This window comes from Manihot esculenta, chromosome 7, assembly GCF_001659605.2.
Source record: "Manihot esculenta cultivar AM560-2 chromosome 7, M.esculenta_v8, whole genome shotgun sequence".
Classification (NCBI taxonomy): Eukaryota; Viridiplantae; Streptophyta; class Magnoliopsida; order Malpighiales; family Euphorbiaceae; genus Manihot; species Manihot esculenta.
In genome coordinates, this window is record NC_035167.2 from 8,719,379 (window position 1) to 8,791,467 (window position 72,089).

The 72,089-nt window shown below is 30.9% G+C and overlaps 6 protein-coding genes and 1 long non-coding RNA gene across 7 annotated transcripts; 1 reads left to right on the forward strand and 6 right to left on the reverse strand.

The window, feature by feature from the left end:
* Positions 1–16,451: 16,451 nt before the first annotated feature.
* On the forward strand, positions 16,452–17,114 carry LOC110618936 (uncharacterized mitochondrial protein AtMg00810-like). The gene is made up of 2 exons (XM_021762207.1): positions 16,452–16,736; positions 16,842–17,114. Exons 1-2 carry the CDS (start codon positions 16,452–16,454, stop codon positions 17,112–17,114), a joined length of 558 nt encoding a protein of 185 aa, XP_021617899.1.
* A 461-nt stretch (positions 17,115–17,575) lies between these two features.
* Positions 17,576–25,875, reverse strand: LOC110618935 (endo-1,4-beta-xylanase 5). The gene is made up of 7 exons (XM_021762206.1): positions 25,767–25,875; positions 20,862–20,911; positions 20,480–20,699; positions 19,099–19,262; positions 18,918–19,016; positions 18,058–18,849; positions 17,576–17,953 (listed from the first exon to the last, which is right to left on the reverse strand). The coding sequence occupies exons 1-7, from the start codon at positions 25,873–25,875 to the stop codon at positions 17,576–17,578; spliced, it is 1,812 nt and encodes a 603-aa protein (XP_021617898.1).
* A 3,788-nt stretch (positions 25,876–29,663) lies between these two features.
* Positions 29,664–30,796, reverse strand: LOC110619747. Its single transcript, XR_002488704.2, has 2 exons — positions 29,976–30,796; positions 29,664–29,876 (listed from the first exon to the last, which is right to left on the reverse strand). It is a non-coding gene; the product is annotated as an uncharacterized LOC110619747 (long non-coding RNA).
* A 268-nt stretch (positions 30,797–31,064) lies between these two features.
* Positions 31,065–34,442, reverse strand: LOC110618934 (endo-1,4-beta-xylanase 5). The gene is made up of 7 exons (XM_021762205.2): positions 34,373–34,442; positions 33,766–33,815; positions 33,336–33,555; positions 33,077–33,240; positions 32,840–32,938; positions 31,966–32,757; positions 31,065–31,772 (listed from the first exon to the last, which is right to left on the reverse strand). The coding sequence occupies exons 1-7, from the start codon at positions 34,440–34,442 to the stop codon at positions 31,413–31,415; spliced, it is 1,755 nt and encodes a 584-aa protein (XP_021617897.2). The 3' UTR covers positions 31,065–31,412.
* Positions 34,443–42,297: 7,855 nt separating this feature from the next.
* Positions 42,298–43,059, reverse strand: LOC110618794. Its single transcript, XM_021762037.2, has one exon. The coding sequence runs from the start codon at positions 42,878–42,880 to the stop codon at positions 42,512–42,514; it is 369 nt and encodes a 122-aa protein (XP_021617729.1). The 5' UTR covers positions 42,881–43,059; the 3' UTR covers positions 42,298–42,511.
* Positions 43,060–50,669: 7,610 nt separating this feature from the next.
* LOC110618933 (EPIDERMAL PATTERNING FACTOR-like protein 4) lies at positions 50,670–51,082 on the reverse strand. The gene is made up of 2 exons (XM_021762204.1): positions 50,975–51,082; positions 50,670–50,897 (listed from the first exon to the last, which is right to left on the reverse strand). Exons 1-2 carry the CDS (start codon positions 51,080–51,082, stop codon positions 50,670–50,672), a joined length of 336 nt encoding a protein of 111 aa, XP_021617896.1.
* A 1,280-nt stretch (positions 51,083–52,362) lies between these two features.
* Positions 52,363–56,164, reverse strand: LOC110618792 (probable beta-D-xylosidase 5). The gene is made up of 5 exons (XM_021762036.2): positions 55,251–56,164; positions 54,952–55,121; positions 54,222–54,319; positions 53,377–54,138; positions 52,363–53,097 (listed from the first exon to the last, which is right to left on the reverse strand). Exons 1-5 carry the CDS (start codon positions 55,938–55,940, stop codon positions 52,427–52,429), a joined length of 2,391 nt encoding a protein of 796 aa, XP_021617728.1. The 5' UTR covers positions 55,941–56,164; the 3' UTR covers positions 52,363–52,426.
* Positions 56,165–72,089: the final 15,925 nt, after the last annotated feature.

Below are 72,089 nucleotides of genomic sequence, written 5' to 3' on the forward strand. Positions count from 1 at the left end.
ACAGAAAGTCTGAGAAAACACAAAACAAGAGGCATTGTTAATATTTATATCAATGTCTGGATAAATCATTCAATCTTAAATCCATTTATTGGAAAAATAAATTGTCCGATGTAAAGTGTAATTGCTTGGAAAAAAAATCTCAGCATTCATTACTCATTCAGAAAATTGTGAAATTATTAGGTACAATGCTATAGTTATTGGGGTATATTTGTTGTAACTTAATTCAAATAGGTTTAATTTGATATTCAAAATGTCCTTCGAGATTTAATTTCAAAATTTTATATTTTTATTTTTTAATTATATAATTTAGTTGTTGAGCTTTTATATAACCGTTTTTTCAGACATTAGCTAGGGCAGCTGTCTGATTTTCTGGAGTGGCGTAATATTGCCCCAAACTTAATTACTGATATTTTAAGTTTTGATAATATTAATATATAAGCCCATTAAATTTTTTAAAAAAATTATTCAGTAAAATTTAACAATTAATATTTTTTTAATGGAAAATAATTGTTTCTTTATTTTTATTTTATTAAGAAAATAAATATTCTTTTAATTTACGATAGTCAATTACATATTCAAAAAGTCAAGTTAAACTAAAAGGAATAAATTTATACAAATTAAAACTATAATAGTTACATTATTATTAATATTAAAATTATAAAAATTAAATTGTTATGGAAAATAAAATCTGAATTAAATTGTTAAACTTTAATAATAAATTTTAATAAAAAATTATTTTATTAATAAAATAAAATTTTAGAAATTAAATTATTTACACTAAAAATGATTGAATTACATATTGATAAGTCTTAGGATTTATTATTATAAATTTAAGAAAAAAGCAAGAGGATAGAATCAATTGGATTGTGCTTCGCAACACCTTAGCGTCCTTTTTCCGGTCATCAGGACTATAAAAATTTTATTAGACCAAGAGATATGCATATTGCCAATTGTCTAAAAGAATATTCAAGCGGAAAATATTTGTCTTGTCTTGGTTTATTATGGACATTGTTAGTATGATCATAGGAAATTAATCTTTGCATGATTATAAGATATTTGTCTAATATAATTATAGCGATTATTATTCTTGTCATAATTAGCTCATATTCTTTTGTATATATAGATGTAATATCTCTGTAAAATATATACAATAGAAATATACAATTTTTTCATTATTATATGTATTCTTTCTGTTAATATGGTATTAGAGCCGCAAGGCTTCGATTTTTAGTTTCTGGGATCTCTTCTCTCTTTGCAATTCTAATTAGTTTTCCACCAAAGCACCTAACTCTGCCCGTATTTCACACACTGTTCATCTTTGTTCCTTTGCAATTAAGGAACAAAATGGAGAAATCTGACATTTCAAAACCTATTGCAACGCTTTTAACTGGCTCTAACTATAATCACTAGGTTCAAGGTATGAAAAGTTTTTTGATAGGTTGCAAACTTTGGTGTATTGTCACTGGCGATATTATGAAGCCGAAGAGAGAGAAAGATGAAACTGATGCGAAATTTACGGAACGTCTGGAGGATTGGAATAGTAAAAATCACTAAATTATCATCTGGTTTTGCAATACCTCTGCCCTATCAATTCACATTCAATTTGCTGATTGTGACTCTGCAAAAGAAATCTGGGATTTTCTAGCTAATCGATATCAGACCACTGGACTTGCTCACCATTATCAATTGTGGACTACTCTTCATAATCTGAAACAAGAAACTGGACAATCCGTGTAAATGATTTTCTTACCCAGGTACAACCAATTTGGACTCAAATATCTCAGGCCAAAATCAGTGAAGATCATCTTCATCTCATTCAAGTTCTAATGGCTCTTCGATCTGAATATGAGGCTGTTCAAGCATCCTTGTTACATCCAAATCCACTCCCATCATTGGATACTGCTATTCAAGAGATTATCTTTGAAGAGACGCATCTCAATCTGGATCAAACTCCTCAATTTGAAACAGCTCTTGAAACTACTCGCTTTTCCCATCAGAAATTTGGCAATCAACTCTGTAAGAATTGCAATCAAACTAGTCATGCTTTTGCTTATTGTCCAACTATAGAATATAGATATTGTCATGGTTACGGCCATATTCTTGAAAATTGTCCTACATGCCCTCCAAGACCAAAAGGAGGTAATCCTAAATTCAAGAATGTCTCAAAGTCTAGCTCTTCCTCTATCACTGCTGCTGCTACTGAAGGTTCTACTGCCATCACCACGAGTGATCTTGAGACATTACTCAAACAGATTATTTCTTCCAATTCCCCTGCTGTTATGTCTGACACTCCGGGTAATTCTTATTGGCTTTTTGACTCTGCATGTTGCAATCATATGGCCACTAATGTTAAATTCTTGAATTCTGCAAAACCTGTATCTTCTTTACCACCAATCCTTACTGCAAATGGCACTAAAATGAACATCACACACACTGGTTATGTGTCTACTTCAACTCTTCATCTCCCTGACACCTATTGTATCCCTAATTTGACACTCAACCTTATCTTTGTTGGTCAGTTGTGTGAAAAAGGTCTAAACGTTATTTTTTTCTCCCATTGGTGTCCAGGTACAAGATTTATAAATGGGACAGATTCTTGGGACAGGTCGCAGGGTGGATCGATTATTTGAGTTTGCATCTTTACATCTTCCTCACGACTTGTGTCTGCGGCCACAATCCCCAATTCCTCCATTCACCAATGGCATCTTCGTCTTGGTCATGCCTCAGCCACTAAAATTCAACCTTTAATTTCTCATGGATTATTAGGATCTACTAAGTTTGAGTCATTTCATTGTTTAAATTGTCAGCTTGCAAAACAACTCACATTATCTTTTTCTAATGATGACACTAATTCAAATACTCCTTTTAGCTTGGTTCATTTAGACATTTGGGGTCCTTCTCCTATTTCTTCAATAATGGTTTTCGTTATTTTGTGTTATTTATTGATGATTATTCTCGGTTTACTTGGATATATTTTTTGAAACATCGATATGAGTTATCACATACTTATATGACATTTGCAAATATGATTAAAACTCAATTCTCCTGTACCATTAAAATTCTCTGAACAGACAATGCCATGGAATATTAGGATTCTTCTCTACTTTAGTTCCTTAGTCACTAGAGCACTGCAGTCCAACGTTCTTGTCCTCGCACCTCTCAGCAGAATGGGAGAGCCGAATGCAAGCATCGTCACATTCTTGATTTTGTATGTGCTCTTCTTCTTTCTGTTTCTTGTCCAGAAAAATTTTGGGGCGAAACCGCTCTTCATGTTGTTTATATTATTAACCGTCTTCCTACCTTAGTTCTTCGTAATTTATCTCCTTTTGAAAAGTTGTTTGGACAACCTCCTGACTATTCAATCCTTAAGCCATTTGGATATGCTTCCTTTGTCCTTTTTCAACCTTATGAACATACCAAATTAGAACCTCGTGCTCGTCTGTATTGTTTTCTTGGTTATGGCATTGAACATAAAGGGTATCGTTGTTGTAATCCCATTTCCAATCAGTTAAGCATCTCTTGTCATGTTACCTTTTGGGGAAATACTATGTTTTCTTCTCTTTCCAAATTTCATCAATCTGTCATTACTGACTCTCAGTTTTTCACTGACTCTTTCAATGAGTTATTCCCTAGTCTTGATGCAGGTGATTCTAATACCAGCCCACCCGCACGTGCTCCTGTTGAACCTGCACCAGTTGTTGATTATGTACCTGTGCCTGCATCTCCTCCTACCACTACTCTCCATCGTTCTACCCGAGTAAGAGAAACTTCTCATTCTCTTTTTGATTTTCATTATTACTCTACTATTGCAACCCTTCATGAGCCTCGTTCTTTTCGTGAGGCAAGTACTGACCCTCTTTGGCAGTAAGCTATGACTGAAGAACTTCAGCTTTATAGACAACTCATACTTGGAATTTAGTTAATCTTCCACCAAACAAGACCTCTATTGGTTGCAAATGGGTTTACAAAATCAAAACTTATTCTAATGGCACTGTTGAACACTACAAAGCCCGTTTAGTAGCCAAAGGATACACTCAAGAGTATAGTATCGACTATGAAGAAATTTTTGCTTCGGTGTCCAGATTAACATTTATTCGCAGTCTCTTAACTATTGTTGCGGTTTGAAAATGGAAACTTTTTCAGATGGATGTCAAAAATGCTTTTCTTCATGGTGATTTAACAGAAGAGATTTATATGCATCCTCCTCCTAGTTATCATTCTCCTCACAAGGTTTGCAAACTCCAGTAAGCCTTATATGGATTGAAACAAGCTCCTTGGGCTTGGTTGTCAAATTCAGTTCCACTCTTACTCAATTTGGTTTTATCTCTAGCCCACATGATTCTGCATTATTTACTCGTTGAATTGATAGTGGTATTGTTCTTTTGTTGCTTTACGTTGATGACATGATAATCACTAGAGATGATTCATCTGGTATTTCAGAGTTACAAAATTATCTTCATCAGCATTTCAAAATGAAAGATCTGGGTTCTCTGAGCTATTTTTTGGGTTTTGAAGTTACTCAACATTCTGATGGCTATTATCTCTCTCAAGCCAAATATGCATCTGACTTACTTTCTCGAGCAGGCATCACTGATAGCAAAACTGTGTCGACTCCGATGGAGCTCAACTGCAAACTTACACCTCTTGATAGCACTCCTCTTGATGATCCTATTTTACATCGACAGCTTGTTGGAGTCTTGTTTATCTCACAGTTACTCGATATGATATTTTATATGTTGTTCATCTAGTCAGTCAGTTTATGTCTGCTCCTCGTTCAACTCATTTCTCTGTAGTGCTTCAAATCCTTTGTTATATCAAGGGAACTCTTTTTCATGGTTTACACTTCTCTGCTACCTCCTCCTTGGTATTATCTGGCTACTCTGATACTGATTGGGCCGGTGATCCAACAGATCATCGCTCTACAACTGGTTATGGTTTCTTCTTGGGAGATTCTCTTATCCCTTGGCGTAGCAAAAAGCAAACTGTTGTTGCTTATTCTAGCACTGAATCTGAATATCGTGCTCTTGCTGATGCTTTATCTGAACTACTTTGGTTACGATGGCTATTAACTGATATGGGGGTCACTCACTCTTCTGCCACCATGCTTCATTGTGACAATAGAAGTGCCATACAAATTTCTCATAATGATGTCTTTCATGAGCATATCAAATACATTGAAATTTATTGTCATTTGGTACGTCATCATGTTGCTCACGGCACCATATGTTTGATTCCTGTCTCATCTACTAGCCAAACTGTGGATATTTTCACCAAACCGCATCTTTCAGCTCGCTTCCAAGATCTCTTATGCAAACTCAAGTTGGCACCTGCGCTACCGCCTTGAGTTTGAGGGGGGTGTTAGTATGATTATAGGAGATTTGTTTAGCATAATTATAGTGATTATTATTCTTGTCATAATTAGCTCATAAACTTCTGTATATATAGATGTAATATCTCTATAAAATATATACAATAGAAATATATAATTTTCTCATTATTATTTGTACTCTTTCTGCTAATAGACATAAAATAAAAATAAGTGAGTTTTATTATAAAAAATTATATGAAACAGCTTTTATGTCTTGGTACATTGTAAACTAAGTCTATCTAAGAATATTCCAATCTAAGTAAGGAAATATCAAAGTGTTTTGCTTTTTTGCATGCGTACTAACACTAAGTCATGTACAGTTAAATGTAAATGGCCTTATAAAAATACACATATAAATAATATATAAAAATTATAAAATTATTCGAGTAATAGGCTCCACCAAAACATATAGCAAAATATATATCAAAATATATTTTTATATCTCTCTCTAAAGTATGCTAAGAAAGATAGATGGAGCTTCCTTTTTTGATTCAGTAGACCTTAATAAATTAGCTTTCTCCTCCTTTCTCTCTCTCTTTTTTTTTCTTCTTTCTCTTTTCTTTTTTGAAACTTCTACTAAAAAATAAATTTTAAATTTTCAAATCTTACTTGAGTGTTGGAGGGTCTCCACCAGGGTTATCTCTGATAGATTTTGTACTTTTTTTTTCTCAATTTTACATATCAATATTCAAGATCATTGTGAGAGCATTAGAAGAAGTAAAGATAAAAGTCTTCATCCCACAAAATATTTTGCTGCACTAAAGCTAACTAGAAGTCAGTAAATTTTATTTTCCTTACTCTTATGCTCTTGAGGACCATCTAGATAGTGGCCGTACCCAATAGTTAGTGAGGGAGTTAGCCCTCTGAGTTACGCAGTTTCTTTATGCGGAAAAACAAAAGGCCTCCTCTTATTGGGCTTGGAGCTTGAAATTATGAGTGTGGTGATATTTCCAATCATTTAAAATATTTGATACAATTTTCAATTCTTAATGTGGATCGATTTTGTATTTTAGTGATTAATTAATGTTAATTGCTATGTATTAATATGAAATAGTTGGACTTGATGGAAGATCCATTTTCAAAGAATTAAGAATAGGATTATGAAACTTTTGATTATAAACTACAATAAAATTGTTTACAATCGAGAATACTTTATTAGTCTAATTTATCGTGTTAGATTCGTTTCTTTTTATTTTCACAGATTATTATGAGATATTAATGAAAGTGAAATGACCAATCTTATATTATAGGATATATAATGCCTAGATATATACAATCACACTTATGATATAATAGTAAGTTAAATATGTGTGAAATAAGACTGTTTATACTCTGTCAGGAGTTTTATCCAATATCGTTTGATAAAGACAAAACTCATAAAATAAAAGGCTGAATTTTCAAAAATTGAAAAGTGTATCAAACAGTCAAGAAAATGATTATTTATAATAATAAAAATTCTAATGCGGAAATTTATGAAAAAATCTAAAAAAATAATTAAAATATAAAATTGATCTCCTAAATGATAGAATTTGGGTCTCGAACTTTGTAACAGACTTATGGCTTGGTCATACTATTGAAAGTCGTCCGTCTCAAAATTCTTTTTTCGGAAACCTATTGTGCGCCTTCAACAGACGTTGGCAGTAGAAATTAAGCTCGGTCCAAGTTTTCCATAAAATGCAAGACTAATTGCTCCACATCATTCCCTTCTACTTGTAAAGAACTCGACCTTGAGTTGTCATCAATAGGATATTAGTGGAACAGATCTGCCACATTAAATGTCTTGAAAATTTTCATATAAACTGGAAAGTCATTTTCATATAAACTGGGAGGTCAAGAATATAGGCATTATCATCAATCTTTTGAATAATCCGAAATGAACCAATCTTTTTTCAGTCAAGTTTTTTCTACACTCCACGACGTTTTTTACGAAAATACACCATAACTTGATCACCGACATTGAAGAACTTGAAACGCCTATATTCATCAGTTGCAGTACTTGTCATTGACTTCCATAAGACATTGTTGTACCTGTTGAAAAATATCCACATGCTGCTTTGCCAAGTTGTTTACTGCAATACTGTTATGAAGACCTGTATGAAGGGCAATAAAATCAACTGTATGCATTGAAACTTTCCTGTATACAACTGCAAAGGGTGACATTTTTATAGAGTTATTGGCAGAGCTGTTATAAGTAAATTCTGCTTGGGCAAGAGTACGATCTCAAGCAGTTTTTCTTATCACTACAGATGCAATGCAGAAGATTGCCAAGAGTACGGTTTACCGCTTCAATTTGACCATCAGTTTGAGGATGAGCAGCACTACTGTATCGAAGTTCAGTCCCAAAACACTTCCATAAAGTCACCCAAAAATGAGCTAAAAACTTTACATCTCTGTCAGAATTAATAGTCTTAGGAATGCCATGTAAACAAATAACCTCCTAGAAAAACAGTTTCGCAATATGAGAAGCATCATTAGTTTTATTGCAAGGAATGAAATGTGCCATTTTGAAGAATCTGTCAATGATAACAAAAATGAATCAGATCCACATTGAGTAAGTGAAAGACTAAGAACAAAATCTATAGACAAGTCCTCCCAAGAATATTCTGGAATAGGTAATGAAATGTATAAACTCGTATTTTGCGAATGACTCTTCTGAGTTTGACAAACTGGGCACTTCTGGACCATCCAACCTATATTCTTTTTCAATTGTGGCCAATAAAAATGCTCCTCTAAATCAGCAATAGTTATCACGCCCCAAATGACCACTTAAACATCCTTCATGGACCTCTCGAATCAATTTTTTCAGCAGAGAAGAACGAGGAATGTATAACTTGTTCTCCTTAAACAGAAATCCCTCATGTATCAAAAACTCATCAGCAAGCTGACGAGCTTGGACCTTTACCCATATATCAACAAAATCATCATCTGCAACATAAAAATCCTTTAGAAATTCAAAATTCACGATCTCCTGACTAACTGTAATCAACAAAGCAGCCCTCCTACTCAAAGCGCTTGCTACCTCGTTACTATGGCTAGCCTTATATTTTATTATATAATAAAAAGCTCCAAAATAAGCTGCCCATAGAGCATGCATCTTATTCACATATTTTTTGTCTTAAAATGAATAAAAAATTGATGATCTGTGTAAATAATGAACTCTCGCCCCATCAAATATTATTCCTAAGTCCTAAAAGTCCAGAACATTACATATAATTAGTATCATTCAATTTCTCACTAAATAAGACAACAGGGCCTACTAGATTGCGACAACACACCACCAATTCCAACTCCACAAGTATCACGTTCAATCTTAAATAGTTTATCAAAATTAGGTAGAGTAAAAATGGGGGCAGAAGTTAGCTTGTCTTTAATCTCCTCAAAACTTTTGTTGGCAGTTTCAGTCCAAGTAAATTTCTGCACTCTCTCTTTCTTCAAACAATCAGTGATAGGGGCACCGATGCTGCTAAAATTTTTGATAAACCACCGATAGAAAGTAGCAAGTCCATGAAAGCTGCGAACTTCTGAAATATTTTTAGGAATGGACCAGTTCTATATTGTTTCTACCTTCTTCTCATCAACATGTATTCCTTCTGCACTAACAATAAATCCAAGAAACAAAATGTGCTCCATCATGTAAATGCATTTTTTTAAATTAATAACCCACTCATTTTCTAGCAAGGCTGTCATAACTTGACGGAGGTACTGTAAAGTTATGACGGAGGTACTGTAAATGTACTTCTTCACTGCGATTAAAAATCAAGATATTATCAAAATAAACAACCACGAATTTGCATAAGAAAGGGCACAAAATCTTGTTCATAAGTCGCATGAACGTGCTAGGTGTATTCGTCAAACCAAACGGTATAATCAGCCACTCGTACAAACCTTCCATAGTTTTAAAGGTTGTCTTCCATTCATCTCCCTCCTTAATTCAAACTTAGTGGTAGTTACTTTTAAGGTCGATCTTAGAAAAGATTTTAGACTGTGATAACTGATCCAGCATGTCATCCAAGTGAGAAATAGAAAATCGATACTGAACTATAATATTATTGATGCTCTACTATCCGCGCACATTCTCCAAGTTTTATCTTTCTTTGGAATCAATAAGATAGAAACTTTGCAAGGGCTAATGCTCTCCCGAATGTGCCTCTTCTTCAATAACTCTTCAATCTGTTTTTGAAGGATTTCGCTTTCCTTTGAGCTTATCTTATAATGAGGCAGATTCGGTAATTTGGATCTAAAAATGAGATCAATCCGATGTTGAATATCCCATAAAGGTGGAAGCTTTGAAAGCTCCTCCACTACCATAGAAAACTCCTCCAACAGCTCTTTAATGGGTGGTGGTAAAGATGGTGCATCCTCTACTTCATCTTTTGCTCTCATCAATAAAGCCAGTGTGCCTCCAGATTTCTCAACTTCGCCTAATAGCCTTTGCACTCCCATAGAGACAGCAACAACAGTTTTCCCTTTCACTTTAGAATGTTTCACAGAACTAGAAGGCAAAGCAGTAATCTTCTTTCAATTTCATGTAAACATGTACGAATTCTCCTTCCTCTTATGCAAAACATCAACATTAAACTGTCTAAGACGACCTAACAAAATTTCACAGTAATCTATATCTACAACATCACAATCAATAAATTCAATGTAAGATTTACCGATCGAAATAGGCACGCTACAGATTCTATCCATTTTAATTGTCGAACCTTCCTTAATCCACTCAACTTTGTATGGCGAAGGGTGAGGCTATGTAGGCAATTGCAGTTTCTCCACCAATTGCTTAGCTATCAGATTCTCACAACTGCAACTATCTATAATTAGCTTACAAATCGCTTCTCCCACTCGACACTTCGCCTAGAAAATCTTTCTCCTTTGCGTCTCATCCTCCTATTTTGTCGAGCATAAAATTTCCTTCACTAGATAGGTGACCTCCTCATCTTTAGAACCAATAATAGACCCGTCATTTTCATCCACTTTCTCCTCAGATTTAACCACCTCCTCAATTACATTAACCTGTCGACAATCATTATTAACTTCTCTGCATTTTGGATAATTATTCGATCGATGTCCAGTTGCCTACAGTGATAACAAATATCTCCAATTGGTTTCTAATAAGAATTGGTTTTCCCTCCTTTTCCAGCTGTATTGATGACTGTCTTTCCCTTACTGTATATCCTTTCTTCTACAATATTCTGATGATTGCTAGAATTTACAACCCTAAAAGGCTATCCATTGTAATTACCTCTATAGTGCTGAGTTCCTTTCGAACTAGAATTTTTGTAATTAAAATTTTGATTAGACTATTGTTGAGACTGCCATTCAATACGTTCTTTTGCTCTTTTTGCCATCTCAATGGCATCTCCCAAAGTGAAAATCGCAGATACTCCCATCATATAACGAATTTCATGATTCAGTTCCCTCTCATAATGAGCAATCTGTTGGGCTTCATTCTCACAGTTATTATACCTTGCCTGCAATCTCAAAAGCTCTTTTGTATATTCATCCACCCTTCGACTCTCTTGAATACAGTCATGATGTTGATTATATAAAACCTGGGCGTGATCACTAGGCAAGAACCGCAGTTCAATCATCTGTTTCATCAACAGCCAGTTTTGTATGGGTTTAAGCCTCCTGCGATAGCGTTCGGTTGGAACAGAATTCCACCGTGCTGCTGCACCACCCCTTAATTTATAAGCCACAATCGGAACCTTTCAATCCCCTTCCATATTCATAACTTTAAAAAACCGATCAATCTCCACTAATCAATCCAGGACAGATTCTACATCCAACGAATCAGAAAAGTTTTGAAGGTTTATCTTTATCTTGTAACCTTCGTGATAATCCTGTTGGGGATTTCTGACCACAGGCTTTAGAACGGGCGGTGGCATTCGGCTACGGCGGGTTGGTTATTACTCCATTGTAGGGTTAACTATTCGATCATCTCTCTCAATTTTGCCAAGGATGCCTCAATTGCAGCTAGTCGCGCCTCTTGGTTGTTGGCCATGGATAAACTTCACTCCGATACCAACTGAAATAGGACTGTTTAGAGTCCATCAAGAGTTTCAACCAATATTGTTTGATTAAGACGAAACTTAGAAAATAAAAGAATAGAAGCCGAAATTTCTTATTAAATTCTCAAAAATTGAAAAGTGTGTCAAATAGCCAAGAAAAGGGCTATTTATTTACAATAATAAAAACTCTAATGCGGAAATTTATGAAAAAATCTAAAAAATAATTAAAATGCAAAATTAATCCTCTAAATGATGGAATTTAGGTCTCGAACTTTGTGATAGGCCTTCAATCTGGTCACACTTTTGAAAATCATCCATCTCGAAATTCTCTTTTCGGAAAGCTATTGTGGTTTTCCAACGAACGTCGATAGCAGAAGTTAAGACCGGTCCAAGTCTTCCTTAAAATCCAAGACTAATTACTCCGGATCAATGTATTACTTAGATGGTTTATAAATGAAATTTACTCTTATTAATATGATATCATCTAAATCATAATAGTATATATATCATAGACTCCAGATTACACAATTATCTCATGTATATGTTATTTAAATTTGATAACGACTACATACTTATACTATTTATAGGTATATTGCCATGTGTTGGTTCAAATTAATTATATATAGAGATAGATGTTCATTCAAGATAAGATTCATTACTATAAAGTTCCATACTATATATCTTAGTTGTTCTTAATAATGAAGCTCTCTAGCTAGAGTTGAAAGACTTAATTAGAAAAAAGTTTTTTATACTAAGTTTTCATAATAAAAAAATGGAATTAAGATAAGGAAATATGATCTAAATCGATAGGATTTGACATTTACAAAAACCTTAGCCTAGATCAAGATTTTATAATAAAAAAAGTTTAGTATATAGTATGCATGACCATGTGATTCTAAAGTAGAGGTGATATTCCGTGGTTTTGAACCAAACTGAATAAATTGGGAATCAAAATTTTAGTATTTGTAAAAATTGAACCAAATTAATTTTGAGTAGAAACTGATTTGAATCAAATCGATTTAATCGGTTAGACTTTTTAATAAACTTTTTATTTTTTATACTTTATTTTTAGTATTCTAAAATTTAATTGAAATATTTCAATTTTAATTATAATCTAATCTCTTTATATTATTAAAAATAATATATTATTATCGCTAATTGGTTCAGTTCGATTTTATCGATTTTTTTTTTATCAAAATCGAACCAAACTGAAACAACCGAAATTTTTAAAAATAAAAAGCGAACAACAAATGAGAAATCGAATTGAAAAAATAAAAAATAAAACAGAATTTTTAAATTAATTCGGTCCGATCGATTTTTTCGATTTGATTAATCGCAACTTATAATTTATAATTGATAGTCATGGCATGTTATGCTGCATATTAACCACAACTTATTATGAGAATCAAGCATGAAAAGGGAACTTATAATAGAAATGAGTTCCTATATATATCAAAGACTTTAATTTATAATTCTTATTGCCAGTTAGCACAGATAGAAAATCACGCATAAAATGTGTGCAATGAATCCCTAGCATGATTTAAGACTATATTCAAATATTGGTATTTAACACACTTAATTTACATGTGATGTAAATTGATAAGTCTTAAAATAATATATTAAAAAAAGAGTGATTAATATTGATGAGATAAATATTAATTTTAAACCATTTAACTGTTAATTTCAAAAAAAAAAAAAAAACCATTTAACTGTTAAATAGCCTAATTTATATTTTCTTTGTACCACAATGGAAAAAGCTCCATTCTTTATTATATCCTTCCTTTTTATTTTTCTTATTTCGCTCCCCCTCTCTCTCTGTCTTCTTTATTTTTTCCTTTTTTTTTTACCCTATTTGCTTTAAGCCATGAAGAAATGGCCAGACGAAAAGTCATGGATATAGAGAGAGTAGCGCACTAAGTTCAGGTAACGTAGTTGAAATTTACCTTATTTTCTTGCAACAAAGAATGAAACATAAAAATTAAAATATATTTTCATCTGGAGCTTTCAAGCATAGATGACATGTTTTTGGGTCCTTATCTCAATAACCTCACCAACACTTATCATCCACTAGAAAAGATTCAACTGGCTGTTGAAAACTGATTCAAACTTATTCAAACTTATTCAAAGTCTGTTCCTATTTTGTTGGGTCCCTATTTTTGTTTTATGTTCTGGAAATAATGTTATTGTGGGAAGCAAGCATGCACACGTCATTATGCATAATTTTCTGTTTTGCACGTTATTCAACAGGTGGTGCATGAGGATATCTTTCCTTGGATTATGAATGTGACTGCTGCAAAAATGGCATTGTTGACGCTGCAGAAGGAATTCAAAGGGGACAAGAAGGTGATCACAGTGAGGCTGCAAACATTAAGAAGTGAGTTTGAGACGAGAATGATGAACAATGGAGAAACAGTGCAGGGCTATCTTCCCGAATTTCTGCAATTGTGAGTGAAATACATATGGGGAAAATTGCAGTGATCAGACAGTTGTTGCGAAGGTCTTGAGAAGTTTAACTCCAAGGTATGATCATGTTGTTACAGCGATTGAGGAGTCAAAAGATTTGTTTGTTTTTACTTTTGATGAGTTATTGGGATCGTTGTAAGCCCATGAAGCTAGATTACACCGGACGACGGAGACGACTGAGGAAAAAGCTTTTCATGTCAAAGGAGAGGCTTCAAGCCAACAGGAGAACTTGAATGTTCATGGAGGCAATGAATAGTATCAGAATAGACGAAGAGGATGAGGAGGTTATCAGGGCAAATGTGCAAGAGGGCGTAATGTGCAGTGCCATTATTGCAAGCGCTTTGGTCATGTAAAAGCAAATTGCTGGAAAAGAGCTGAGTAGGCCAATTATACTGAAGAAGAGGAGAATGACGAGGAGCTCAAGCTTTTCATGGCCAAAGAGGAAGGTATGGAATTAACTGGAGATGTGTGGTTTCTTGACAGTGGTTGCTCGAATCATATGACAGGGATGCAATCCTTTTTTAAAAAGCTAGATGAATCCTACAAGGTAAAAGTAAGACTTGGAGATGGTAAGCAAGTGCAAGTGGCAGGCAAAGGAGTGGTTACGATCAACAACTATGGTCAAACCAAGTTTCTTCATAATGTTTTCTTTGTTCCTAATCTGACTCATAACTTGCTGAGTGTTGGGCAGTTAATGTGCAGTGGATATTCCGTTTTGTTTGAAAACCTGTCATGTGTGATTAAAGACCAGAAGACCAATCAAGTGGTGGTGGAAGTGCAAATGACTCAAAACAAGTTGTTTCCTCTTGAGATGTCGAGCCTTGAAAAGCATGCCATGATTGTCAAAGAAAAGGATGAATCTATGATATGGCATCTGAGGTATGGTCATCTGAACATAAAGGCCCTAAAATTATTACAGGAAAATGAATTAGTTCATGGCCTTCCTTGCATTAAGGAAATCGATTTGTGTGAAGGGTGTATTTATAGGAAGCAAACAAAGATGCCATTCCCTGTAGGTGAGGCTTGGAAAGCTCCAATCAGTTTGGAACTTATTCATGCTGACATTTGCAGTCCTATGAAGATTGAGTCTTTAGGGGGCAGCCGTTATTTTTTTTCTTTTGACGGATGATCATACACGAATGAGCTGGGTGTACTTTTTGAAGTTTAAATCTGAAGCACTTGAAGCTTTCAAGAAATTTAAAGCACTGGCAGAAAAGCAAAGTGGGAACTACATTAAGGTCTTGCAGACAGATCGAGGAGGGGAATTCATGTCACAAGCCTTCAACTATTTTTGTGAAGAACATGGTATTCAGAGGGAACTCATAGCTCTATATACTTCAGAGCAGAATGGAGTAGCTGAGCGCAAGAATAGAACGGTAGTAGAGATGGCTAGGAGCATATTACAAGAAAGAGGATTGCCAACCCAGTTCTAGAGTGAAGTTGTTGCAACAGCTGTGTACTTGCTGAATTTGTCACCAACTAGGGCAGTTTATGACCAAATACCATATGAGCTATGGACAGGAAGAAGACCTTGGGTAAATCACTTGAGAGTATTTGGTTGTATTGCTTATGTTCATATTGATACTCATATGCGCATCAAGCTCCAGGAGAAGTCCACAAAATGCATTTTTGTGGGATACTGTTCAGGGTCCAAAGCATATAGGATGTACAATCCAGTGAACGGAAAGATAATAGTTAGTCGAAATGTGGTGTTTGATAAAAACAATAGATGGGCGTGGCATGAAGATGCTAATGGGGCTGTTCAGTTCGAAATGCCATTTAATGGTGAAGAGGAACTGGCAGAAGATCAGCAACCCACCTCACCGAGTAGTCAAACTGCAAGTAGCAGCGACATTGTCTCACCATCGAGTGAATCAGAAGATATATCATCAGATGACACTCCTCTAAGGAAGGTTCACTCACTAAATGATATATATGCCACTACTTATGCCATGTTCATTGTAGATCCCACAATAGTTGAGAAAGCTAACGAGAAGGAAGAATGGAGAGCAGGTATGCGTGAGGAGTTTGCCTCCATTCAGAAGAATGGGATGTGGGATCTAGTTGAGCTACCAAGAGACAAGACACCCATTAGTGTCAAATGGGTATTCAAGACAAAATACCATGCGGATAGTAGTATTGAAAAGTATAAGGCGAGGCTGGTGGCGAAAGGATACTCACAACGGCAAGGGATTGATTATGAAGACACCTTCTCCCCAGTTGCAAGGTTTGAAACAATACGGATCTTGCTCTCGGTAGCTGCTCAATTACAATGGTTGGTGTATCAATTTGATGTTAAGTCAGCATTGTTGAATGGGGAGATAGAAGAGGAGGTATACGTATCGCAACTGAAAGGATTTGTTGTTCAAGGAAGGGAGAATCGGGTTTACAGGTTGCGGAAGGCTTTATACGGATAGAAACAGGCGCCTCGTGCATGGTATAGCAGGATAGATGCATACTTCCTAAAAAACGGCTTTCACTGGAGCAAAAACAAGGCCACACTATATATAAAGAAGCAAGGTAACAATCTACTTCTCGTGTGCTTATATGTAGATAATATGGTTTATATGGGTTCTTCGTTAGAACTAATACAAGAATTCTAGTTGAATATGAAGAAAATATTTGAGATGTTAGATTTAGGGAAGCTGCACTACTTTCTTGGAATGGAAATAAAACAAGCAGAAGATGGGATTTTCATATTCCAGAGAAAGTATGCAACTAATTTATTAACGAAATTCAACATGCTGAATTGCAAGACAGCTCCTACGCTAATGAATCTGAATGATAAATTCCAAAATGATGATGGCACTCAATCAGCTGATGGAAACTATTTCAGAAGTCTTGTTGGAGGTTTAATTTCTCTTATTCATTCAAGACCATATACTGTTTTTGCTGTTGGTGTTGTGTCCAGATTTATGCACACCCCTTCGAGGCATCATCTAGGTGCTGCAAAAAGAATGTTGAGATATGTAGCTGGGACAGTTACGTATGGAATATAGTATGCAAAAACTCCAGAGTACAAGTTATATGGCTTTACTGACAGTGATTGGGCCAGATGTTTAGAAGACAGGAAGAGTACAACTGGCTATGTGTTTAGCTTGGGATCAGGGGCTGTTACGTGGAGTTCAAAGAAGCAGGCAACAATTGCACTATCAACATCTGAAGCAGAATATATGACGGCAACAGCTTCTACATGCAAAGTAGTGTGGCTAAGGAAATTTTTTGGCAGACGTTGGACAAAAACAAGAAGGAGCAACAATAATATTATGTGACAACAAATCTGCCATAGCAATTTCCATGAACCCAGTTCATCATGGGCGAACAAAACACATCGATATCAAGGCTCATTATATTCGAGATTTGGTGACAAATGGTGTGGTTTTGCTGGACTATTGCAACACAGAAAATCAGGTAGCAAACATCTTAACAAAGTCCCTTCCGAAGGCCAAGCATGAGAATCTCAGGATGAAGCTGGATGTGTGTGAGTTTGAATCAAGGGAGGGTGTTGAAAACTTATTCAAACTTATTCAAAGTCTAGAAATAATGTCATCGTGGGAAGCAAGCATGCACACGTCATTGTGCATGATTTTTTGTTTTGCACATTATCATGCACGTTTTTTTATTTCCTTGCAAATTTGAGTTTGTTATTTAAGATTTTCTTGTACTTGCCTGTATAAAAAGTGCATTTTGCATTCAATAAAAGTGTTGCAGCTGAAACACAAGTATTTCTCGGTTATAATTCTGCAGTCGTGTATTCTTTTGATTCATCACCGGCAAACTGCATACGCAATGTTTGTGTAGCTGCACCGGTACTTGGAACCACATTGAGTTTTTTAAACGAAGATGTTGCTGCTGTTGGATGCTGAATTTTCACTCGGTAATCTCCATGGATAAGGGACGCCTCAAAGAAGCCATCAACATCAGTCCTACCTACCACGGACTTAGCAGCCAACAGCTTGTCAACTACATCACCAGTAGGCAAGTTTTTGAAATTGTTATCTGTTAGACACATCCTATAACATCCCTGTGGTTTCCAGGCGGACCAGATCACAATACCGGCCACTTTCGGATGGCTCTGTGCCTCCCTCAGAATCTGCTCCAAGTACTTTGCCTGTCCATGAAATCCACCAAAATATCTATAAGTCTACTCATTACAAAAGAATAATCAAATATTTTATATAAGTGTAGACAAATTCTGATTATTTAACTCATTACCTGATTGGGGCTGCTTTGAACATCTACCTCTGTGAGCCAAATTGGCAAATTGGTTGCACCAAGTGTATCAATGGCAGCTCTCATATAAGGAAGATTTGGAGCTGAACTACTGAAATGGGATTCAAGTCCAATCCCCAGTTTTAAATTTTGGTTACCAGGAAATGCCTTAATATCTCTCAGCTTTTGCAGGTACCTTGCTGGTGTAGATTTATCATCTCTTTCTTCTTCAAGGGTGTTAAAATCATTCAAGAACAAAGTCGAAGCTCCATCAATCTTCTGAGCCAAGTTATAGAAAACTGCAGAAGCAGTATTCCCTAATTTGCTCTCAAAGAAATCGAAGTGCAGATTTTCATTAACAACATCCCAGCAAATGAGTTGCCCTTTGTACCTTGACATGATAGAGTTGATCCTATTCGTTGCGGCCTTGGAAAGATCAGTTGGTGAAAGTGATTTCACCCATTCTGATTGATAGTTGGGATCTTCCCAGAGCACATTGTGGCCTCGGACTTGTATATTATTTTTCTTGGAAAACTCAAGCATGGCATCAGGGACTGAGTAATCTACTTTTCCCTGGGAGGATTCTGTGCTGTACCACTTCATTTCATCTTCAAATGTCGTCACTGAAAACCTGGAGGTGAACCAATTCTGATAGGCTTTGTTGGAGAGGATGTTTTTGTTTATAGCACAGCCAAATGGGAAGCTAGCTCTCCTTAGTTCAACTGAGATTGTAGCGTTAGATAAGGGCTTTCCTTTACCATCCACTGCCTGGATTCTCACCTTCGACTTCCGATTCTGCAAAATTTACGTTGATTAGTTAGCAGCTATGTCGTAGTTTAAGAACAATGAACATATTTACTTACCTTTTCAATGCCTTGATCTTGATGAGACATCCATTCTTTTTCTGTGAATGGCTGTAATGAGACGCTATCCACCCATATGTCGACCGATGTGTCGTTACTCTATACAAACAGATTATAAATTTATAAGAACATGCATAGATTTGAAAACTTATGATTAATAACAAGTTAAATAAAGAATTACCTCAAAATAAAGTTGGACAGCGGCGGAGGCATCAACAGTGAAGCCACCTTTAAGCATGGACCAGCATTTGGACTCAGCAATAACAGTACCAGCAATTGTGCTTCCTTTTTGAGTCTTAAAAAGAGCTGATACTGGAACTTTTCCCTTGCTCACTTGAATCCAGGCTGATTTAAACATAACCCAAAAGCTTAATTATGATTAACCTTAACTAGATATAATTAATATTATTAAGGGATAGTTATCAATTTAACCTTATATTTTATTTTTTGCAATTTTACTAAAATAATCAATTAGATCCTCTGCTTTGAATATTTAATCAATTATACCTTACAATCTATTTAGATGTTAATACGCTAATGGTAAAATCGCATTACTTGCCACGTGTCAATGCCATCAAAACTTTGCAATTTTACATATACTTTAAAAATAACCAATTAAATTATATTTTTTAATATTAAATCAATTCTACTCCACTTTTAAAAAAAATTATTATGTCACTAATAGAAATATTTATAACCGTATCACATGAGTTTCACTGAATTTAGAGTTACTTTAGAGAAGGAGAGTTAGAAAATGAATTTACAAGTTGACTGAAACTCATATAGTATAGTTATATGGTATTTAAATTAGTGATATAGTTAGAGATGAGCAGTATTTGGTTCAAATTGAAAGAATTTAACGAATCGAATTAATTTAAAATTTTAGTTCGGATCAATTTTTAATTTTAAAAATTTTGATTATTTCGGTTCAGTTTGATTTTAATAAAAAAAGATTGAAAAAATCAAATTGAATCGATTAGTCAATATATTATTATTTTTAATAATATAGAGAGATTAGATAATATTAAAGTTAAAACATTTCAATCAAATTTTAAAATATTAAAAATAAAGTATAAAAAATAAAAAATTTATAAAAAAATTTAAACCAATCAAATCAAATGGAATCAAACTAAATCAGATCGATTCGATTTGATTCAATTTTCTGATCAAAATCGATTTGATTTGATTTTTATAAATACTAAAATTTTAATTTTTAGTTTATTTAATTCGATTCGATTTAAAATCGAACCGATCGAATGCTCACCTCTAAATATAATAATTTTAAATGAAATTGAAAAAATGTTAAAAATACAGGTCTAATTAGTAATTTTTAAAATATGAAGTCTAATTGTAAAAGTATAATTTTTTTTATACAATTATATTATGTTACCTAGCTTTAACACATGAGTTTACTATTGGTGTATAATTAGTAAAATATTTAAAATATAGAGTTTAATTGATTATTTTCAAATTAAGAATAGAATAAAAAATTTATAAAGTATAGAGTTAAATTGCCAATTATCTTTATTATTAATCAATTCATGAAATTAGCAAACACGTACCAGAAAAAGTGTAGAGATTGTCCTTTTGCAGGTTAAGTTTTTGTGAGACACTATCGTAAGGGTGAACTCTGGAATTGGCTACAATGAATGCGTTGTTTCCCAATTCTTTATGCTGTATTTTAGCATCTCCGAACGTAGACCATCCCTTCAATCCTTCGTTCAGGTCTGGGTTTTGAATGATTCCTCCACTGTATTGAGGTTTTTGAGGACTTGCCAAACACTAATAATTATTTGTAAGAAACATAAGATCAATAATTAGAAAGCCAAACATTAAAAATACGTTTTTAAGAACTCACAAATTTAATTTTATGATAAGTGTATCTGAATAAATCTACTCTTAATCTCTAATTTTTATTTTAAAAAATAAAAATTAGATGATTACCTCGTCCGAAGCCGCGTAATCATAGGACAAAGCATTAGCAATACTACACCCTGTAAAATAAATAAATTATAATTAAAAATCAAAATCAAACTTTTTTTTCCCTTTTAATCGATATATATGATACGTTAATAACAATATGACTATCTTTATCAAAGAAAAAAAAGAAAAATTGATTAATACACATTGCTATTAACGTTCTCAGGTGAGTTGACATCAATTTGAAATAAAATTGCTTGCTTGATTCAATTTGAGCAAAAAAACGTATACCCAAATGAAAAAGAATATTTTTAGAAAAGCTGAATTTTAAAAAAAAATTCATATCTGAATTATGAAAAACTGGGTAAAAATTTAATTTGAAGCAGTAAATTATTTTACTCCTGTAACAAAATAAAAAATAAATAAAATATAATTCTAAGATCATATGAGAAGCCAGGCTCTGGCAACATCAGCATCTATATATATACCGAATCTTGATCAGGGTAGGTTTCAGAATTTTTTTTTTCTGAGATTTTCTCATTAAACATGCATAATATTAATGTATTATCGCTTGCTCAAGTTAGTATTCTAACAAAATAAAGAACAGAACGTAGTGCAGATTAATCACAACCTATTAAAAGAAGAATACAGCACAGCAGCTCCAGCCCAATTACATTTCTCTTCTCTCCGATCTTCATTAGCTTACACATACAAAGCATGAAGAATGCAATGATGTGTTTGAGAGAAAGAGATAGAGAACAATGAAGTCTAAGAGAAACTGGGACTTGAATATATAGAATGAATTTACGGATAATAAATTAGTAGGCATGAAAATAGCTGCATATATTAGAAATATATTTGAACTATGTGAACAGGAAAAATTTCTATTACTTCCCAAAAAAGGTTATCCATCAATTAATAACTGGTCTATTTTTTTATTAGATATTTTCATATATAGCACTCACTATTTATAATATTTTGTGTCAACTTCACATATTAAGAAATGTAATAATAACTATATTTAATTAAAATTCTATTTATTTATAGAAAATACTTTAATAGAAAATATAAAAAAAAATTAGTAAAAAATACTTTGTGAGAAATGGCTTGTTTTTTATTGTTGGGTTTTTTCTTATGGAGTTTTCTTTTTAATAAAGAAAAAATTTATTGAAAAATCTCAGCAGAAAGCTCCCCGTAGCATGCTGTTAAGATCCGCACTCTGAGCAAAATTAACTCAAATCTAAGCGTTTGGAGAAGACACAAGGAAAAACCTCAATATAAGAAATTAAACATAGAAAAAAATAAAAAAGATCTAGCCAGAAAGATAAACAGCAGCATGGCTATAAGCAGAGCCACTAAAACACTAGCCCGGATCAAGTATCTAAAGAAAAGTTAATTTAATTATTATGTTGTAATGTTAAAAAAAAATATATTAATTAATTAATTAATTAAATCTAACACTGAAAAGATAATTTTAAATTATGTTTTTATAAATTAATTATCGATATTAAAAATATTTCAAATATTCAATTCTTTCTTAATTTTTAAACTAGTTAAGAGATACTTGTTAATTAGTTTTAGTCTTGTAAAAACATAGAGTAGACGCTCTCATAATTTAATCCAATTATAGGATTTTATTCTAATTAACAAATGCGAATGATGGATTTATTTAAACTATATTATATTATTCCTTCCTTACGAAGTTCTTACTTAATTTAATTTACCTCTTATTTTATAGTAAACTGAATAATTACAGATTTAATCAATTTAAATGATAATATTTTATTGTAGCAATTGCACAATGAATTCTTATTGTAATAACTAATAGAATACTAATAATAAATTATCATAAGAGAAATATAAATATTAAAAGATAATAAGAAAATAATAAAAAATAATTAAATTTCACAACCAATTGAATGAAATTTTTATTATCCTTCAATTAAAAAATAAAAAAATTACCGACTCATAATATAGCTGAAAGGCAACATTGGAAAAATAAAGTTTTCGGCTTTCAAAATTATCTAAGGTCTTTCTACTATTATCCTTTAAATACTAATAATAATTTTCTAATTACCATAAGTCCAAAGCATACCTGTTTTGTTCCAGTGTATGTGTGTAAGAGCTTCTTTGTATGATGGCATGATTAACCAAGTATAGTTGAGGGGCTTGGTGTAACACCCTAACTTTTACATAGATACTATTTATAATTATTATTAAAGATAAAAATAAATTTAAAACAAAATTGATGATGGAGTTTAAATTAAATTTGAATTTAAAAACAAAAAAAATCCTTAAAGTTTTGGATATAAAATAAAAATTTAATGATTAAATTACTAAAATGAAAGTTTAGAAAGACTTGGAGGACCAAAATGTAATTTAAAAAATTATATTGGTTATATAAGTGTGCAGAACTACTCCAAAAGGCAACCACCTAATATACGCTCCAAAGACAATAAGTATATCAAGCGCTGTCCCAAAAACAGTATAAATATAAGTTGAATTGAGAATAAATTATTCGTCATCAAGGTGTTATCTAATCGATACATATATAGAGTGTAGTCGGTTATTTATTTGGATGTAACTTAAATTTATTTTAAATTATTTAAAGAGCAAAAATTTATCATTATCCAACAATAAAATATTACATATAAATATATATTTAATAAATTTATCCACTCATCTATATTGAACAGAATAAAGTCTAGATAGCTAGAGCACATTTAGGATCTAGAGTAAGAGTTGAATCATCTCCTATAGTTATTTTCTATAGAAAATATAATATATTATGAATGAAAATTTAAATACTAAAATGCAAGTGTGAAATGTGAAATACATGATTAAATTTTGAAATTTGTAACAAAAATTCAGTAGCATTCCGGTATAAACTAGACTTTTCTCCAATTTTTCAAAAATTCAACCAACTCAATAATACTCGATAATCATCCCAAATAATTTAAAATACCTATTGAGTCCTTCAATTATATATTATAAAGATTTCACTATTCCCCATTTATCTCTATTCTTCCATTCTAACCATATATTTCATTTCCTTCAAAATACCAATCTAACTTCTTTTCTAACATTAAATTTCAATTTTTTTAATATTAATATACAACTCAATAATTATCATAAATTCAATATTACTCAATCCATATTTTTATTTCTAATTATACAATAACTATTTAAGAAAATAAACTTCAAATCTCAAATATATAGTGAAATCGTCTTTTTTATACCTCTCTATTATAATAATTAGAAATTATAATAATAAAAATAACTCATTGAACAAACCCTAAAAATAAAGAATAACCAACCCATAAAACAACATTTAACTCTCCATAATCTCAAATTATAAAAATCTCCATGTAATATAAATCTCCATGTAATATAGTAAAGAAATATATAAAACTTAAGAAATTTATAAAGAAAATGAGAGGAAATAACCTATTAAACCTTGATGTACAAGAAAGAGGAAAAATGGATTTTGGGTTAGAGTTTTTTATTGAAAGAAACTAAAACAAAAAAAAAAATTGTATTGGGACTTTGATTTAGATTGAAATATTAAAATCAAAGATGGAGAAAAGATGAAGGAATAAGAAAATAATTTTTTAAAGAGTTTAATTTAACAAAAGGGGCTAGGGGAAAGAATCGCCTTGCTCTGTTTTAGGTGTTCTCCCAAAATCAAGCAAAGAAAATCCTCATCTCCTATCTTTTAAAAAGAAAAAAAAGTAAGTGGGCCCTTTTTTTTTGGTCTTATATCACTAGGTCTTAGAATTCATCTTCCCACTGAAATTGTAATAAAAAAAATTTTCAATTATAGCTCAAAAATTTAACAAAGTAATTGAACACATCATATTTGTGATAAAGAAAATATATCCAGGTGCACTTAGTGTAGTGATAAAAAAAGAATACATAATATAAACAATAAGAATTGGGGTTGGACCCCATAAATCAGAACAAATAAATTATAATGGTTCTTTAGCATTGTAATTAGAATAATGAAAATGAAATTTATGTGATTTGCTAACATAATAGGTTTCACACAAGGAGAAAGGAGTTTTAACAGACAATTTATTTAAAGATAAGACTTTATTAATAGTTCTTGAATAAGCATGGCCTGAACAAGCATGACCTAATTCAGCATGCCAAGTAGACAAAAAAATAAAATTGAAAACCGGAGAAACATGATCTATAATTAATTGATAGAGTTTATTTTAGCGGCTGCTTTGTTTTATCGTCCTTAGTCAGAAAAAAAAATTAGGGAAACATTCAAGTGAGACATCATTAAAAGCCGTAAATTGACGAACAGGTAATACGTTAGCATTTGATTTAGGAACATGAAGGATATTATGTAATAAAAAAGGATGAGAACCGAGAGATAAATCATTAGAACCAATATGAGTAATAGGTAAGTTTTTAATAGTTATGAAAGTAATTTCATCAGTAAGAATATTTGGAGTGAATGCCCAGGTTTTCCAATTCAAAAGTGATGGGTTGCTCCAGTATCAATAATCCACAGTTCGGTTGATGTGGTTGGAGATGAAGTGAAGTGAAATCAATGTTGTTGTTGTATTTAGGACTTGAACATTGTTTGAAGGTGTGTCCTTGGCCTTGACAATTGTAACAAATAGGTGTGAATAATTCACTGTTTATTCGAGAGGTATGTCCACAACCATAGTTGGAATAATAGTCTCTATGTTTATTTCCACATCCTCTACGTTTATTTCCACATCCTTTACCTCGCGCCGCCTCTACCAATGCTTTAGCGAGCATTATAGTGAGCAATGATAGGAAGGTTAAGGGAGGAATTTGAGCTCTCAAGCTATATTTCTTCAGAAAGGAGTAAGATAAATAAATCATCAAATGAAATAGAAGTTAACTTTGCCTCAATATTGCAGATGAAAGGTCTGTAATCTTAGCCAAGACCATGTAAGATATGATCAATGAGATCATCTTCCAAGATGGCAGCATCAAGAGCAACAAGTTCATTCAAATAATTGCTTGGCATGATCCATATAAGTTGCAATGGAGTCATTGTCCCGAGATAAGGCATATAAAGTTTTTTGTAGAGTATACTAAGTTGTGCTCAAGAACCAAAAGCACAAGTGGTTTGTAGATGTAACCAAGTAGCATAAGTTGTAATGGCACCAACAACTGGGAAGAGAATAAATTAAGAAATAGAGTTTAGGCTCCTACATAGCAGAATTTGGTCCATAATATACTAGTATTTGTATGTTGGGTTATTTGCTGAATTTTCAATTTTTTAGGAGGAAGTGTGAAGTCATCTATATGATGAATCAATTGTTTGCCACAAAGGAAAGGAATAAATTAAGTTTTCTAAAAGAGATAATTGGAGGAAGTGAGCTTGATGGTCACTTTGTGATGAACCGAAGAGGAGGAAAAAGAGAAAGAGGATGATTGAGTGGCCATAGTGTTTAAACTTTAGGATGCTTTGATAACAAAAAAACGATTTGAAGATGATAGTAATATAGTATCATGTCCTTTGATCGATACTATCAAGTATATACATAATATAATGGATTAAATCCCTAAAATCATTAGACTATTACAACAGAATAATTAGAAACTTATTACAATAGAAAAATTAGAATCCCTCTAGATCTAGGATTGTATGTGGACTAAAGTGAATTGGAGTCTATTTCCATAATATTCATCTGCTGATCAAAAATTCAGAGTTTAGTATGAATCCTATTGCTTCGTGTTCTAAGTTATACCCATGACTCCTTCATCCCTTTATATCTAAGACACGCACAACTCTTTCTGATCTTTTTCTCCAATCCTTAGTTATCCTATAAAAACACAAAAACTCAAACAAATCAACATCTTTAAGTAGATTTTTAGTCAAATTCTAAGTGTTCAAGTATTAAAAACTACACAAAATATGCATGTCATCATTAAGTTAGAAAAATACTTGTATCCATGCCCTAAAAGTTTTTCGTATATAAAATAAAAGAATAAAAGATTCTACTTTTTCATTTTATTTGTTTTATAATAAAACATATAAAAAAGATTTTGAGAGAAATTAATAAAGTAAAATAAGTTTTGCATAGGTGTTAATATTGTTATGGACTTTCCATCAAGTTTAAATATAAAAAACAAGAAGCAGAAGTTATATATGATTGGTTTGAATAATCACTCCAACGTTTAAGTCAATAACCAATAACCAGTAGTATTGTTTCATGGGAGGCTACTAATTAACCTTTAACTATAATACTATGTATAGATATAATACTAATATTTCTTAGGGTGTACCCATTAGTATTTTTTTTAGTAGAATGATGGCATATAATTTGGAGTTGTGCAAGAATGGGTTATCTACTAAGAAGCTATCAATAAGTATTAGAGTTTGTTGTCTACTTTGAGTTTTAAGGTATCTTGAGATGGAGATTACTAGTTATATGAGAGGCTAATGATCAACCTTGACTCTAGTACTATGTGTCAACATAATACTTTAGAGACTAACAACCACAAACACAAAATTTTGCAATACCTTAAAAAATATGGTGCATTTTTATCATCACCAAATACTTTTGATAAAAATAGCGACACATGGTATAAGAGCTTTCCAAAAATATGTTTGAGTTGGAGTAACATAAATACGCTATTATAAAAATAGATTTAAAGTAGTGACAATAAATTGTTGTCATATATATTTAAATTATAATTATAAGTCAACAGTAATAGTTTAAGAACCATTGAATAAAAAAAAAGGTCAAACACAGAGTTTTTATCATCACCAAGTACTTTTTACAGAAATAAAAGCTTTTAGAAAATGTGATTGGGTTGGAGCAACATAAAGACACTATTACAAATATATATCTAAAGCAGCAATGGAAAATTGTTATTTTATATTTTAAATTATAACCATAAGTCAATAATTTGCTAATGTGATGAGCTATATATACTCGATGAAAGATACACATATGATCTATAAGATAAAGATAAAGTTTGTTTCAGTTATATAAGTATATGAGATAGACATATGACAAATGTGCATTGCTTTATCCTTTATTATAAATATGTTAAGATCTCACTTATATTAACTAAAAATTTTAATTAGATTTTTAAATATAATTAAATATATAAGGACGATTTTTTTCAGAATTATTTGACCTTAGGTTTATTTCTATTATTAATTTAAAATTGTTTAAATATTTAAGAAAATACAATGACAAATGTTGTTAAGCATAATCAAAGTTAAAATTTATCACAATTCAAATATAGCATGCGATTCTGGTACTAAATTTAATGCATAGATTAATATTGACATAAAGAAATGTGATGGTATGACTTATAGAATATTTTCATATTATTATTTACTTTTATTTATTAATTTAGTGATTATTATTATTATTATTGAATGAATATCTAGCATTCATTTCATAGCATTCGCACCGTAACTCCCACAGATAGTTCCTCCACTATCTCTGCACACATAACGCTCTAAAGTTGACCATTCTCCAAGATTATAGTACTTTCGTGTTAATGTGATTGATAATAATTTATTTATAAATTTTTTAACATACTCCTATTTAATATGTATTTAAAAATTAAAATTTATTAATAATTTATAAATTTTATCTTTGTGTTAGATAAATTTATTACTCTAAACTCTCAATAAAGATATTGAGCTTGCAACTCTCTTTGGCTATAGGAATCTCAAGATTGAAAAGGATAGCAATACTGCTAGTGAGCTTATTAATGAAATATATGTCTCTAGGTGAATTTCACGGTGAATTTCAAGACTACTCAACCCTCTCGTATAAATAAAAACCGGATGAGAGTCATTTAAACGTTGAGATTTTTTTATTCAAGTGATTCTCCTCTTTCACGGCCACCACTATTACTGCCACCGCTATTTATACTAATAAAATTTAGTAAACTTTATTTTTTTAAAAACATAGTTTCTTGAATAAAATCTATTATTAGATATTAATAATAAATGATAGTAAGTACTAAAAGTTTTAATTTTTTTTAATAATTAAAATGTTGATGGATAGTTTTGTACGTGATTAATAGTTAAGATCTTTAAATTTTTTATTCTGCAATCGAAAATGATGCATATTAGTTAGATTTCTAATTCTCCACCATAGTTATTTTTTTATTATTTTATGATAGGTAGTATATTTAATTAATAATTCTTGTTTTATATTATTTTAAATTTCAATAGATAAAATAATATAGTATGATATATTATCCAGTTTTAAATTTAAAATCTAGATATAAAATAAAAAAATATTTTACTCTTTGAATAGAGTGAATTTATAAAAAAATATATTATTTTATAAAATAATTTCATATTATTTTATAAATCATTTTATATTATTCTATATAATAATTTTATGTTATTCTATATAACAGTAATATAAAATATTTTAATATTTCCATTGCTGAATTAACGGCCATATTTTTTTTGGTTATTTAATCTTACCATCCCACGCGTTTTTTTTTATTTAATCTCATAATACTATAAAAATTAGAAATTAGAAATTTTACTACCATATTAAAATTTTAATTCATAATATTAGAAAAGATAATAAAATTAAAAGTAGTAGGGAACTGAATGGGAATTCAGGTACCTCTAAATAAGCTTTACAATCAATTTTCAAAAACTAAAAAATCTCAACAATATATTCAATATCCCAATAAATTCTGCAACTTATTTAAATAATTAAAATTTTAGAAAATAATAAAAAATAATAAATGAATATCAAATCTAAATCCCAACATTATAACCGAGCTACGGAATCTTATAATGAAATTATTGATTGACTAGAGCCTCCATACATGACTAGAACAAAGTGACGCTCAAGCAATAGTATTGCATATTTGAACATTTCTATACATGTGTTCAGCAAGATTAGTTACAAGAAGATTCTCCTCACCTTCAAAAGCAATACCCAACTTCTTTTCCAAAATGCACCGTATATAACAGCTCTCTTCTTTAGGATTCTACTAGCTTTGAAGAAAGACAAGGTGAGGCTACCATCTAGACTTGTGCTCGAGCAGAAATGACTGTTAAAAGAACCAGAACATGACGAATCAGCTGAACCATCTGAAGAATCCTGATAACTCTAAAATTAGATGAAGTCTTTGAGTATATGACAATTCAACCTGTGCTGCTTTATGGATCAAACGGGCCACCATTTTCCAAGCAATTAATTCATGAGCAAAATGGTAATCTAATTTGATGTGCTTAATTCTTAGATGGAAACACTGGATTTGAAGTTAAATGAATGGCGTCAATATTTTCATACTATAATATAGTGGGCTAGGAAGAAAGAAACTCGCATTAACTCGTCAATGGAATTTCTCTACTAGGCGATTCTTTTTGTTGAGAAATGCATAATATCAGATTGTTTCTTGGATGCCCAAGAAATCAATTTCTTGTCTAAAAATTTTGCATATCTACTATTTGTGGATCGACAACCATCTGGAAATTCACCCCAATCACTGTCACCAAAGCATTGAAACTCATTAGAGGAGTACTGTGTAAAGAACAAACATTTAAAAGTGAAGAGTTAAACCAATTCAACCATTTATTTTACCAAGTAGGAATTACAATACTTAATTCATTTGCTATGCAATTTAGCCAGTTACCCTTATTAGGACACCACAAATCAAAGCCAGCAAGTCTCATTTATGGAGGATAAATGGAGGAGGAGAAAACTTAACTTTAGTTGTAAAGGTAGCAAATATGATAGCAATTGCTGCTTCAACCCCAATAGCCGCAAGTGTTCTTCTTGCTCTCTTCCAGTGTTGTGGGTTTGGGCAAAAGAAAGCAATAGCAGCTTAGTAGAGATCAGGAGAGAGATTAGGGACATGCTTAGTTTCCTCCCTCTCTCCTTCCCCTATCTCTGCTCTTTTTTTCCCCTTTTCACTCCTTCCATTGCTATGTCAAATAGACTCTATTTTATTTTTTTTTTTAAACGGGACAATTACCTCCAATTAAATATGGAATCCAAGAGTTCTTGGTTCTGAACATGAAAGCAATACCAATGAGTTGAAGTTCATTAGTTATTTTATCCTTTTCTTTGTACCACTCTCGAGAAACTTCTTTCTTTATCGTATCCTCTTAGAATTTCCCACTTAAACTCTATCTGTCTATCATATCATACAAATTGAAATAGGGTGTTACGAAAATGACCAAAGAGGGTGGAAGATGACCAGATAGCCAAGTAAGGGAGAGTCATGGAAAGAGAGAGAGAGAGAGAGAGTATTGAACTAAGTTTAGGTATCGTACGTAATTGAAATCTACCCTATTTCCTTGCACAGAATGAAGCATGGGAATTTAACTGTATTCTTTTTTGAAATTTAAGCAGAGATGGCATGTTTCTAATCCATTATTCTCCTCATACGCCACAAAGAAATAACTGAGTTCATAGTCGCTCGTGCAGTAGACTAGTTGATTTCCCTTTCTTTGTTTCTTCCCTTTTTCTTATTTTTTGGTTTTTTATATCTCAGCAAAGAATCTGTAACCCCTAAATTGAAGTAACCTCACCAACCATTATCATCCTAAACCCACAAAGATAAGCCCATCAAAGAAAAGATTCAACCGGAAAACTGCACAAGCAATGTTTCTTTAGCTGTACCAATACTTGATACCACATTAAGGCTTTGAACCAAAGATGAATTTTCTGCAGATGAGTGATGAATTTTCACACTGTAATCTCCGTGGATAAGGGACGCCTCAAAGAAGCCATTACCATCCGTCCTGCCAACCACGGACTTAGTAGCAAACCGTCCAGCCAGTAACTTGTCAACTACATCACCAGTAGGCAAGTTCTTGAAATTGTTATCTGTCAGACACATGGCATAACATCCCTGTGGTTTCCAGGCTGCCCAAATCACTATGCCGGCCACTTTTGGGTGACTATGTGCCTCCCTTAGAATCTGCTCCAAGTAATTAGCCTGTCCATGAAATCCACCTAAAGATATAAGTTTATGTATTTTGGATGTTGAATATCTTAACACTTTCAGCTTTCCAAAATCATTCATACTAATTACTAGTATACCTCCTAATAGCAAACAAGCTGACAACTACATAATTATAACCAAATGTTATATATAAATACAAACAAAATCAGATGATTTAATTCATTACCTGATTGGGGTTGCTTTGAACATCTAGCTCTGTGAGCCAAATTGGCAAATTGGTTGCACCAAGTGTATCTATGGAAGCTCTTATATAAGCAAGGTTTGGAGCTGAACGACTGAAATGGGATTCAAGTCCAATCCCCAATTTCAAATTTTGGTTACCGGGAAATGCCTTAATATCTCTCAACTTTTGCAGGTACTTTGCTGGTGTAGATTTACCATCTCTTCCATCTTCAATGGTATTATATTCATTCAAGAACAAAGTCGAACCTCCATCAATCTTCTGAGCCAAGTTGTAGAAAACTGCAGAAGCAGTATTCCCTAACTTGCTCTCAAAGAAATCATGGTGCAGATTCTCATTAACAACATCCCAGCCAATGACTTGCCCTTTGTACCTTGACATGATAGAGTTGATCCTATTCGTTGCGGCCTTGGAAAGATCAGTTGGTGAAAGTGATTTGACCCACCATGGCTGAAACTTGGGATCTTCCCAGAACACGTTGTGGCCACGGACTTGAATATTATTCTTCTTGGCAAATTGAAGCATGGCGTCAGGGACTGAGTAATCCACTTTGCCCTGAGAAGGTTCTGTGCTATACCACTTCATTTCATCTTCAAATACTGTCACTGTAAACCTGGAGTTGAACCAATTCTGATAGGCGTTGTTGGAGAGGATGTTTTTGTTTATAGCACAGCCAAATGGGAAGCTAGCTCTCTTTTGTTCAACTATGATTGTAGCATTAGATAAGGGTTTTCCTTCACTATCCACTGCCTGGATTCTTACCTTCGTCCTTCGAGTCTGTAAGAGTTATGTTTATATATTGTAATAAAGAACAATAAAGGAAGATGAAAGGATTTTAGTCAGTTTATTAATTACTTACCTTTTCAAGGGCTTGATCTTGATGAGACATCCATTGTTTTTGTGTGAATGGTTGTAATGAGATGCTATCCACCCATATGTCAGCCGATGTGTCGTTACTCTACGCAAGTATTTATATATATTATTTTAAAAAAATAAAATATATTTAAAAATAAAAATGTGGAGATTCATCCCAAATGTAGCACATAAAAAAACCAATTAAATTAAGAGAAATGATTTAAAAGGAATCAAGAATTACCCCAAAATAGAGTTGAACAGGGCCAGAGGCATCAACAGTGAGGCCACCTTTAAGCATGGACCAGCAATTGGACTCGGCGAAAACAGCACCAGCATATTTGCTCCCTGTTTGGGTCTTCAAAAAAGCTGATACTGGAACTTTTCCCTTACTCACTTGAATCCAGGCTGATTTAAACGTAATCCAGAAGCTCAACTATGATTGATCTTAACTGAATATAATCCATTTTATTAATTAATGGATAACATCAGCAAACACATACCAGAGAAAGTGTAGATTTTGTTCTTTTGCAGGTAAAGATTTTGTGAGACACTATCGTGAGGGTGAACTCTGGATTTAGCCACAATGAATCTGTTGTTTCCCATTTTTCTGTGCTCTATTTTAGCATCTCCAAACGCAACCCATCCCTTCAACCCTTCATTCAGCTCTGGGTTTTGTATGATTCCTCCATGGTATTGAGGTTTGTGAGGACTTGCCAAACACTAATAATCATTTGTTAGAAAAATTAAATGAATAATTAGAACCCAGAAATTAAAAATTAAAAATACTTTTAATTTTGTGAATTATAAATGTTATTCATGAAGAAAGAATAAATTAAAATATTAATGTCTCAGTTTGCAAATGTCTGTATTATAAGATCTGAAAATTAAGTTTTAATTATAATCAAACGAAAGAAAAAACACACTGATCACCTCGATGGAAGCCGTGTAGTCATAGGGCAAAGCATTAGCGATAGTAAATCCTGTAATTAAAATTGACGAAAGCATATTTGCATTATTATTATCAGATGAGTTGATATTTGAAAGAAAATTGCTTGCCTGATTCAACTTAAGAAATAAAACGTATACCCAAAAGAAAAGAATATTTTTAGAGAGAGAGGATAGGACCTAAAAACAAAAAAGAAATAATAATAATTAGGCTAATTTTTACAGTTGGATTTAACGGAAAAAAGTTTATATCCAAATTTAACTTATCCACGTATAGAGTGTTGAGAAACTGGATTAAAATCTCCAGCAGTAAACCTGTAATAATATATATAAAAAAAAAAAGACAAACAAATAAATAAAATCTCATTTTAAGATCATGTAAGAACTCACACGTATATATATCTTTATACGTATATATGTACGTAATCCAATTGTACAAATTTTTGATAAAAAAAAAAAAAGAAAAAACGTAACAAAATAATACATCTGTTATTATTTTTTATTTTATAAATTTATAACTAAATAAATTATGATGTAAATAATATCTATAATAATAAGTATAAAGAATCGAAAAAGTTTCGGATGTCAAAACCTATTAAAAGAAGAATACACAGGAGAGACTCCAACCCAACCATTTTGCTCTTCTGATCTTCGATCTTCATGATTTTTGCCATGCAAAGTAAATAAATAAATGGAAAAATATTATGTGTTTATGAGAGAAAGAGAGCACTGAAGTAAAAAAGAAACAGTGACTTGGATGTATAGAATTAATTTACCAAGAAAAAATAGCAAGAAAATGGAAGAATAGGAGAGAAGCAATTGAGAAATCTTTGAAAGAATGTGAATGGGAATGAAGGTGTGTGTGTGTTGCTGAATTTATAGAGAAGAATATGAACAAATTTAGGAAATATTAATTAAGAGGTTCACAGGTTTAGCCATGAAAATAGCTAGCCGTATATTTTAAATATTTCCTTCTAATTAATTAATATCCATTTTTAAGATTTTCTATTTTTTAACGTGAGAAACAGCATATCTTTCATTATTTCCTAAATTGTTAGCCATTAATTCCTGGCTGGCCAATCTTTTATTAGATATTCTCATATATTATATTTATTATTTCTCTCTTTAAAATTAAAATTTTCGTATAAATTTAATTCAATGATTTCTTCTCATGTAATTTTCTTGTTTTGAATAAAAAGTTTAAAAATTTTTAACAATGATTTTATAAAAATTTATTTAAATTTTTTTTATAAGATGAATCATACAAAAAGAAAAAGTATATATTTTATTAGATATTCTCATATATTATATTTATTATTTCTCTCTTTAAAATTAAAATTTTCGTATAAATTTAATTCAATGATTTCTTCTCATGTAATTTTCTTGTTTTGAATAAAAAATTTAAAATTTTTTAACTTAAAAAATTTTTTAACAATGATTTTATAAAAATTTATTTAAATTTTTTTTATAAGATGAATCATACAAAAAGAAAAAATATATATTTGAGTTTTTTTTTTGTTCTGTACAGATTTCAAATTTATACACTGAACAAATATCATAATAAGTATATTTAATTAAAATTTTATTTATTTATCAAAAATAATTTATATGTGTAAGATATTTGATGTGAAAAATATTATTTGTGAAGAAAGTTCGGCATAAAATATTTTTGAAAAACATAACTTATTTTTTTATTAATTGATTTTAATATTAAAAAATTATTAATAAATTTTTATATAAAAAGTTTAGTGATTTTATTATAAGACGATTCCCAACTCTAGAAAATAGTTTAATTTAGAAGAAAAATAATATTTTCATAAAAATAGCTTAATTAATGAAAAATAATATTTTTTATTCACAATTTTTTTAGTGTATATATATATTATCGTGAAAAATATTCATTTTTTTTAATGTATAACAGGTTAACTTTTTTATTAGATATTCTCATATTAATTTATGTATTACATTTTTCTATTTATATATTTGAAGGGTCAATGTTATATATTCAAAAATTTCATAATAAGTCTTTATTATTATTAAATTGAATGTAAAATTCTATCAAATTTTAGTTCATTGAATTATTAAAATTATTCAATTAAATTCATTTCATTGGTGCCATTTTAAATAAATTGTTTAACAATTATTATTTTATGCTAAAAATAACCAAATTTAAGATTTTTGAAGAATCAAAGGCTACATGGTAATTTTAACTTTAAACAAAAACAAATGCATACTGATGTGTAAAGATGTAAACGAATCAAATTATTTGTGAGTTATTCGAAATTCGACTTGATGAAAACTCGATTGGATTCAGCTCGTTTTCTAAATAAGTCAAGTTAGAGTTCATTTTTAGACTCGTTTAATAAATGAGCTGAATTTGAGTTTAGTATTATTCTTCTCGTTTATACTCACTAGTTCGACTTATTTTAAGATTATGAACAGACTCGCGAATTTTGAGCAGATTCGCGAAAGGGATATAGAGGATTGTGACGTTTCTATAAAAGGACAATCCTTTTATAATTTTTTTTTTTTTAGTTTTGGATTTGAGAGATTTCAATTAAATAAAAAATTTTAATTTAAAAAATCTTTTAATCACCTTATAATTTAAATTTTATTTTTAATTTAAATTTATTTATAATTTAAATGAATTGAAATTATATTGAGTTTGTTTATAATATAATTGAGTTTAAATTCGAATTTAAATGAGTTTAAATTCGATTTTTTTAAATAGAGTTTGAGTTGGTACATTAATGTGATAAACGAATTTATTATAAATCGAGATGAAACCGAACCCGAATTTAATATTTATTTTATAAATTAAACTCGATTTTATAAATAAATTTCGAGTCCAACTCGAGGTCGAACTCGAGGTTTGAAATTTATTTCTAATCGAGTCTGAGTTTATCAAATCTCGATTTGACCCAATTCGATTACAGCCCTATGTTTTGGGAGAGCACATCATCCCCTATCATTTTTCTCTCCTTCCCCTTCTTTTTTCTTTTGTAACTTCAGCCAGTCACCATCCTCCACCACTAATGGTGAAGCCGGCAACCTTCAGCCCTCTGGCGGTGCTAATTAACGAACTTAGAGAATGGAGAACAAAAGGGAAAGTGACCGCAACACAAAGAGAAAGATGAAGATGATGCCACCACTTCCGCGTAATTTCCAGTCATTCCGACCTCTAATAGACGACCTTCCGATGGTGTTGAACTCCTTTTTCTATGGTCTTACATTTCCGTCAATAGCACATTTAAAGGTGATTAGAAAAAACAGTTAATGGTGGATCTTTCACTGTCTTTTGAGGTCATTTTTAACTAATCCAACAGTCACCTAAATTATTTAAGATGATTAACAAATTCCCTTCATTGCAAGCTTTAATTTGACACCTACCTTATCTCGATCGAACACCAATAATAAAAATGCTACATGGATGGTCAAGATTAAATGGATCGACATTAAACGATGGAAGAGAAGTTGTTGAAATGGAGTCTCATAAGCTAGAATAATAACATGTCATTGAGCCTTGAATGCTTATAGATAACCCTATGACGGAAAAGAGTTATATATGCTTCATCAACTTATCATGTGAATATGAAAATGAAAGAACTTAGTCATGACATAATTATATATAATTTGAATGATATAATACATATTTACATCCTTGAATTTTATTAAAAAATTTCATGACATTTTATATTTTGAAAACATCTTACGACATACTTAAATTATTTGAAAGTGGAATTGAAATAATATCATAATTCTAATCAGTAGGTAGCATGAACTTTCTATAATATTTTGAGGTTAATTTGAATTCAAAGAGAAGTTTTTTAAGGATGAATTTCAATTTTAAAATTTATAAATTGTGTATATGATTATCATATTAAGCTATTGACTGCTAATCACAAAAATTTAAAAATTGATTTAATCTTATAATTGTATATTAATGCATTTATAATATATTATCTTATAGTAAAATTCAAAATTATACTTTTAAATAATTTATAAATAAAAAAATAAAAATACAATGATGAAATTTATTAATTAAATTATTAAAAAAATAATTATTAAAATAAATTATCAACCGCTTACCGACCATTTAAAATATTAATAATAAAATTATTTATTATTTACCTATGAAAAGTCGATGATTATATTTTTATTTTCTTATATATATATATATATATATAGAACTTTTTCAAAATATAGGACTTTTTAAAATTTAAGTGACGGCGTCTAATCTATAAAAAAAATAATTTTTTTATTAATTTAAAAAATTTTTATAAATAAAATAAATGAGTGTGGACTTTGTTTAAATTAAATGATCAGGAGAATAAAAAAAACAGTTAAAAATAAAAGGAGAAAAAAATTTTGCTATTTCGAGTTGTTCTTATAAAAAATTAAAATAAAATAATATAATATAATTGAAATTATTGAAGTAAATAATTAATAAAGAAAAATTGAGAGGTTTACGTTGATTGTTAATTAAAGACACAACTCATTTATGATTTTATTGTTTAAATAAATGAATTTTATCAATTTCTTTTTATTGTTAAATTAATCTGTTGTACCACTTAAATTAATTCTTAATTAATTAATAACTTGATCGGCCATATAGATTTAGTTAATTAACTGTTTTGAGAAAAACTCAAATTTAATTAATAATAAGTGAATTATTTAAATAAAATTAATTAATTACTTAATATAAATAAATATTTTAATTGTTACTTTATTATCTAATTAAATAATTAGGTATGTCCTTAAGTTAATTAAGTAGTAGTCGAGACCTCTTAAATTTAAAAAAAAAACAATGAAACTGATGTTTCTCAAAAATAAAAATTAATTAAAAATAAAAATAAGATAAACAGAAATTAAAAATATAATCTCACAATTTTAAATAAATTTCAATTTAATTAATTTTTAATTAAATAAAAGAGTAACCACTAAAATTCATAATAAAATTACATAAAATAAAAGAAGAAAAAGACAAGGAATTCGACCAATAAAATCCAAAAACGAAAGAGAGGTGATGAGAGGATATGATTGTCTACTTCTAAAGTAACCTTTATATAAACTTTTCCTAAACAAAAACATAATCATCCACAATAAAATGTAAAATAAATCTATTATTCCTATAATAGCTCTTATTCTAATCTTCATCTAATTATTTTTACATTTATCTGAAACAGTTTTAAATTTTATACGGCTAACAATACCGAAATTTTATAATTTGGGACTACAGTTTTGAGTTGTACCGTCCAACTAGAAAAAAAATTTTAAAACTGTCTCTTTTAATTTATTTTCTGCTAAAAATCTATCTAAAATTAAAATTTAAATAAAAATTAATTATTTGTATAAAATTATAGTAAAATTATGAAATTTAATATAAAAAAATAATGAATTTTACGATTTATCATTAAATTAACATAAAATATTTATAGTAAAATTAAGAGTGTATAATATACATATTTAGCCTTATTTAAATCTTAAACATAGTTTGATTGAATCATCCTTATCTCTAATTGATATTAGGGTTCTATTCTTTCCATTTTTTGAATTCATTTGTTGCATTTTGTAAGGTCTTCTTTATCTCTCTTAGGAAGTTATTATTATGTCTTATTTTTCAGATGAACTTTTTGATAGTATCAAATACATAAGTATAGATAATTAACTATTTTTTATTGAAGCTTTTGTAGTCATATAAAATAAAAATGAATTAATTATTACTTAAAAGATTGTTTTACATTGTTTAAATCAGCTTTATCCAAGTTTTTAATAATTTATACCTATGAAAAATAACTTGTAAAAAAAATTCTGTAAAAAAAATTATTTTTTATTATTTGATTTTAATTTAAAAAATAAAATATATTAATAAATTTATATATAGATATTAATAAAAGTTTTAAAAATAAAAAGTATTTAAAAAATAAAATATATTAGTAAATTTATATAGGTGTTAATAAAATTTTTAAAAATATGAAAAATTATTTTCTCTTTTTAAATTTTTTAAAATTTTTAAATTATAAAAATATTTTTAGTTGATTAGTTTTTTAATTTAAAATAAAAAATTTATGCATTTTATATTAATTTAAAATAAAAAATTATTCATACTTAAATATATAAATATAATTATTAAATTTATCCGCCCATAGAGTTTCGTGTTTTTCATTTAAAAAATTTTACTTTTAATTTTTCAATATAATAATGAAAACATAAAAAAATAATTATTTCAATATTTTTTATTTTTTAACAAAATTTAAAAAAAATAGAAAATTTACTTTATATTTTTCGATTAAAATATAAAAGTTAAAACAAACACTTTTTTAAAATTTTGAAAAGCAAAGAAATAATTTTAGAAAACAAATATTTTTTTTTATTAAAAAAATATTATTTATGATTAGTTTTCTAACATGTTAGAAAATATAAAAAATATTTTATGTTGAATATGTTATAATTATTTTTATTGCTTATAAATAAATTACTAAATTTTCTATACAAAATAATGTTTTACAATAAAACCAAATCCTAAGAAGGAAAAATTATAATTTTTAATGGAATCGAATAAATATCGCGGGTGAACCGTATTTGGTTCAAATTGAAAAAATTGACTAAATTAAATTAATTTAAAAATTTAATTTAATTTTTTATTCATTTTGATTCAGTTTGATTTTTAATTTTAAAATTTTCAGTTATTTTGATTGGGTTTGATTTTGATAAAAAAATTAAAAAAAATAAATCGAATCGATTAGTGATAATAATATGTTATTTTTAATAATTAGAGAGATTGGATTGGTAAAATATTTTAATTAAATTTTAAAATATTAAAAATAAAGTGTAAAAGATTAAAAATAAAATATAAAAAATAAAAAATTTATTAAAAGTTTAAACCGATTAAATCAAATCAAATCAGATCGATTTGATTTAATTTAATTTTTAATTAAAATCAATTCTATTCAATTTTTATAAATATTAAAATTTTAATTTTTAGCTTATTAAATTCAATTCAGCTTTAAATCAAACGCATTGAATGCTGAGTTTTTTCCAGTAGATAATCTCGTTGGATTTAACATGTATAATTTGGAGTAGACTTTTGTTTGACAATCAGGAGATCAAATTCTAACCTTCGATTTTTTTTAAAAAAGAAAAGAGATGAAATTCTAGGCCCATTGTTTATTTATTTATTTTTTATACCAAACTGGGCTTGGGTGCAAAAGAGAAAAATCCGATGCCCACAACCCTCCTTTCATGGCATTTGATAGCGACATCTCTCGTAGAAATAGAGCCCATATGACGTCGCACGGGCTTTTCTGCTTGGTGTTCGTCAGTTTAAAAATCTGGTGGCTTCTCTCTATCTCGTTGATTTAACTCTTTTACATAGAGAAAATCTACCTGCAGGAGTAGGATTGACTGTGCAAAAAAGTAATTGTTTAATAAAATTATAATTTTAAATGTATTTTTATTCATCATAAAAAAATAATTCCAAATTAAAAAAAATTACCCAACTGTTTTTTTTTTCTACAAAAAATATATCTCGTTACATATTTAAATTTTATAAATTTACTATTTAATCATAAATTTAATCTACGATAATAAATATATCTAAATAAATATAAAAATTTTCAAATTTTACACATCTTAAATTTAGAGTCAACAACTTAAAAAATATTAAATTCATCAATTAAAACATGTCTAATATCGTACCCTAATCAATTTTTATAATCTTAATCTCTCTAAAATTACGATCCAACCTCTTTATTCTCATTTATTACCTTTAAAAAAAACCTAAATTCATCAACTCTTCCCAGATCAAACCACTAAAACTAGGTGTCACAATTTCATTAGTCCTGAATCACAGAACCATCAACATGTAATTACTGTTTTATAGTATAAATTTTCCTTGATGTCCGATTTCTAAAAGAAGCAGACAAGAGGCTCGGTTATATCATAATTCACTGATAATTTAATTTTGTCTCGGTTAAAATTATGAATAAATGAAAATTTTTAATTTTATTTTCCAAAAATTAAAATCTTGACAATAGTGAATTGAAAATTTTCCAATGGGAAAATCACGCTAAGGCAATGAGAAATGAATATCCATCATGTAACGTTTAAAATGTAGCTTTTTCTTTTCCTTTTTGAAACAACACGTCATTTTCTCTTAGTCAACTTTTTCTTTATTCATGAATTTCAAATTAATAGAAAGTATATAAAGTCATTTCATTAAACAAAATTATTAATTTGAAAAATTATAACTCATTATTTATATAAAAAGAGAACTCATTATAAATATTTCCTATTCAAGTTAATGAAAAATAACAAAATAATAATGAAACAGTAAAAATATATTAAAATCTTTCTAATATTTTAAAAAAATCTATTAGTTAATTTTTTTGTATTATAGATATATCTCTGTATCATAAAAATTAAATAATAATTTTTTTCAATAAAAATTAAATACCCACATAAAATTATTGCAATCTAATGAACAACCAAAATAAAATCTTAAAAAGAGAGAAATTAAAAGAAAAAATAGGATACAATATATTTATTAATTGGCATTTTGCCAAGGAAAACATAGAACTTCAACAATCAAATACACAATTTCCATCAACTGTACAATTAATTCCACCACATATCTATCCTAATCATAATAAAATATAATTTTATCTTGCAACATTTAATATTAAAAAAATATAAAATACAATTAATACAAAAAATAATTCACAAATGTCTTTCATTTTGAAGTACCTTTCATTGGCTGAGATGAGAAAATATTATTTTTCCCATAGTGAAGATTATTATTTTTGTTATTATAAGAAGTAAGCTTTGAACCAGCTGCAGCCATTGAGGGAGAATTCACCGACCGTTTTCTCAAGCTGCTTGAATTGAGATATCCATCAAGACCAGACCGTTGCTCCAAAAACTCCACACTTGGTGGCTGGAACTCCGACCTGGTTCGCCTGTGAGAAGAGCCGTTGAAGGAGTCCCCGCCGCTGAGTAACAAATGGTAGCTACGGCTTGAGCTTGCAGAGAAAGACCTGCAGCTGTTTTGAGGCCTTTGTTTCTTCATTGCATGGAGGAGATAAGGAATCAGGCCTTCCATGACTTCTTCTTCTTCTTTTCTTCTTCTTGTTTTTTTTTTTCTGTTCTAGTCGCTGCTGAAGGCTGAAGCTTTGAAGGTAGAGAATTAATGGGTATCTGCCAAATTGTGAGAAGCAAAGCTGGTTTTATAGTGGGTTCAGCCCATGGAAATGGATGAGCTTGGAATGGAATTGCTTTGGTCAAATATGAGACTTTCTTTAGTCTGAAAATTCTTCACCTAATCACTAATGGGTAATGTTAAACAGCTAGCCACCATATTGTTTGATGTACATTCATTATTCGCATCATGATCACGTGAATTTTTTTAATTTTCTTTATTGGAAAAATAAATATATAATTATACTGTAAGATATTTATTTAATGATTAAGAAATGGAAAACTTGAAGCAAAGTCAGCGGCGAATACAAAATCGGAGTTAAATAATGAAAAGCGTGTCGTCTTGCAATTGAGTGCGATGTGCTTTTAGGTTTTAGCTTAATCCTGGAGCGCGGCTTTACGCGGATGCTATAATTGCCCTTATCCTTTTCTTTGAAGAAAGCTGCTACTTGGGATCTCCGGATCACTCCTTCCCCAGGTAGGTTCTTCTTTCACAAATTTTTTTTTTTAGGTAAAAAAAATTTATTAGAAGTTTATTATTATTATTATTATTATTATTATTATTATTATTATTATTATTGATCAATCCACATTGGTTTGAGTAAGAAATAATGTGTTATTTATAAGAGTTTTAAACACTCGTTCTCTTTAACTAGTTTTTGAGATAAGTTAGATTTGATTTAAATTTAACATGATATCAAAAATTTCCACTGATGTTGGATCTTCCATAAATATATTACACTACAATATAGTCCTGAATGTAAATGGGTGTGTTAAATCCCAAATCATAAGGGTGTATTGAATCTCGGATCGTTTTAAGATAGGGGTAATGTCAGTTTGAAATAGAGTAATGTGCTCTTTAAACTTTAGGCACTCATCCTTTTGAATTAGTTTTTTATTTGGGTTAAATCTGATTCAAATTTAATATTACTAAGATAATTATTTTGATCGTAATTGATTTAAATTGTAAATGAAATTAAAATTGACTAGGATCAAATCTAAAATTGGATATGGGCAATTAGTTCTGATTCATGAATCAGACTATAATTATTTAGTAGAAGAGTCGATCCATAAAAAGCCTCATAGGGAGCCATCCCTATGCTAGCATGATGGCTGTTATTGTAGGCAAACTCCATCAAAGGTAGATGCTGCCTCCAAAAACCTCCAAAATCTAGTACACTTTCGGCCGCTGAACCTGGTAGAGTTTTGTAGGCACTTTCGGCTCCCGAAGGTGGTCTGGCCAGCCACCTATAAAGGGCCCCCTGTCCGAAAAATGGGCGAGTTTTCTCTCCCCATTTCCAGGCAAGGTGAGTCTCTGTCACCCCTTTTATGATCTTGTGTTTTCTCCTCAAATCCTTCAAGATTTTTACGAGTTTTTATCATGTTTTGAAGATTTTGAGCTAAAGATCAAGGTTTTGAAGCTTGGAGACCCCCGGAGCTCGTTCCTCCATATCTCCGAGTTGGAATCACACCTCCTCTCGATCTTCAAGAGGTAAGTGTAGATCCACCCTTTTATTATGTTTTAAGTAAGTTGTATGAAGGGTTAAGGGGTTTTTAATGCATGTTTAGGCTAGTTGTAAAATATGAGGGTTTATGTTAGTTAAATGATAAATGTATGTTTATGTGTTGATATGTTGTTGTTTGTTGGGGTTTAGGCTAGTTTTATGCCCCTATATGCATGAATGAGTGTATATACATGTTTTGGAATAGTTGGATGCGTGTTGGGAAGTTTGGAGGGCTGAATGTGGGATGGCAGAATCGGGTTCTGCCACCCAGAAGGATCCAGGTTCGGCTTCCGAACATGCTTCCGAACCTGCTTCCGAAAGTGCCTGACTTTCGGATCTGTGGAGGACCTTCGGCTTCCGAACCTGCTTCCGAAAGTGTCTGACTTTCGGATTTGGAAGGGGTTTCGGCCGCCGAACCTGCCGCCGAAAGTCCCCTGTCCAGCCCTTCCTTGGTTGTTTTATATGCATGTTTTACGATGTTTTAGGGGGTTTTTGGGGAGATGTTTAGAGTTATGTTAGAGTTGTTTAGTCCCTCATTTGAGTCCACTTGTGTAGGATCGGACCTGAGAAACCGAGGTGATCAGCAGTGAGATAGCTGCTTCAGAGTCAGTTCAGAGTCAGCCAGAGGTGAGTAGAACACAACTCTTTTATTTTAAGCAAATGAACTTTAGAGCATGATCCATGCATCATGAATGCCATGATATGTATTAGGTTGTTTTGCATTAGAATCCACGAATATGACGCATTGCATTATTCATTGTTAATGTGGATGGATATTGGGTGATACATTAGCCCTCAATGTGATATGATATGATATGATATGAGATGGAAAGACCAGGTGTGGCCTAATCGCCCCTGGCACAGAGTAAGAAAAGACCAGGTGAGGCCTAATCGCCCCTGGCACAGAGTAAGAGAAGACCAGGTGTGGCCTAATCGCCCCTGGCACAGTTGGACATGTTATGTTATGTTAAGAGGAAGTCCTGAGGAGCTCCGTCGAGGGCCGGGCATTTATGGGATATGTAGCGGGCTTTTGGTGACAATACCATCTTAAGGTGATTACTTGTGTTGTGATGCATTTCATGATGGCATATGATATTTAAATGTTTTTATTGTTATGCTCACTGGGCTTTTTAGCTCACCCCATTCCTTTAACCCCCAGATTTGCAGGGTCAGAGATAATTCAGGAGGTCGGCAGGTTACGGCTATGGTTATGTTATGTAATAGTATAGTAGTGGACATGATGAAATGTAAAGTAGAGTTATGTAATGTAAGGATATGTAATGACATGTCATGGTTAGAGTTGTGCTTTGCCCTAGTCATGTATGGTTAATCCCTTTTGATACATGATTTTATGTTAATGTATAAATGATGATGTTTATGTAAACCAAGCTTAATGTATGATATGTTACCCCATTGGAGTATTTGATGAGGGCTCCAGTGTGGGGTTTTATGATATTGAGTTTGTGCATGCACAGGTTAAGCTTGGTGAATGAAAGAAAAAGTTTAAAGTTTTATATATATATGTATGATCATGTATGGGATTTTATCAGGTACACAGGTTGTATGTTAGGCTTGTTACGGGTCCCGGTGACCTTAAGTAGATCTGGATCCTAGCACCGGTAGCAGTCCAGTTTTCGGGTCGTTACAGTAGCGTTTGGTAGCCAGGATCTCTACTTCAGCATCTCCAGTAATCAATATATCGTCAACATAGACAATTAAGGCTTGGAAGGAAGAAGATAAAGATTTTGTGAAGAAATAGTGATTATGTGGACATTGAGTAAAACCATATTGCTTGAGTTTGAGGGTGAATTCTTTGTTCCATTGGCAGTCAGCCTGCTTGAGCCTATAGAGTGATTTTTTTAGTTTACACACTTGATTTGATTGTGCCTTAGAGTTACCTTGTGGGGATAACATATATAGTTTTTCATCAATGGAGCCATGAAGGTAGGTGTTATTGATATCCAACTGGTGGATTAGCTACTGTTTGGCAGCTGCTATGGTAAAAGATAGACGAATGGAGACCATTTTTGCTACGAGAGAGAAGCTTTCAGTGTAATCAATTCCTTCAACCTGGTTGAACCCCTTGGCCACTAACCTGGCCTTATGTCTGTCAATTGAGCCATCAACTTTTCTTTTAATTTTATACACCCACTTAGATGCGACATGCTTTTTATGTACAGGGAATGTGACAAGTTCCCAAGAGCTTCCAATTCAATATCCATGGCTTTGACCTAATTTTTATTTTTCTTTGCTTATTTGTAAGAATATGATTCATGTGTTAAATATAGTAATGCTACAAAATCTTTGTGTGCAGGTGTAAAATAAAAATGGTTTGAAGAAATTTAGATTAATGATGTATCTGAAGGTGGGCTCAGACTGTTAGAGTGGTTGTGTGGGACACATGTTGCATCTTGAGCTATTGCTATAAAGTTATTTAACCAACTTGATTTCTGATGAGTCCTAGAATTCCTTCGAATCTGTGTGTTTGTAGTGACATTCTATTGTAGGTTTGAGAGTGAGGTCGGATGGTGTTCATTGGGTATAAGGTGAGTATTATGATGCTGTGGAATTCTATTTTGGATTCTTCTTGAACTTGTAGAGGGTAAGAGGGATTAAATTCTGTCTGGTTATGTGTTTGGTAGGGAAAGATGGATTCATAAAAGATGACGTCTCTGAAAATACATATAGTCTTATTATTAAGGTCATACGATTTGTATGCCTTATGGCTTATGGCAAAACCCAGAAAAATGCATTTGGTTGCTTTGGGTTCAAACTTAGTTTTGTGAGGTCTTACATTAGTTGCATAACACAAACATCCAAAAAATCGCAGTATGCTATAATCTGATACTTTGTTGTTGAGAAGTTTATAGGGAGTTTTCTAATTAATGACTAAACTTGGGGTTCAATTTATCAGATAAGTGGCATGTATGACTGGCTCTCCCTAGAAATTCTTTGGAAAATCAGAATGGAACATCAAAGCTCTAACTATTTGAAGAAGGGTTTTATGCTTTCTTTCTATAAGTCTGTTCTATTGGGGTGTATAGGCTATTATTTTTTTTTTATGGATAATGTCATATTATTGAAACAATTTTGTTGTATAAGAACTTAGGAATTCTGCCCCATTGTCTGTCCTTATGTGTTTTACAGTGGCTTGGTATTATATTTAAATCATTTTGAGAAAGGTGAAAAGGAGTGAATAGACTTGAAACTTATTTTGCATGAGGTATGTCCATGTTGATCTACTGTAGTCGTCCACTATGGTTAAGAAATATGAGACACATGTAAAAGTAGGTAGGTGGTAAGGTCCCTAGATGTCTATGTATAAGAGGTAAAAAATAGTGGGGCTAGGGATTGAGCTTTTTTGAAATGACAGTCTTGACTGTTTGGTAAGAGGGCATATGTGACATGGTGACATTACTGCATCACAGTTAAAACTCACTATATGAGCAAGATTTGATATGGAAGCATGGCCAAATCTAATGTGCCATAAAGAAGTATCTCTTTTATTCATTTTGAAACCAGTTACATCATCACAGACATTAACTTTTTCTGATACATGTCTTATTATAGAGAATGAATTGCTACTGATCTTGTATTATCCTTCATGGAGGTGCTCCATAACAATCAACTCTTTAGTCCAAAGGTCTTGTAACTCATAGTGATTTAGATAAAAAAAAAATCACAGAAACATTAGAATCCTTTAAAAGTTAGTGAATAGATAAGAGGTGTTTGAAACCTGGTATGTGAAACACATTTTGCAATATCAGGTTAGTTTTAAATCTGATTTCACCAATCCTTTTAACTTCTTTAGTCAATCCATTAGGGACAAAATTATGGGTTTGGTTATAAGCTTAGTGTTTTGTAAATGTGTGAGGGAAGAATACATATGAAATGTAGCACCACTATCTATGATCCAATTACTAGTATTAATAGAACGGACAGAAATAGAAGAATTTTAAATAAATTTACTTGCAAATCCAGTAAATTCAGTACAGTTGGCTTCCTAGACCCTTTTACCTTTTATCATCTTGCTCTGTTCTTGCTGAATTGTGCTAGTGATGATGGCAGTTAGTTCTTCTTTACAGGCTTTGTCTGGCTTAACAACAAGTACAGTATCGCAGGTATCTTCTACAGCATTTGCAAAATGCTTTACCTTCTTTTGTTTGAACCATTTAGAATATCTGATTAGCTTGAAACAAGAGTCCTTGGTGTGTCCTGTGTTTTTGTAGTAGTTGCAGAACCTTTCATCTTTCTTTTCAGTCTCCCTTCTCTTGAATGATGTTTTATAACCTATATTCTCCCTGCTATTGCCTTGTGTCTTAGCCATCAAGGCCATGGAACCATCTGCTACATCTAGTTTGAAGGTTGTTAACCTCTCTTTATTTTTCAACTTTTAATACCATGGCATAGGCACGATTCACTGGAGGAAACGGATCCATGAGGAGGATCTGGTTCCAAACGCGATCATATGATGAATTTAGTCTCATGAGGAACTGGATCAATTTGTCACTTTCACAAATTTCACTCATCTCTTTTACAGCACCACAAGTACATATAAGAAATGGTCTAATACAAGCTAATTCATCTCAACCTTTCTTGAGTTTAGTAAAGTAAACCATTACATTTATGTTACCTTGTTGAAATGAGCTGATTTCTCTTATGATCAGGTAGATCTGAGGTCTATTGCTACCTCCAAAATATTGAGCCAACTCTTCCCATAGTACATGAGAAGTTGTGGTACACATAAATGCGTCCACGATTTCTTTAGAAATAGTTGAGAATCCAAGAAATCACTATACTATCCACTTTCTGCCATTGCTTAAAGTCCTAAGAGTCTTCCTCAAGTTTCTTGTGTTTTCTAGTGACAAAGCCAATCTTATCCATAGCTCGTAGTGCGATCATCATCAATCTGTTCCAAGTTAGGTAGTTTTCTTCAGTGAGTGGTATGCTCACCAACACTGCTCCTAGAGAATTAAAATTATGTATAATGAGGTGACCCTTTTAATTCATAGTTGGAATCATATTGCTGGTACTGGCCATGGCTGCTACGGAAGCTTGATTATCAATCTCTGATAGCGTGAACGGAAAGAAGCAACAATGATAGGAAATAGAAGAGAGAAAAAAAAATCATGTACATTACTTGCTTTGTATTAACTTATATATACAAAAGCGGAAACTGCTAAAACAATCTAGAGGTTCTTCTAAACAGTATGCTAACTACTTTCAAACTAACTATTTATTTCCGCTTAAATTCTCTTTCATAATATAGCGCAGGTGGTAAGCATGACTGATGTTTTTCGGTTTGGTATAACCTTAGGGAAGAAACACTGAACTTGTCTCTGTACATTTCCTTGTACGAAACGTTTCATTAACCTATACTTATTACACTGCGTTTTGTTTATTAGCCGTTACTAACTGTTATTCTTTCAGATAGAACTGAAATACGAGTTAAAACTATAAGGTATTATGTTACAAGATTTCCATTTATTCTTTGGATAATCATATGTAATTTAATATTAATGTGTTATAATCTGTTTTCATTTTTTACTGAAATTAAAATTATTCTATTTAAATTATTCAAAACAGAATTATATCAACTATGAATATTAATGAAATTTTCTGTTAACTAATCAAAACAGAATGATTTAATTTTCATTCTTTCTAAAATTAAAATTTTTAATGTAAATTAATTTTTCAACGTTGGAGATATTCAAAAGAAAATTAGTTAATAGAAAATTTGTACTTATCAAAAAAATAATTAGATTATTTTTAAGGGAAATGACTTATTTTTTTAAAGAAAAAGTTATTTTCTTGATTTCAACAATTTTATGAATATTATTATTATATAAATTTATTAATATTATTTATTTTTAAATTACAATTAAAGAATAAAAAATATAGAGAATTCTCTATATTCAAATCATTTATGGAGCAATTATCTCAAATCTTATTTTTCTAAACAAAGAAAAAGAAAAAGAAAAGAAAAGAAAAGAGAAAAGAAAAGAAAAGAGAAAAAGATCAAAGAATTGAACAAACAGATTCATTTCTGTGCTCCCCTATTATCTCAAGGAACAAGTAATAGCTAATGCCATGCACTGCCCCCAAGCAAAGATGATAAATATGGCAAGAAATTGATTCCATTCAGGGACCAAACCATAATTTATAAAAAATACAAGGGGGAAAATGCAATTAAGGAGAGAAAATATCTTCTCCACAGATACATTTCCAAACTTGTGGATAGTACTCATCATTCTCTTTGAATTCCATTGCTGGAACAGATACTTGAACAGGCATGCAGGGTTTGCATTGGTTGCACTTGAAATGGCATTCAGCAGGAAATGAACCTCTCATTGTCTTCCCAGAGCCACCTCTTCCATTAGACAGGTTCAGGCCTCCGGCCTCTGGCTCACCACCCACCTGAAAAATTCAAAATCAGGCAAAAAAAGAAAAAAAAAAAAAAACATTTAGTGTGGGAATTGCAGGGATGAACTTACTGGTGCAGGTGATGGTGAGGGAGCTAGAGCACGTGAATGCACTGTGGAAGAATGAATTAAGATAATGAAGAGGAGGATGACGATGAAGATTGTTAATCTTTCTTTCATTTTTCTTTGCAGGATTTTGAAACTGGAAGCTGTTAGTTTTCAGTTTATGGTGATTTCAATTGAATTGGTCTTGGTTTCAAGAGGATGGTAAAGAATGCATGGGGGATTTGAAAATTAGAAATGGTCAAGATGGGGTTGTGAGTTTGAAGAATTGCATCGTCATTGATCATCATCTATTGACAGATACAGTTTGTGGCACATGATATATGATCATCAGCATTATCGGCTAAAGTCATAACTCATTGCTTTAAGGCCAGCTTTTGATGGATTCAGTTTACTTTAAAAATTGAAAACTCAATATTTATTTTGATTAAATGAAAATTAAATCAATTTGGTAAAATAAAATCCAATCCAATTAAATCAAAATAATTTAGTTTAGTTGAGTTTATGAGTATTTAAGTCAAATAAAATGCTCTTCCCTCCCCTAACACATTATATTTCAAAAATAAATTGATTATAAATAGAAATATTTTAGAGATATTATTTAATTTTGTTCATCATAGAAAAATGCTTTGCCCATAAGGTTGACTTAAATTATTTTTAATATTTCAAGATTTAGTTGAATTATTTTAATATTGATAGATATAATTTTCATATATTATTAAAATAATGTAGTATTATTAATTAATCGCTTCGGTTTGATTTTATTAAAGTTTTCCTTATTAAAATCAAACCGGATCAAAATAATTAAATTTTTGAAAATTTAAATTAAATCAAATCGAAAAAATATAAAATCAAATTGAATTTTCAAATTAATTCAATTCGATCGATTATTTTAATTTAATCTGAATAATTTCATTGGAGTTAAATTTATATGTGTGAGCCTGAATTAATTATATTTGCCTTTTCTCAACAACAGTGGGGATGATTTTGTACAATGAGCGAGATCGAAATGAAGGGCATTTTTATTTATTATTGCTTGTTATTGTCAATTCTTGATCCATATGATTAGCCAACCTACAAAATTGTCTAATTAACCCGAGTATGATTCATTGAAACAAAGAAGGGAAGTAATTGAGATCTTTGGTGAAGCATATTGATCTGTCTGTCTTCTCAAGCCAAGTTTTGGGAGCATCTTTCATATGTTTTCATACTTTAGTGCCATATTATTAAATAAAAAATTGTTACGTTCATTCTCTAGTATGTAAAGATGGATATAATTCGAAAAAAACTGATAGAATTTTTCTAGAATTTCTATATATATATATATATTTTTTATTTTTTATTTTTATAAATTATATAATTTCTGCCTCTAACTATGAACCCAAGAAAATAGAATGTGTTAATAAATTTATTTAGTTAATATTAAACTCTCACAGCATTACCCACAACGCCATACTAAATTTACATAGAAACTCTGCTTTCTCCTAGTTCATATTGAGCCAATCTAATATCAACATGGTGCCTAACTTGTCTATCGCTAGAAGATCCAATTATAAATGTGTGTTGGCCTGTTACAAGTTTCCTTTTCCCTTCACTATCCACCAGAGCAAGTCTCTTGCAAACATCTATTACCACTGTAGTGTTCTTTGTCTTCCCTCTATTAACCTCCACCCTGCTGAACCCAACCAGCTCCAAACTTGGTGCAACACTGACCTCTGCGGTGTTTGGTGGCTTCCAAAACACTAGCACCACATGGTCTCCATTCCTTGGCCCGTTGTTTCTCACTCCAATGACGAGAACTAGTTGCAAACTTGTGCAGTTCAGGGATGAAGCGTCGATGGCTTGATTATTGGCAAAAGGGTATTTCTCTATGGAGTCATCAACTGAGAGAATGGTATTTGCTTTGAGGTGAGAGTTTGGTTTTATTGGTAGAGTTGATGGAGCTGAAACTATGAACTTGGAGAAGGTTGAATAGCTTAATCCATGGCCAAACTTGTAAATAGTTTCTCCTGTGTAGAATCTGTAGGTTCTTCCAGGATAGTCTCCACTTGCGTTAGCTCGCATGTTCATGTTTGTCATTGGCACTTGATCCACGTACGCTTGTGGGTACCAAGTAAATGGAGACCTTCCAGCTGAAAATTACAACAAAAAAAAAAAAAAAAAAAAAAAACCCTCTCAATTCAAGCTTAAGTAAGCTTCAATCTTAAACTCTGTTCGGTAATAATTTTGAATGTAGTATTTAGTATTTTAAGTTAGTCGGACACTAATACTTAAGGATCAAAGGAGTTCTAACATTTAGCTAAACACTATTAGATTAGTTATCTGCTACTTAGCGACAATTATAAAAAATATTATAATAGTTATTGTAATTGAACATGGCCTTAATCTAACTACTGTGTGAATCAAATCACCTGGATTGTAGTCTCCAAATATGACTTGGGCTATGGCATCTCCTCCTGCTTGCCCAGGATAGCCAACCCATAAAATCCCACCAATCTTGCTGTTGTTCTTGGCAAAGGAAACATCAACAGGACTACCAGACATAACAACAAGAATCACTGTTCCATTTGCTGCATTAGCAACATCCAATACAAGTTTCTCCTGATATCCTGGCAATATCAAGTTCTCTCTATCCAATTCCTCTCTCTCTATTGACTGATCAAGCCCTACAACCACCACCACTGCATCAGCTGTTGATCCAACCTTAGCCGCCGCCTCGAATTGTGTATCATCAGTGCAACTCACTGAACATCCAGCTTCAAATGTAGCTGTTGGGACATAATTTTGTAGCCCTTGTAATGGGGTGGTGTACTGGCAGGGAATACCAGCATAGTTGCTTATCATAGTTGCAGTGACATTAGCATTTGGTCCTATAACTGCTAAGCTTTTGGTGGTGTTTTTAGACAAGGGAAGAGCTCCATTGTTGTCTAACAAGACTATTCCTTGTCTTGCAGCATCAAGTGCCAGCAGTTGATGTTCATTACTGCATACATCAGACGGTCCAAGATTCCCAAATAGGAGTGATTTTGGATCCCCGTCAAAGAAACCGAGTCTCATCAGAACGATGAAGTCGTAGAGTAAGGCCTGGTCTACAACAGATTCTTCTACTTTATTCAATTTCACTGCATTTTCCGTATACTTGCGTAAAAATTCTCCACAGTTCATGTTCAAGCCTGCATACAATGTCATGATCATGTAATAAATGAAAAACTAAATGCTTTAGATCTTTGAATCTTTTGGGTATTTTGTAAAATACCTGCTTTCAGAGCAAGGGCTACTGCATCTTCAGGAGTAGCTGTGTAGTTCATTCTGTCATGATAAACCTCAATGGAATCACAGTCAGAGACAATATACCTGCACAAGAATTAAAAAATAAAAAAAAATAGTTAGTGAAAATTGAATGTCCTGGGCATTTGAACAAGAAAAGAGAGAGAAATTTCGCCAGGTCGCCAGAGGAGATGTATAGCCTTGTCGAGATGGGCTGCTGCTGCCCACTTCTCCCTTGCAGTGACAATGAAGTAAAAGATGATGCACTACAATAGCACCATGTTCCTAGAGAAAGATGGTTGTTATTGTACAGAAAAATTGAAGATCTCAGTATGATGAGCCGGTTGGCCAACAACAGGCTCCATGAGTTAGAACATGACTCCGAAAATGAATCCCTTGATTATGACAATGTTGAAAGTTACGGCCCAATGGGAAACATCAAGAATTCAAGCAGGCCCACTAAGACCAATACAGAAGAAATTCACACTTGCAAGCAATATTGATAGGAAATATACAAGCGAGAATTCACATATGGAAAAGATATAGTACAAGTGAAAGACGCACAAGTAGGAAGGACACATAAACTCATTGCTTTAAATGGTGTCAAGTTTATCAGTGTGCTATTTCACAAGTTCCATAAAAAAAAATTATTTATGAATAATTATTCTCATTAAGAAAAAATAAATAATCATGAAACATAGAGTAAAAGCAGAACAAACCCATCAAGATTCCATTGATCTCTAATAATCCCTTTGAGCAGGTCAGGATCAGCACAAGTAGGAATTCCATTCACCTTGTTATATGAACACATCACACTACTCACATGTGCATCCTCTACGCAACTCCTAAATGGTGGCTGATATGTGTCCTCTAGGTCTTGTTTTGTCACCTGCATTTTCACTTAAAATTTTTAAGAGTCGTAAAATTTTTATCAAAACTTTTTATATTATATTCTGTTTATACCGGATCGACACACTGAAGGGAAGTGCTCTATTGAGTAATTGGATTTTGTTTATACCTTAGCATCAAAGTGAAATCGATCAACATCTTTCCATTTGTCAAGATCATAAGCAGTATAATGCTTGCAACAGCTTGAAACTTTAAGCTTATCACCTCTTGTACAATTCTCTTCTTCACCAACTTCTTGCAAGCCCCTAACGTAATTCACTGCATATTTTGACACCACCAGTGGATCCTCACCAGGTGTCTCTTGGCCACGGCCCCATCTAGGGTCCCGGAACACATTAACATTAGGACTCCAAAATGTCAACCCCGCTAGTCCCACGTTGTGCATGGCTCGAGCCTCTGTTGACACCACCTGCCCCATCTTCAACCACAGTGTCTCGTTAAAACTAGCAGCTGACAAAATCACTGCTGGGAAGCTAGTGGCGCCGGGCACTGTGGCATTGAAACGTACTCCAAAACCAACATCTGAAACCCCATGCAGCGCCTCCGACCACCATTCATAGGCTGGGATGCCAAGCCTGGAAACTCCAGCTGCATGATTTACTAGTTGTTGCACCTTTTCTTGGAGTGTTAGACGTGAAACAAGGTCCTTGGCTCGATCCTCATAGGAAAGGGTTGTATTACAAAAGGGATATTGGCTTGTTTCAGGACTTCTCTGGTCGCATGCAAAATTATTCTGTGGCGTAGTTGGGAGTATTAGGAGCAACGAAAGAAGAAGTGTTAAGAGAAGTTGGATTTTCATGGCTTTCTTAATCTTGTTTTCTTTTCCTTGAATTGGCTTTAGAATTTAAGCAGCAAATTGGCACTTTATATACAGAAAAAAAATTATCTAAACTCAATTTACACAGAATTATAGTAAAAATCAAAGTAGAGTCTACACAAAAATTGGGCTAATATGGTCGCACATTTTCTATTCTATGGAAAAAGCATGGATTGCTTGTGCTTTGAGATATGTTGATGCTTAAATTTAGGAATGCTTAGGCAAAACAAAAGCTTCTTTATAGCTAATAGTAAGACATAAAGTTAAAATTTTTTTAAGTACAAAGGAGAGAAAAATACTGTAAACAAACGGAATCATCATGTTTCTACTGCTTTTTTTTTTTTTGAATGGCCCTTAATGATTCGGCTCGCTTGTGATTTTTCTTTTTCATCTATGTGAGAGAGAGATGGGGAAGAAAGGGAGGGAGAAAGGTGAAAATGTTTTTTTTTTTTTTTTAATTTTAATTTTGAAGTAATTTGGATTTCCCATTAGTAGGATCATATTGCCCTCAAATTCAATTTTAAAATTAGATAAAATTTCGTTAAGTTTTAAAAAATTAGTATTATTGTACCAATATTAAATCTATTGAATTAGGATGCCAATTAAAAAGAAGAAAAGTTGAGGATTTTTGTTTTTTTAATAATTAGGCATCAATAAAATAAAAGTAAATCTACCAAAGCCTAACATATTAACTACTTTATTTTTTCACATTTTGCTAGTAGAGTCTTGTAAGCAAGCCTAACCTAAGATTAGATGTCATTTCTAACTTACATTGTTGCATTTAATTTATAGTTATAGTTGGAGAGCAATATACGATATTATATTTATTACGATTTAATTTTATGGATCAGAAAGTAATTAGACCATATCTATTTTGACCTATGCTATTTCCATTGATATTATATTAAATGCAATTTCAATTCTTAAAACTTGAATCGATATAAAATTCTCAAAATCTATAATAAACAACCAAAATAAATAGTAAATAAAATTACTAGCTACCAACACAATATGCCTAAAAGAAAAATTAGGCTGTTGGATAATATTGTTAAGTAGGGTGAGTAGTATTCGATTTTAATCGAAAAATTTAATTCAATTGAATTAATTTAGAAATATAGTTGATTTTTTATTTTTTTTAATTTAATTTTTATTTTTAATATTTTAATTATTTTGATTGAGTTTGATTTTGATCAGAAAAAACAGTAAAATCGAATTAAACCGATTAGTGCGCAATAATATATTATTTTTTATAATATAAGAAGATTAAATCATAATTAAAATTGAAATATTTTAATTAAATTTTAGAATATTAAAAATAAAATATAAAAAATAAAAAATTTATTATAACTAATCAAATCGAATCGAATTATATTGATTTAATTTACTATTTCTACTGAAAATTGATTTAAATTTTATAAATATTAAAATTTTAATTTTTATTTAATTTAATTTTAAATCAAACAGGTTGAATGCAAAATCTATTACTAAGTCATGATGATTTGAGGCTTTTCAATTTTTCGAGGATCACTTTGCGTGAGATTGTATTTGATGTTTCATAACCATGATTTGCCCATGAAAAAAAAAATCATTTTTCAAGGAAACTTTACCATGTATTTGAAGATTGTGGGGGACATTCAAGGAAGGGTGTCTTCAAAGCAAGTGTTATATGTTTGCATACTCCATTAACTAATTAATCACTGACAAAAAAATATCAATTTTGATTTGCTTCTAAACTTAATCTCTATTAAAGCTTCAATTATTACAAAATTGCACTGTTATTTGATTTTGTAATTAAAAATTTAATAATAAGATGAATTGCATAAACAAAATAAGTCAATTTAAAAAATACATGAGCGGTTGCCGTCTAAATATATAAGATTTTTCATATGAACTCTACCATTATTTTACATTAAAAGTATACAAATTCAGCTTAGATAAATTTTATTTCGAAATGTCTAATTTTTGTCTAGATTTTATCTAAATAAATTTATAATAAAAATTTATAGTGGTCCAAAAAGAGGAGCAAAGTCTCCCCGGAGGGAATTCTACTTCAAAACGGCCTGCGCAGCTCGTCTGTCGTGAGGGTTTGGCCAACGGCACGTGTCTTTGAGGACGGATAACCTCTACTGAAGATTGACAAACGGACGACAAACACAAACATCGATTCTGGCTCGAAGAATTCTGATTTAGAGGCGTTTAACGCATTATCATTTTTATATTATAAATCTATATATACTCGATTCGGGTAAATTTTTATAACATTCTCCTATGATTGTAGTTCCATATGTTAAGAATTCCAACCCTATCCACTTTCTACTCATAGCATTTGGTGTGTAGGAAATATAAAAGGTAGTTTCCCTGTCTCTCATTAATTCAAACTTTTTCACTTAATAAATATTAATTATCCATAATGCCTTTTTTTCCTTATTCTCTGAGAAGAATTTATACTTCTATTTCATGGAAGTTCCTTGTAAACAAATGAATGAGTATATAGTAGGAAAAACTGCGTTCCAGCATTTTTACTTTTGTCTGGTTTGATATTAATTTGATGCACTAACTCATGCTTTTTTAGAAAACTTCCTCACTTTAACTGTCTAAGGATATTCTTTCTTCTTCCGTTTATAAGTCTTTTTTTCCTTCTTCCTTTTTCTAAGAATTTATCGAATACAATCATTATATATACTATGATTTTATTAAATATCGAAAATTTTAAGATTTTGAAGCTATGCTACTCAAATAGTTGAATTATGGATTTGGTTATTTTTTAAAAAAAGTTAATTGATAGCTTATATACAAGTAATATGAGATTTACGAGCTCTATTTTATAAGTGAGTATTCGATCAATTTAATTTTAAATATAATAAAAACTAAAATTTTAGTATATATGAAAATTGAACCGAACTGATTTTAAATATAAATTTATTTGAATCGAACTAGTATAATTCAATTTGATTTAATCGGTTAGAGATTTTATTTTTTACATATTTATTGAAATATTTCAATTTTAATTATGATTTAATCTCTTTATATTATTAAAAATAATAAATTATTATCATTAATTAATTCGATTTAATTTTTTTATTAAAATTAAAATAAACTAAAATAATCAAAATTTTTAAAAATAAAAATTAAATCAAACTGAAAAAATAAAAAACTGAATAGCGTGGCCCTCATTTCCCATGAATTCTACATTCTATTAAAAAGAAAATAGAAAATATTTTTCCCGAAACAAAAACAGTAGCAACTTTCTTTTTCCATTGTTTTCACAGTAAATATTTTCCCACCAATATAGCTATAAATTGACAAAAACAGTTTTTTTTTTTTTTTATCGTAATCATACAACCAAGCTGCTAATAATAGCAGAGCTGGATTTGGATTAGGAGCCCAAAGGCAGATATGGTCCAACTTAACACAACCCTATGTTACACTCCAAAACTTACCTTCACATATAATAATAATAATTTATTTGCACAGTCGTCTGTTAGTGGCCAACATCAACGGTTATAACTACCTTCTTACATAACAAATTCACCAAAAAAAATTAAAATACTTTCCATCCATCATTTTTTTCATTATTTTAAAATTGTTATTATTTTTTATATTATAATAACATATAAATTAATTATTATAATTCTACTTAATTTTATTTTATTTTTAAAAAATTTATTAAAATATTTTTTAATATTTAATAAAATTTAATATTTTTAAGATAAATACATTAAAAAATAAAATGAATAAAAATTATAAGATAGAAAAAATACACAATAACTCAAAATAATACAATTTTAAAGAATTTAAATAATTTTTAGGTTTTTTATTTAACCCAAATTATTAAATAAATATTAAATAATCCTAAAAATGATAATATATATATGAAACTATCAGGTGATACGTTATCCTTTTAATTTTAACAATTATGTTTAAATATTAAAGTTAGTAAATAAATATTTGTAATTTGTGATATACATAAATAGTAAAAAAAATTAAAATTTTGAGATAAGATTATTAAGTTAGTAAATAAATATTTGTAATTTGTGATATACATAAATAGTAAAAAAAATTAAAATTTTGAGATAAGATTATTAATAATAAATTTTAATTTTAAAAAATAAAATTTCTATAGTAAAAAAAACTTATTAAGATTGATGATATAGTAAGTAATTTATTTTATCTTAATTAATTTTTAATAAATTTAAATAAAAGTTATAAATGTTAGGATCATTTAAGTGATTTAAAGTTTATTAAAGATAATTAACAATATTATTCGATTTATTAAAAGATAATAATAAAAGATTAAATAAATCTAATAATAAATTTATTTAATTTATAAAAATTAAATTAAATTTTAGATTATTAAGATAATAATAATAAAATACCACATAATAAATTCAAACGTTAAAATTTGTAGTATTATTTATGTTTAAATTCTTTTAGTTAATTTTTATTATAATTTAAATTTATAATATAAATAAATAAATTATTACAAATAAAAAAATGTGCGACCCATTATTATTAAAATTGTAAGTCTCTATGTTATTGGTGCATTAAATCAACTTTAGCAAATATAAATAATGCATTAAATGAATCATAATAAGTATATATTTACACTCAATAGATTATAAATAATATTATTAGGTGTCCCGTATTCGGTTGAAACTGAAAAAATTGATTAATTCGGTTTGATTTTTTATACATTTTAATTTGGTTCGATTTTAAATTTAAAACTTTTTTATTATTTCAGTTCGATTTGGTTTTGATAAAAAAAATAAAAAAAAATTAAATTAAACTGATTAGTGATAATAGTATATTATTTTCAATAATATAAAGATTAGATCATATTAAAATTAAAATATTTCAATTAAAATTTAAAATATTAAAAATAAAGAGTAAAAAATAAGAAATTTATTAAAAATTCAAATCGATCAAATCGAATCGGATCAAACTGATTTGATTCAATTCTATTTTTAATCAAAATCAATTCGATTCGATTTGTATAAATACTAAAATTTTAATTTTTAATTTATTTAATTCGATTTGATTTTAAACTAAACCGATCGAATGGTAACCCAATAATTATAATAAATTAATTCTCTGAATTAAGTAATTTTTCTATAATTTATAAATATAGAAGGGAAAATAGTACCCTTACTCTTTTATATTATTTACATTGATAAAAAGCTATTCAAATTAATTTGTTTTAAATTTATTATGTAAATTAATTTTAAATATTTTTAAATTTTAAAGAGGTTAAAATTTTTCACTCCTATTCACAATAAAGATAATAATAAGAATTAAAAAATTAATTGTTATTTAAAATAAATTTCAAAATTTGTTTAAGTTTATAATAAATTAATTCTAATTCAAATTCATTTTTATTCACGATTAAGTTGTAATTTTATTTCAAATAACTCTATTTAATAATAATAAGAAGAAGAAGAAGCAATCTCCATGTATCATCTTAATTCATCTAGCTGTATGAAGGCCTAGAATCACTCATCCTTGCATTTTATTGATGAAAGAAAATCCAATCTCAATCTCATTGTCCCTTTCAGATATGTCCATTTTCTTTGAATGATTCCTATACCCACTTTAACCTGTAGGATCACAAACATAACTTTTGAATGTTTAAATTGTTTATTTGCTATAATTTTAAATATTTATATTATTTATTTTTTAATTAATATTAAAATAAATTGATTAATAATTTTTAAATAAATAAATAAATAATATAATTTTATAAAATATAAAAATATTTTAATTGATTAATTTTGAAATAAAAATAAATTAATGATTAATTTTGAAATAAAAATAAATTAATAAACTTTATTAAAAATTTAGAGATCTCATTATCCTTTTAAAAAAAAAATAAATGGCTTCGAACAATGATTGTGGTTAGAGGTGGTCATGGACGGTTTTATTTAGAATTCACGGTTAATTTACATTTTAAACTGAACTAGAATCGGTCTGATTTAAAAATGATTTGAAATAGATTTTATGTTTTAATCGTTATAGTCAGGTTTTAGTCTAATTTTAAAGCGGTTATTGTTTCGATTTTTAATAAATTTTAATTTTTGATTAAATTTAAATTATAAACGGTCAATTTAATTTTAATTTAAAAATAAAAATAAAAATAAAAATAAAAAACTTAAATAAAATATAAAAAAATAATATAAATTTTAAATATTATTAAATATATATTTTAATAAATAAATAAATTATATTGTATTATTTATTTAATAAAAAAATAAAATAATATTACTGATATTGTTAAGATTATATTGATGACATGATCAGAATAAGACTGTGCTGCAATTTATTAGAATTTGGGGAGGAGAAAATGTGAGGTGGTGGTGGTAGGTGCACACAACACTAAATCTAACATTTAAATCAGTATCTCAGCCAGTAGAGAGAATGCAATTAATTGTTTAAAACTTTTATATAAGAGAACAATATATTTTTATTTTTGCGATTCTTCTCCTTTTATACTATAAATAGTAGAGATGAATATAATTTTTTTTTTATAATTCTTGCCATGTAAATATATTTTGCGATAACAGTTCATAACTCATTTTAAATGGTTATTATATAGCATTAATTATACATAATATAAAAAATAAAATAGTATCACATTTTTATATAAATAATATTTTTTATAAGTTAAAAATAAATATGAGTTTAATTATTTAATAATTTAATTTGCTTGTACATTAATTTTAAATGGCACAATTTTATAAAATAATTTATTTAAAAAAAAATCAAATCAAAATCAAACTGTACTGCTGATTTTAATTTTAATTGAGAGAGAGAATTTGTAACTTACTCTCTAAACTAAAGTTCTAGTCTAGTTTAAAAACTAAAATCATTAACCGATTCAATTTCGATCTAATTTACAATCTGAAACAGATTGTGGCCATGTATGTCTTGTTGTGATCCCATTACATGGCATGGGGAAGTATGTCTTTGCAAAGGGAGAGACAGCCCACATATTCTGTCTTCCTGCCGGTGCATAGAATCCTTCTTCCCTTTTCATTAAAAAAACAATACTTTTCACATTTAACATTCCATTCCATTATTTCTCAGTTCCATTCATTCACATCTTTAGCCGCCGCCCTCCCCCACCAGAATTTGTTCAACGCTTCTTCCCTTTGTACATAAAACCTGGTAACATCTTTAAAATGTGTTTTTATTTCCCAAATTTTTCTGCTTTCTTGTAAAATAAATTACACATTTATTGAAAATCCTTGAACCATGTTTGACTTCTTGGTTCTTCAATGCCTAAAGGAGACTAAAACAACTTAAGTTTTATCCAGCCATCCGTCGAGATCTCCAAACAATTTTTTTTTTTCAAAAGAGCGAGAGATAATGGATAGCAACAGGCGGCAGAAGCAGCAACGTGGGATGGAGATCATGATAGAAGTGGCGGCGGTGGCTGGCACCAAACACGAGTCTGGACTTCAAAGGAAGAGCTGTCGAGGTTTAATTAAATAAAGAGGAAACTTAATGGATTTTGTTTAAGTTTTGAGTCCAATCTCTCACCAACCTAAAAGAAACAAAGCACTAAATCCTCAGCACATTGCTTTGATCATGCCACCTTATACATCAAAATTGAACTGCAGAGACGAACTCGTCTTTAGTTGCAAACCAAAATGAAAACAAAAAGCTTAGGCAAGAATGATAAGAGACATAGCAATTTGGGATGCGTTGGGCAAAGTATGGATATAATAGAGGTTAATATTCATAAAATTAAATTACTATTAAATATATGAACTTTATGAAATTAATTAGTTTGTTATTTTAAAATAATTCAATTAAAATGTAAAAAAAATCATTTAATTAAAATTTCATATATTTTTTAAAATTTAATTTTTTAATTTTTTATTAAAAAAACTGTTAGTTATTTTAAATTATTTATATTATTTAATTTTTATAATTTTTAATTATATATATTATTAAGTCTTTATAATTTTATTTATTTGATTAAAATTAAAATAAATTAATTAATAATATTTTTATGAAATATTTAATTTTAAAAAATAAACAAATATTTTAATCGAATAATTTTAAAATAAAAATAATAACAACCTAATAATATGTATTTCAATATTAATTGAGAAATAGTTATGGATATAAGTGCAACAATTAAATTGTGGAAAAGTTAATTGGTACTATGACTTTTTTATTATTAACTTTCATACCTCATATTTATAAAATTACAATTATTTAATTGCTAAGCTTTACAAAGTATAGTTATTAAATCTTCACTATAAAAAAAATTAAATTTACAAACTGATTTATCTATTTATAAATTATAAAATTTTGTTTATAATTTAATTTACCAAATTATAAATGAATAAAAAAAAAACTTTTTATCATTTGTGTAAACTTTATTTATATTTTTTTTAAATAAAAAATAATTCGTTTATATTACAAATTGAATACCAATTTATAATATAAATGGATTTTGTATCTATTTGTATTTTTTATTTACACACCCTCTCTTATTACAAATAGAATTATATATACACATAAAAAATTTATTTGAAGGCGAAATCAAAAAATTTTTATTATGGAGCCAAATAAAGATTTAATTAATAAATTGAATAAAGAAATTTTATTAATCGAATTTTTAATCAATTTTAAGATACTTGCTGAATCAAATTGAGATTATGAGAAGTATATATATATATATATATATATATATATATATATATATATATATATATATATATATATATTTGAGTAAAGATGGGAGGATGTAAACTTAGGCCTTTTAAGTGAGTAATATTCCTTTAACTACTAAACTAAGCAAGACAATACATATATTTTATTAATTAAATAATATAATTGATGTGCTTGTGATCCTAAAATGGGTCTGGAATTAGATGTATTATGGTAAGCTTAGTCTCTGTTTTTCTCCTTTTCTCTTTTTATTTCTATTTCAATTTTCTTTTTGTCTTTTCGAGTGTACTTCCACCATCCCGAGTGTTACCTTCACGCGGATAGCTTGTTCGTGAATACCATGTTCTTATTCTCGTCAGACGACTATTTAATTACCTTCGACACCTTCTGAACATAATCTCTATTATTGCGGACTTTATTTTTATACGGAGATTGATGGTTGGTCATGCCTAATTACCCCAAGCCTATTCAAGTATTTATCCAGCCCATGGAGACAGACTTGAACTGCCTTGAGTGTTATCTATTCATCGCGCTTTAGGTTTGTATTAGATCGGTCTAGGCCCTTTTTATTTGGGCTATTGTAAGCATGGTAGTCTAGAGCCCGATAGTCATCAAGTGCCCCTTTACTCCCTAATTAATTATTTCATGATTAGTGATGGAGTAAATTTTGAGATCCTAATTACTTTTGCGCGGATCAAGAAGAGGGCTCTAACAGACATTATTTCTTTCGTCTTCCCCAATTTTGAATTTCGCTTTCACTCGTTGCTCTCCTTCTGGCATCACTTCTACTATTTTTCCTTCCTTCCTTCTGTTATCTCGATTTTTCGGTCAGAGGTATGTTATTGCTCTTCTCATGACTTCCACTGAAATGTCTGCGGTGGATGATTTAGTCTCTTCTGTCACTCTATCTTCCCTACTCAAACATTTCCCTGTGATCTAATAGATACTGAAATCTTTAGGATTAGAATGCCTTTGAGTAACGAGCGAATAGTCCTTTCTAATCTATCTCTTAGGGTTTTAATAGAGCTCAACAGGGGATGCAATTTGGTGTTTTTCCTTAAACAACATGAGTTTGGGTTAACTTTCTCTTTTACCCATTTTTCATTGAGGTCTTCTAGTGCTTTAGGGTAACTCCACGAATGCTAATCCCTAACTCCATTCTATTCGTGTGTTATTTCGAATCCATCATTCTGTGCTGGGGTTTCATCCCTTCTGTTGATTTTTTTTCTACCTTCTTTCGTCTGGTTAGGTTTGCCCATGGATTTTATTATTTTGGTCCTCGAGCTGGATTATCTATTTTTATTGGCTACAAAGTTCAAGTAAGTGTTGGGTAGAGCATTTTATCGTCATTGAATTAAAAGAAAGCTCAAGAGTCGAGTGGGACGTCGACCTATCTTGGGGGAATATACCTCAGGGCTGTAACGAGTTCCCTAGGTTAAGCATTTTTTACTAGATCTGTCATCTCTGACTGACCTCCATAAGGAAAAAATATGATGTCGAGAAGTGCATATTCATGTCCTCCTTACAGGAATGTCACCAAGTCAGTACTTTTGAGTTTTTCTCTTGTATTTTTTCTTTGCCATACTGAGTTCTAACTGAATCTTCATTTCCTTTTCAGCTTCTGTCATGCCAATGGACAAGATTAAGCTTTCTAAGAACTTTAACTTGTCTCAAGACAATCTTAAGGATAATCTAGCATCCTTCTGGGCTAATAAGTCTATTGTTGATGTCCCCTAGGAGGTCTTCCATACTGCAACCCTAATGTCATCCATTTGACCTTCTGCACACACCTCTGGGCTTCGGTAGCTTTGGTGCCAATATCAAGAGGCAATCGTTTTACTGCCTTTAGTACGTCAGTTCCTTCCGAGACGCCAACTCTTCCAAGACTCCTGCTGCCCCCAAGATGGTCCCTAAGGATACTATTATTGCCAGTGAATCGAAGGAAGATAGCTTAGAGGAGGGCACTAGGTCTCCAACTCAAAGTACCTCTCCTCCCCAGGCTGTTAACGACATCGTTATAAAGGATCGTGCTTCCAAACGAACTAGGACCTCTATGTCTATTGACGTCAGCCCTCTCCCTTTTGTTGATAAGGGGAAAAGGGTCGTAGAAAATCTGTCCTCTATGCCTGACAATGACATGTTGAATTCTGCTGAGGTTGGTGTTGATTCTACACCAGTCTCCATAACTAGGATGTTATGCAGCAAGGTATTCAACGTAGTGTCAGACGTCTTTGACCCCTAGTTCCTTAAAGTTTTCTACAACTTGGCTTGCTCCAGTAAGAAGCAATCCACCTACAGTTTGTGCTCCTTAGAGACCCTTAGGGACAATTTGAAGGAACTGCTCCTTATGGTGAGTTAATTGTTTTTCCTTCCCATATTCTAGATTTACAGTTTGCTAACATCATTCATCTCTGTGATACTCCTTAGGTACATTTATGGAGATCGATGCTCGAAATTGATCCATCCAAAGCTCCATGGACTGCCGCGTCAAAGAGGCACGATGAGACGAGAACTTAGTTGCCACAACGGTGTGTCACGAGCACATCATAAATCTCAAAGGGCAAGTTATTGACGTCACCAGGCAGCTTGAAGAGTTAAAGGAGGAGGTCATCCGATCATCCCAGCGGGCCTCTGCATTAGAGTTGCAACGGGATGAAGCTTTTGCGCAGCTATCATGTTTAGAGGAAACTCGTCATCAACGGGATGAGTCTTTGACCCGTGCCATCGTACTCCAGAATGAACTCAACAAACAAGCCGAGGAACTAAAAGGCCTGACTCTTAAGATGGAGAATTCTCAGCTTCAGCAATAACAACTTCATCATGAGATCTCCACTCTAGAGGACAAGTGTGCATCTTTGTTGAGGGACACTAAGGCTGCCGAAGATAGGGTTCACTAGGCCTGTGAAGAATGGGTGCACGAGTACAAGAATTTGGAGGAGCCGCGGAAGAAGATTTCTGAAGAGGCCTTTCAGATGTTTACCTCAGGATATAACTAGGGCCTCAAAGCTGCCTGTGATGCCCCATCCATTCGATTGGCTGACCTGAGAGTTCTGGAATTTGACTTTGATGGCGAGGAGGTCCACTATGGAGAGAATGACAACCCTCTTCCTAAGAATCCTTCCCCTTTTACCCCTACTCAGCCAGAGATTGATCCTTTCCGATCTCTTAGCAATAATGATTTAGTTAGCTCTACTTCTCCTTCCCCTGTTGTTTCTATAACAAACTCTAATGGCGTAGCTAAGTGATGAATGATATTTCAACTTTTTTGGTTATTTTCCTAACCTTAGTTTTTCAGTGATGGTTTGAATTTTATTCTGGTTTAACGTGCTTTGTGACTTTATTTGAGGCTTTGACCCGACTTGGCTATTTTCTATCAGTGTGCTTTATAATTTGAATGTAATTCATTGATGCAACTGATTTCTATACTGAAAATTACTTTAACCTCATGATTTTAGATGGCTTTCCTATTTCTTTGACACTGGAACATCTTTCAAGGCTGATGTTTTCTAGTTTTTAAGATTATTTCTCGCTCATTTTGTTCTTCAGCTTGACTGGCTGGTGGCAAAGGTCAGTTTTTGAGGCTGACACTTTCTAGGATTGCTTTTTCTTTTATTTAGTTCCTCAACTTGGCTTATGTGGTGCCATGGGTCAATTTCGAGGTTGGCGCTTGCCGTGGTTGGGCTTACTTTCTTCATTTGATTCCTCAACTCGGCTTATGTGGTGCTAGGGAGCAATTTGTAAGGCTGACACTTGCTGTGGTTGGACTCTTTTTCTTCATTTGATTTCTCCATTCAGCTTATATGGTGCCAGAGGTCAATTTTTGAGATTAGCACTTCCCGTGGTTAGGCTCTTTTTCTTCATTTGATTCTCAACTCGATTTATATGCTGCTAGGGGTCAATTTTTTAGGTCGACACCAGCCATGGTTGGGCTCCTTTTTTATTCATTTGATTACTCAACTCGGCTTATATGGTGCCAAGGGTTAATTTTCGAGGCCGGCTCCTACTATGATTGGGATTTTTTCTTCTTCACTTGATTCCTCAACTCGGCTTATGTGGTGCCAAGAGTCAATTTCTGAGACTGGCACTTGCCATAGTTGGATTTCTTAATTTGATTCCTCAACTCAGCTTATGTGGTACAAGAGTCAATTTTTTAGGCTGGCACCTGCTATGGTTAGGCTCTTTTTTTGCTTCATTTGATTCCTTAACTAAGCTTATATGGTGTCGGGGTGTCAATTTTTGAGGCTGGCACTTGTCGTGGTTGGGTTTTCTTAATTTGATTCCTCAACTCGACTTATGTGGTTCCAAAGGTCAATTTCTAAGGTCAGCACCTGTTGTGGTTGGGCTCTTTTTTTCTTTATTTGATTCCTCAACTCGGCTTATATGGTGTCAGGGGTCAATTTTCGAGGCCTGCACCTGCCGTGGTTAGGCTCTTTTTTTTCTGCATCTGTAACTGTTATAGATAAAAGATTTTTTGGTTTTCCTTATCAAAATAGACTATCACGTAAGATATTTGAGTGTCTGCGAGATTGTGATAGTTGATTATGAATACAACTCTTTTATGAAAAGAGTTGTGGGAAACCAAAAGACTGAAACAAATAAAAACCTCTTCTCGAATTGTGGGAGTAACGTTTTTAGAGAATTCATTTTCAGTTGCAGATTGGGGAGCACATGGTTTATCAATCTTTGAGAGAGCTAGCACTCTAGAAAGATAAAAGACGTTCGTGTGGATACCATAGAGGGTGTTCGTTGAAAAAGCAGCACAATCAGTCCGAAATAGTATCCTCTCATCGAGTCTAACAGGTTAGTCTCATATCCTTCTTTTTGAAATAAACGAAGCACTTGGATCCTCTGAAGGAAATCAGAGGTTTTTTTTTTTTAATTTTTCTGCTGCGTGTTTGGATTGCAGTAATCTTTGGGTTCCTAACAGGCACCTACCCTGGTTAGGCTCTTTTTCTTCATTTGATTCCTCAACTCGGCTTATGTGGTACTAGAGATAAACTTTCGAGGTCGATACTAGCCGTGGTTGCCTCAAATTTTTGTAATTGAAAACTTTTAAATGGAAAATAAATTCAGAAGAAGAATTTCATTTCTTTAATGTCAAAATTACATCTCATTTTCTATTTGAAATACCTCTTTAGATGTTGGATATTCTAGGCGTGAGGCTTCGGGTTCCCTTGTAGATCCTCGATTCTATATACCCCTCGCCTAATGATCTTAGTGACTCTGAAAGGACCCTCCAATGTTGGTGCTAGTTTACCTACAACAACCCTTTTTCTAGTTGCTTTCAATCTTCTCAATGCTAAGTCCCCTACTTTTAAATTTCTTTCACAAATCTTTTGGTTATAATATCTGGCTGCTTTTTGTTGATATGCTCCTGTTCGTACTTATGCTTCATCTCTGATTTCCTCAAGGGCATCCAGGTTGCTTTTTAGCTTCTCACTATTGAGGTCTTCATCGTTCAGCTATACTCGATGTGTTGGAATTTGCAGTTCCACATGAACTACAGCTTCTATTCTAAATGCCAGCGCAAATGGAGTCTCTCTAGTGGGTGTCCGGGGTATAGTCTGAAATGCCCACAGGATGCTGAGTAGTTTGGATGCCCAATTCTTTTTGGTCCCATCTAACCGCTTCTTCAATCATTAGAGAATAGCTCTGTTTGTTACTTCGATTTGGCCGTTCGTCTGTGGATGGGCCATTGAGGAAAACTTATGTCATATTCCCATATTTCGGGTGAAATCTCTGCAGGAATCGCAATTAAACTACTTTTCGTTATCTAAGATAAGTATTTTTTGTATTCCAAATCAGCAAATGATGTTTTTCCATGTGAAGTCTATCATCTTTCTAGCCGTAATGTTGGGAACTATTTCTGCTTCGGACCATTTAGAAAAATACTCCACAGCTACTATTACAAATTTATTTTGCCCCACGGTTTTTGGAATGGTCCTAGTATATCCATTCCCTATAGCTACGTGCTTAAGTAAATTGGAGTCTCAAAAAGAATTATCTTCCCAAACAATAGTCAACTAAGGGATAATATAAGTGTTGTTACATTGAGAAGTGAAAAAGAGTTGTTACAAAATTCTCGTGAGGTAAGCTGTGGGCACGATAAAAGTGCAGACCAGGAGATGCAATTTCAACACTTGAAACAAACAGTAAATGGATACAAACAAATTCATAAACGGACATATAATCCATTTGTAAAATTAAATAGAAACAAATAAATTCACAAACTAATATTAATACGTTTATAAAATTAAATAAATATAAACAGATTTGCAAATGAATTTAAAATCAATTTGTAAAGAGAACATTTTTTTCCAACATCCATTTATAAAACTGTTGGGGTTACAAACAGATTTGTATTTATTTATAAACTCTAATTACATTTTATTAAATTCTTCGAGCTTTATAAATATAACTATTTAATTGAAAAAATTTAGAATACGTGTAGCTCACATCTGTTATATAAGAGTTAAATAATTATACTTTTATAAAAATATAATATGAAAATTTACAATGAACGTTAACTTATATTTAGCCCATTAATATTATGAATCATGTCTACTATTACCCAAAAGAAAGAGAAGAGTAATCGTTAAATTTGTATAATTATATATATATATATATATATATATATGGAGGCAAGAAAACACTGGCTTTAGAAGTAATGGAGGTATTAATTTAATCCGATAATTTTATTTTTTGTAATAAAGAAATAATTTATTAGAAAAATCAAATCATTTAATTAAAATAATTAAAATTTAATCTATTGAATTTGACTTTTTACTAAGTCAGATGAACGCTTATCCTATTAGCTACAGATATATCAGCAGCAAAACAATTAAACTTTTGAAGTGATAATGTTGTCTCACATGAATTTACATAGAAACTAAATGAACAATGCCCATGTATTAGAAAACCAAGTCTTCTTCTGAGGACAATGAAAAAGGACATGCAAACCTCTTGGCCCTTGGTAATTTTAAAGGGCCAAAGCTTAAAAACAAAGAGATAAATATATATATATATATATTTTTTTGAAGTATATCTAGGGAAGATCAGACAAGGGACTGCAGCAAATTATTTTAAAGAGAAATTTTATTATAATGTTGATATGCCCACCACCAGCAAACCCTTACTCCATTATAAAAAAGATAGCCATAATAAACAACTAAATGCCTCTTTATGGGTAACAAAAGCCACCCAATTTCCTCTTTCTTATGATCAAACTCTCTACTTCCATAATTTACACTTTATATTTATTGATATCAGTGTGAAATATTCTATTCAAATCGAATAAATTAACTAAATTGAATTAATTTAAAAATTTGATTAAATTTTTATTTATTTTGATTTGATTTAGTTTTTAATTTTAAAAATTTCAATTATTCCAATTCGATTCGATTTTGATCAGAAAAAATAAAAAACACAAAGTGAACTGATTAGTGATAATAA

Bases quoted from the DNA above. Each gene is read 5' to 3' on its own strand.
- LOC110618794 (XM_021762037.2), bottom strand. From the start codon at position 42,880: ATGGAAGGCCTGATTCCTTATCTCCTCCATGCAATGAAGAAACAAAGG.
- LOC110618933 (XM_021762204.1), bottom strand. From the start codon at position 51,082: ATGAAAGAAAGATTAACAATCTTCATCGTCATCCTCCTCTTCATTATC. The intron at 50,898-50,974 runs GTAAGTTCATCC...TGAATTTTTCAG, and splicing joins CCTCACCATCACCTGCACCA to GTGGGTGGTGAGCCAGAGGC.
- LOC110618792 (XM_021762036.2), bottom strand. From the start codon at position 55,940: ATGAAAATCCAACTTCTCTTAACACTTCTTCTTTCGTTGCTCCTAATA. The intron at 55,122-55,250 runs GTATAAACAAAA...GTGAAAATGCAG, and splicing joins GATTTCACTTTGATGCTAAG to GTGACAAAACAAGACCTAGA. The intron at 54,320-54,951 runs GTTTGTTCTGCT...ATTCTTGTGCAG, and splicing joins GATCAATGGAATCTTGATGG to GTATATTGTCTCTGACTGTG.
- LOC110618936 (XM_021762207.1), top strand. From the start codon at position 16,452: ATGAAGAAAATATTTGAGATGTTAGATTTAGGGAAGCTGCACTACTTT. The intron at 16,737-16,841 runs GTTGGTGTTGTG...TATGGAATATAG, and splicing joins GACCATATACTGTTTTTGCT to TATGCAAAAACTCCAGAGTA.
- LOC110618935 (XM_021762206.1), bottom strand. From the start codon at position 25,875: ATGACTCCATTGCAACTTATATGGATCATGCCAAGCAATTATTTGAAT. The intron at 20,700-20,861 runs GTAATCATCTAA...AATAATTATTAG, and splicing joins ATTACGCGGCTTCGGACGAG to TGTTTGGCAAGTCCTCAAAA. The intron at 18,850-18,917 runs GTAAGTAAATAT...TAAATTTTGCAG, and splicing joins AAGATCAAGGCATTGAAAAG to AATCGGAAGTCGAAGGTGAG.
- LOC110618934 (XM_021762205.2), bottom strand. From the start codon at position 34,442: ATGAAGATCGAAGATCAGAAGAGCAAAATGGTTGGGTTGGAGTCTCTC. The intron at 33,556-33,765 runs GTGATCAGTGTG...AATGATTATTAG, and splicing joins ACTACACGGCTTCCATCGAG to TGTTTGGCAAGTCCTCACAA. The intron at 32,758-32,839 runs GTAAGTAATTAA...TAACTCTTACAG, and splicing joins AAGATCAAGCCCTTGAAAAG to ACTCGAAGGACGAAGGTAAG.